The 60,948-nt window shown below is 46.2% G+C and overlaps 1 protein-coding gene across 12 annotated transcripts; it reads right to left on the minus strand.

Annotated features, from left to right (window-relative positions):
- Positions 1-7,719: 7,719 nt before the first annotated feature.
- lap (phosphatidylinositol-binding clathrin assembly protein lap) lies at positions 7,720-59,588 on the minus strand. 12 transcript variants are annotated; one of them, XM_077630829.1, is made up of 20 exons: positions 59,016-59,511; positions 56,913-57,055; positions 56,777-56,852; positions 55,316-55,330; positions 55,108-55,213; positions 53,747-53,786; positions 51,702-51,758; positions 51,521-51,632; positions 50,155-50,261; positions 50,040-50,081; positions 49,749-49,828; positions 46,724-46,886; positions 39,837-39,857; positions 39,503-39,755; positions 38,429-38,527; positions 33,080-33,901; positions 32,707-32,932; positions 21,450-21,579; positions 11,326-11,546; positions 7,720-8,047 (listed from the first exon to the last, which is right to left on the minus strand). In XM_077630829.1, the coding sequence occupies exons 1-19, from the start codon at positions 59,152-59,154 to the stop codon at positions 11,334-11,336; spliced, it is 2,844 nt and encodes a 947-aa protein (XP_077486955.1). In that variant the 5' UTR covers positions 59,155-59,511; the 3' UTR covers positions 7,720-8,047; positions 11,326-11,333. The 12 variants fall into 12 exon arrangements, with proteins under 12 accessions (XP_077486955.1, XP_077486956.1, XP_077486958.1 ...); XM_077630830.1 differs by having other exon boundaries at positions 7,720-8,712; positions 11,299-11,546; XM_077630832.1 differs by lacking the exon at positions 55,316-55,330 and having other exon boundaries at positions 59,016-59,588.
- Between the last annotated feature and the right edge of the window lie 1,360 nt (positions 59,589-60,948).

A 60,948-nucleotide genomic window follows, 5' to 3' on the forward strand; every position in this document is an offset into this window, starting at 1 on the left:
AGTCGTAACCGTTTTGCTAGTTTTTTTTAGTGCCGAACCTGTTTGAACTGGTTCAACTCGGTCCGAATCTGAACAGAACGTCGCTCTGGGGCCGAACCAGGAACTGAACCCAAAAGGCGTGAACCCGAATCCGTAACTGCACGCGAAAAATTCCGGTTTGGCACCCTGGTTCAAAGCACCTTCCCAGTGTTGCACTTAGAAGGCAGCCTCCTATACATCAGATTTGACTGAGCTAATAAAACCTTGACATTCTCTCTAAAATTGGCAACACCATCTCAGAACCGATAGAAGAAGCTGACATTGAAGTCTGCCATCGCGTGCCGACGCGAACTGCTGGGAAGTCGCACATCCTCGTCCAATTCAAATCCCGCAGGAAGCGAGACATTGCCCTGACGAAGGCGAAAAAAACACGGCTTACAAGCAAAGACATCGGCCTAGACAAATCAGATGCAATATATGTTAATGAGCACCTCTGTCCCGCATTGAAGAAACTACTTGCAATGGCTGTGAAAAAAAAAATATGAGTGTAACTGGAAATCGGTGTGGTCCTACAACGGGAAAATCTTTGCCAAGCAGGCAGATAACACGCCCACTGTGCATGTGACAGGTGAGGACGTTGTCGACAAGAAGGAGTGTACGATGGGGGGCTAGTTGGTAATCCATGAACTAAGAACGAAAACCACGCAAAGGACGATACACAGGGAAGAAGCGGATGTGAAGCCGACGAAGGCGAAGGCCAAAGCGGTTGCGCTTTTAGATGATTTGAAGCTTGAGCGGATGAAGAATGAAGTGATGAGTAACAAGGTACATGTGCTCACTGTGTTTTTTAGTGCAAAGAGTCATAAGTTAGAATGCCCCTTTAGAGCAATCGTAACGGAGAGAGGAACCTGGCAGGCAGTTGTTAGCCGATACCTTCAAAGACACCTGAAGAGTCTGTCGCCTGAAGACCCCTACAAGACCACCAGTTCGGACGGCATTGTGAAAATTTTCAAAGAGAGCATGCCAGGTGTTAATTATGGCTTCTCGGTTGACATTGAAGAGCTGTTTTATTCGGTTCCTCACAACGAACTGCTCATGGCGGTCAGCAACTGTATAGAGCGTTTGGGGGTTGTGGGGTTCCAAAATGCCTGCGGCATTTCGATAGAAGGTTTCATGGAACTGTTGAATGTGTACCTCTCCTCAACGCTAGTGAGTTTTCAGGATAAATTCTATGTGCAAAAACGAGGCATTTGTATAGGGTCGAGTGTTGCACCTGTTCTCACTGAAATATATTTAGCGGAAGTTGACTGTTCACTCTCACGGGCGCTAACTGACGACCGCATCGCGCGAGTTTTCCGATACGTAGACGACTTTTTAATACTCTTAAAAATGAATCCCAATGACAACCCACAAGAGGTCACTAATGAAGTTTTAACGTCTTTTAAATCTAAGGCTCCCAGTTTGAATTTTACCGTGGAATTGCCTGAGAATTCTTGCTTACAGTTCTTGGACTTGAGATTGTTTTTCAGTGAACCGGACCACTTGTGTTGGATGTACATGCCTAGAACAAAAAAGGCCCTTTTACCCTATGACTCCTGTCACTCTAAGCTTATTAAGAGAGGAATTGCTTCATCCTGCTTGAGGTCATCATTACTGAAGTCCTGTTTTCACAAGGTTTCACTCAGCTTTTCCGCTCAAGTCGCACGACTAAGTTGTGCTGGGTTTCCCTCGTCGCTTCTGCAGGCCGCTGCCGGGTCTCTGTTGAGAACCGTCATCCCAATTTCTAGTGCTCGAGAATCTGGCATTCGTGAGAGGCGGAAATTTGAAGTACTGCCCTATATACATAAGACCTCGCATGGCCTGAAGAGGGTAGCAGGAAAATTCGGTGTGGAAATCTTCTTTTCGGCGCCTTGTAAGCTGTCCCGTTTGTGCGCGCTAACTAACAATGAAACGAGAACAAAAGCAGGCTGTGGTGTAAACCACAAAATCAAGTTTGTGTCCTGTCGAATGGGAGTAGTGTATGAAATCCCGCTTCGTTGCGGCTCAGTTTACGTGGGACAAACGGGACGCTGCATTAATAAGCGCCTACAAGAACACAAAAATTCGTTGGGCTCTCACAGCGGCATGCATTTGCCCAAACACTGTCTTTCTTGTGACAATAAATGCACGCCACTCTTTGAGCGTACAAAGATAATCGGAAGGGCCAAAGACCAGAAAACGCGTGAGGTCATCGAAGCCTGGCAGATTGATAGATATGGGCCCGAGAAGTGTGTAAGCGAGGCTTCGGTCTATCCGTACAAGAAGGAGCTGAAGTTCTTGAACTCGATAAGATAGAGTTTGCTTGTTGCGCATGCGTAGGGTTGGTGATGGAAGGAAGATGTGTTTCAATAAACAGTTGCAAGTCCGCGCTCGTCCTGTCTACTTCTTCCCTGTGTATCGTCCTTTGCGTGGTTTTCGTTCTTAGTTCATGTCGACAAGATTTTTTCTACTCAAGCGGGCAACACAACGATAACGTGTGATAACGATAACGTGTGATTGCCGACATCGTGCTCATCTGGCTATCTGCTTCGTGTTTTCAAGCATTGAAAGATGGATTATCAGGAGCTTACTCTGCCATCTGATGTGAAGTTTGATTATTTATCATGCGAATCAGTTATGCATATCAATGCACGTTCAGTGAACCGTAAAGAAGATGACATTGTCCTTTTATTACAGCAATTTTGCTCTCAATTTTCTGTCCTAATGCTGTCGGAAACTTGGTATACAAACAGCAGCAAAATGTTGGAACTAGATGGTTACAATAACTTCTTTCTTAATCGTAAAAACAGCAGGGGTGGTGGCGTCGCAATTCTAGTTGCAAAGCACAAGAAGTGTGAAATTTTGCCGGAATTCAGTAAGACCACTGTGGATTATGAAATCTTAACGCTGAAAAATAAGCAAGAAATAATTTCTGTCTTGTATCGTCCACCAACTGGGAATGTTGCACGCTTCTTAGAATTTTATGAAGACTTCTTGGAATTTATTTGTAAAAACAACCTTAGGCTCATCAGTGGTGGTGATTTTAACATAAACATGTTAGAGGAAAATAACTGTGTTCGTGACTTTAGCACAAAACTGGTTTCATCTGGTTTCATAAATGTGATTAAAACACCAACTCGAATTACATGTTCTACATCATCCATGCTAGATCTCATTGTTACGAATCTTGACACTGAAATTTACAATGCAGGCACAGTTGCCTGCGACGTTAGTGATCACTGTCCTACTTTCTTAACATATCGCACTGATTCACTGGACAGGAATGTGAAAAGGGAAACATTTTTTGTTCAGCGCATTACCGAAGGAAAGCTAATCTCGTTCAAAAATGAAATCATGAACCAAGATTGGTCTGCCGTGCTAAAAAATGTGGATGCGAATGACGCTTATAACGAATTCATAAATCGTTTTGTGTGCATCTATGCTAAACATTTCCCTTTGCAAACTATCGTGCCAACAAAAAAGATTAAGAAACCATGGGTCACTCGAGAACACTTACAAATGATCAAAAATAAAAATCGTCACTTTCATTCTTTCTTGCGTTCACGTTCAAAAGAAACTCTAAAGGAGTTTAAAATATTGCGGAATAAGCTAAACGCTGAGCTTGGGGAGCCAAATCTTTATACTATGAGCAGTTATTTGCAGACTGCGCTCGACAACGCCCGGATGCTGCATGGAAAGCAATAAACACTGTTTTGGGTCGTAAAAGTAAAAGTTCCCTTCCGGATGTTTTAACACATGAAGGTTGTGAATTGAGCGGTAAAGCGCTTGCGGATTACCTTAACAATCATTTTGTGAGTATTGCAAATCCTTGTGACTATTCTCCAGATACAACTGGAATCTCCACTAGTACAATGAAAACAATATACCTTCAGCCTACTGATGAGCAGGAGATTTATAACACTTTCATGTTGCTCCGAAACAGTAAGGCGCTTGATATTGAAAACATTCAAATCATGCCGATAAAGTATGTATTGACCTTACTTACATCCGTACTTGCTTACATATTTAATTTAATACTGGATTCGGGCGTCTTTCCTGAAAAAATGAAATGTGCCAGGGTTTCTGTAATCTTCAAGGGTGGCGACCCAAACTTGGCAACAAACTATCGCCCAATTTCAGTCCTCCCTGTATTTTCTAAGGCACTAGAAAAAATCATTTTTGCTCGTATAACTAACTTCTTTAACAAAGAAAACATAATAACAAATGCACAGTTCGGTTTTAGGAAGGACAGATCGACGGAAACTGCTTTACTAACATTAAAAGAAAATATTTTACGAAACATAGAAAGTAATTTGTTCTCGTTGGCTGTTTTTATAGATTTCAGCAAGGCTTTTGACTGTCTGGACCATAACATTCTTCTATCCAAAATACAAGCTTACGGGATCCGCGGCACGTGTCTAGCTTTGCTGAAATGCTACCTCAGCAACAGGTTTCAGAGAGTGTTTGTCAAAAACTGCAGCTCATCCCTTTTTCCGATAAAGAGTGGCGTACCCCAGGGAAGTGTGTTAGGTCCGCTGTTGTTCAATACATACGTTAATGACTTGGTGAATATTGATAATACAGTAAAACTAGTGATATATGCTGATGATAGTACTATTCTTATTTCTGGCCCAAATGCTGATAGTTTAATCATGCAATGTAATGAATTTTTAGCTAAGTTATCCACATGGTCCAAGTTAAACAGACTTCAAATCAATTGCACTAAAACTAAAGCTATTATATTCCGCGCTAAAAACAAATTAGTTGAAATAAATCACACTATAACCTATGAGCACCAAGAAATTGAAATCGTTGACAACCATAAAATATTAGGTGTACATTTTTCCTCACATCTAACCTGGGATGCTCACATTGATCACCTTCGTAAAAAACTTTCCTCGATTACAGGAGTTATATCGCGCTGTCGTACTGTACTTCCACCCAAGATAAAACTTCAAGTATATCATGCTTTGTTTAACTCTCATTTAAGATACTGCAGTCTAGTTTGGTGCACAACCACAAAAACCAATTTAAATAAACTCCTGGTTTTACAGAAAAAAATCATCCGTTACATAGCAAATATTGAGCCCATGGAAACTACAAAGGGTGCATTTGAATCATTCAATATCATAGGTGTAGACAAGTTGTATGAATTTCGCCTATTACAGTCAATCTACTTTTCCTCCCCTGAAGTTACTAACCTTCTAAAGTCCTTGGCATCCTTAGAGCGACGAAATATTAGCGTGCAAACAAGAAATGTTGATGCGTGGGCAGTTCCTCATTTTCGTACATTTTATAAATATCAGTCACTTACCCATAACCTCCCTACAATACTAAACAAATATAGACACACAGTGTGCTTGAACAAAAAACAATTACATTCCTGTTTTGTGCAGTTGTGATTCATTAATTTTTGTTTGTTGTTTCCGCGTATGTGCTTTTCAGTTGTTTTATTTTGGTTTCAGTTCATTACTGGTAGCTTTACGTGATTGACATCATTATTACCTGTCACAGTAACTGTTTTATTATTTCCCTATTACTGTCTACCTATGTACTATTCATCTATTATGTTTCTATTCTTTACACTGCTGCCTTGTAATGGTCTCTTGGGCCTCGTCAAGCTTTTGTGTAGCTTTTAGCCCAAGAGACCATCCAGTTGTCTTCTGGAAATAAAGATGTATGTATGTTATGGAGCTGCAAATACTGCAGTGTTGTGTTCACAATTTTTTTTTTCAATTCGTGTCAAAGTTGCTACTGCTATGATAAGTGATATTCAGGATGGATTTTTGGCTTGATAAAAATTTGGAGGGGTTCCGATATGCAATGGGACAGCTTAATAGTACTTGTTTACTTTTGAGTGTTTCTCATACCAGAGCAGTAACACCAGTTATTATATAATGCATGCAATCAGGGCCTCAAGGTTACAGGGTAGGCCCCATGTTTCCCATACATTTTTAGTCATACTTAAAGATACTACACACAGCTTAAATTACTTTTTAACTGAACTAGATTTTAGTTTTGTAGGGTGTATTACAATTCTACACATTTTTTTTCCGAAACCTTTTTCTGTGCAAACAGAAGTGCTCTTCACAGCTCCCTTCGTAACAGCAAGAAAAAAATAGAGCCTTTTTCAGTAATGGGTCATGACTGAAGTATCTCCATGCTTTTTTTTGTGAAAAAAATTGTCATTTTGCTCCAGGCCTGGCTTTCCCAGTGGAGCACATGCAGCAACAGATCACCTCGCTCAGCCAGACAATGTATGCGCCCCAGCAATATCAGACATGCCTTCAGTGCGTTAACTAGTATAATGGTGCCTATATTGAATGAGACAGCTGCATTGGAGCTGGCAGTTTGGAAACGTGCATTCAGAGGCCATTCCTTAGAGCTCCCAGATCACACGATTAAAAGCAGCCTTTGGGTTTGACCATGGAGACATCTCGCAAAGTTTGACTGAGCTAGTTACTGAAAATCAACTTGATGACATGAACAGATTTGAGCTGGTATTGGTGCACGAAAAGGCTCATCAGTCATCTGGCTAGTTATACACATAGATAGTGCCCAGGGTCCTTTGGACAATGTCTACGACAGAGGTCGCTGCCAGTAGCCAACATGGAGAAATACAAGGACCAAACAGCGTTGCGCATGTTTTCCAAATCAACATGGAGAAAGCTCACAGCCATACAGAAGTGAAGATATTGCATGCGTTGCATCAAGCGAGAAGACCATAGACTAAAACATGCCACTGTTCAATAAAACTTGCCACGCACCTCCTTCGCTTTGCCTAACTGCAGTTGCAGAATCAGCTCAGCAGTAAAAAAAATTACGTTATGCTTGCAATACCTCGAATTGTGAATGACTGCAACAATAGAGAGTGTGCCTGTGGGCTACTTATGAAAACTGGACTGTTCTGGCTCTAGCAAAAGCTGGAGAAGCACGAGAATCTCTGAATAATGTTTAGGAGGGTTTCAACATTTGAGCCTGGGAGGAAACAAAACATTTTCTTCCATTCTAGCCAATTCTGTACCAAACTATCGCTTTCATATTTTTTTTCAATGGTGCGTTAGACATTAAAACACTAAATTGTGGGGTTTAATGTTCCTAAAATATGTAGTGAAAGACTCTGGATTAACTTAGACCACCTGGAGTTCTTTAATGTGCGCCGACATTGCACAGCACAGATGCCTTTTGCGTTTCGCGTTCACCGAAACATCCGCCGCGGTTGGGACTGAACTCTGGTCCTGGCTCAGTAGCTGGGTGTTCTAACCACAATATGATTGCAGATGTTTTATTGGACTACAACTACATACAATCGGAGATTATAATAGTTTAGAAGGGTGAGGGTTCGGGCTAGTGATCTTTATAAGGCTGTCAGTGCCAAATAAAATTCATCCAGTGGAAGTTTAGCGCTCGTGTTATGTCCCCTCAATTGTGTGCGCTATAGATCCTCATATAATAGTTTCTTCCATGCCTCGTGTGATCCCTTGTGTGTGTGCGATCGTGTGTGACAGCATGAGAAAATAAATTGTAAATTATTTAGCAGTCATAGGCAAATAATACGCGGTGATCGATGTACTCTAATGACTTCTGCATTATTAGACTAAAGAAAACATACAACTAAAATGAGGTGTCTATACTCCTTTAAAGTGATGCAATCCTCCACTAGCAGTTGTTGCATCCTGGCCGCTGTGGTCCCAATGCAGTGTAGGCAGTTCCACAATGGGCTGTAATAAGGCAACAAATTTATTTTGGCATGCTCCACAAAGTACATCACAGCAGGGTGTGGCCTAGCTTGCTAAACAGCTGGAGGGGGAGGATTCCTAAAGCTGGGCTGCTCCTCGGGTCCAGGGAGAGCAACACTTGTGGAATGTGTCATCTCTGGCCAGCACGGGGATGTGCGGAAAACAAAAAATGTACAGCATGCACAAACACTCCGCAGCCTCCTGCGCCCTCTCTCTCTCTCACACATAAATAACCTCTGGGGGAGGGAATACTGCGGGGACTAGCCGTCTGTCGCTCCTCTCGGGTCGGGGGTAGGGTGGGGGCTCCGCACCTGCACAACGACAGCGCCACCACCACAAGGTATCCATAAAAAAGGAGGCAGATGCATGTACTGCAAGCTTCCCAACAGGCTTCATTGTATGCTATTTCACCATGTGTCAACAGTAGGAAATCCGTGGCAACCTTTTACAAGCGTATTCATGCAAGTGGGCAAAAAAAGTTGTCTGAACCCCGAAAGCACAAAAAACCTAGAAGAGCGGCCTGGCATCAATGGGTGGTGCATTATTGTTCATGCCACAAAGGAAAGTCAAGTACAAAGCACACCCTTCAGTTTATGGCTGCATGCTAGACTGCCAAGTGTTTAAGCTTTTTTGCATTTTCTATGTTCCGAATAAGTACTTACATGGGCATCTATACAGGGAGGTTGGTTGTTCTATTGGTTTCCTACGGTTAGCACACAACCAAAACGATTGTCTTTGCAAGGGTGCAGACTTTCCTCTGCCCCACTGCCTTTATCTCTTGTTCAGATCTTCAGAGGCCCTCACCAGTCTGAAAGCAGCTGAATAGTCACCATAACAAGTTTTCACTTCGTAATTTGTGACGCTTTCTTCAGATCTATTAACACAAATTAAATTGCATTGAGCGGCACAAGATACCATGCAAAGTAGCCATTTCACACGCTGAAGCAATGCCCTGTTTCGGGCACATCACTGTGTACTATAAGGGCACAGGGTAAGCCCTATACTTCCCATGCATTTTAGGCCATGTTGAGGTACATGTTTCTCACTAACTAATAACAGTAGCCTAATAATACATATATCATTGTTTGCCAAATTTTGTGTTCTTTTTACTGAACTAGAATATTTGAAATGTGTTGAAAATTCGATTTTTAATAAAATTTTTTCCGGTAGTACACAAATCTGGCCTTTCTTTGCGCATTTCAAAATTCATAACAGAATAACTGCTCAGTGAAATTGCTTAATTCTAGTTCAGTAGTTGGCAACACTTATTTAGATGATTGCAAAAAAAAATCAGCCGTCTGTCTTGAAAGGCATTGGAAATAATGGTACCTTTGTAAGAAAAAACACTTTTGAGATAATAGAGCGTAAAGAGAAAAAAGATGTGAAAAACCAATTTTTATTTGCAGAAAAGCCTCCATAGTAATTGGTTTAATAGCCCCCTGCTTCGTAGTCACTGTCGCCGTCATTTTTTCGCTTTTGGTCTTGTCGTTTTGACTGTCGGGCCTCTTTTGTAAGCTGTCGTGTTGCTCGGTCCGCAAAGTACATGCGCTTATGGTCAGCTTCCCTCAGCCACTTGATGGTGTTGCTCCCTGGGTTCAATCCACACGCCTTCAAAACGTTGGCCCGTGCGATGCTACCATCATTAAATGAAAGAACAGCATCCAGTGTTGCCATCCGTAGGGTCCGAAGCCTAACAAACACATTCTTTGGCGCGCGTTCCCAAACAACATGGTTGAACGACTCATTTGCATTTTGAGTTCGCCCATGCAGGCACTTCTCTAGGAGCTCAGCCTTCGATAGCTCCCTATAAATGGGTTTGATAGCCTCCAAGACAGATGCAGGCAAACTCTCCTTGTGGAAAAATGGCTTGCCCTCTGACTGACTTCTGTTGAAGGCACACCACGTATCAGGTCCCTTTGGGCAAAGTCCATGGCATGGGTCATCGTCTGTGGCCGATAAGTGGAAGAAGGTTGCTCAAACGGCCTTTCGCATTTCATCCAGGTTTCCTACATTTCTTCTGATGGCCAAACCATAGTACGTCTGGAGCTTGTCTATTACTGCATCAGTCAGTCGGCCTCGGCCCGAGAGGCTCTTTCCATCAGAGAGTTTTCCTGCTTTGTTTCCTTTTTTTAGCCTTCGTAACCTTGTGCCCATCCTTTTTTGCACGTGCCCTATGCACTCAACCTTGGATATTTCAACGGAATCACCATATGGCATTTGTGCCTTCACAGCCATAAAAGCCTTGCTGTCACCATCCCCAAGATATTTGACGTATCGAACGCCGTGAAGCTCCTCACTCCTGCCGAAAATTTTCAGTGCTCCTGCGACTTCCATTCCACCGCTGGTGCCTTGGTAGTTGCTTTGGCACACCTCTCTATGAAGGGGGTCACTGTTTGTACCCTTGATGCTGCACTTTGGACAACGTTTAGACAAAACCTCCACATCCAGCACTTTCCCAAAGTCTACACTGGTCGCAGAGACTATGCCGTTATTGGAAGTATGGCCTCGCTTCTGCCAGCTTCCATCAAGAGCAACTGCGATGTCTTTATCCCCCTCATTCAGCTGCACAGCTTCGTCAGCTGCCCTTTTCATCGACTCCTGAGCAGCAGCTTCGATGTGACCTAGAAGCTCTTGATTGTATTTCGCAAACTTTGTCGGCAGCTTAGGAAGGTTTAGCATAGCACAGAGTATATTTCCTGCAGCCATTCCCTTACCAATGGACCTCAAGGCATACACTAACCTGAGGTTGGCTTCATAGAGGCCAGAAGTAGTTTTCTTCGACGTCTCAAATCGTTGTGCGGCACTACACACTTCACAGTTCAAACTGTAAACGCTTGCAACACCTACCCGTTTTGTCACAATTTCGATGAGCTCAACACTTCCACCGCACTCTCTGCACACACAAATCTGTGTAATTGCGGCACAAATGCCGTCCATGTCCATTAAGGCATATTGGCTGCTGCTCTGCAGCACATCCTCTTCCTGGAAGCACAGAGAAAATCTTGAAAGCTTCGATGTCGAGGAGCTGGCGCGTTCGGCGTTCGGGATCTCATTCGGTCGTGGACATCCTTTTGCTTTTTCACGATGAGCGTAGCGGTTGCCGAGAAATTCACGCCTGACGAAGGCCTTCTTTGCCCTGGGCATCTCAACTTATCAGCAGCAACCAACACCGGCACAATTTACAATACTGATCGAAAGGGATAGCACTCGGACGCAGCTGCATGAAGGTTGCAGAAACGTGGAAAAAACGTGCAAAGCGTCTCAGGATTGTCTTGGCTAAAAAAGAGGAGCTGTACAATAGTTGCCAGACAATTTTTTATATGTAGCTGATTTTAGACAAGTTTTGAAATCAGGTGGTGGACTTTTTGGTTGAAAAAATTGACGTTAATCCTGAAAGGGGGCGTGGCCGCTCACTACTTGGTTTCGGAAAAAGCGTTTTTCAGCCGTAAATATGGCTTTCTGAGGAAAGTGCAATCATGGAACATGTGTAGAAAGAATTGAACTTCTAAAATTCCAAAAGAAAAAAAAAACGATTTTTTTCTAATTTTACCTTACCCTGTGCCCTTAAAGCGTTTGCTGCCGTACACACCTGAAGCTTCAGAGGGCGCCGAAGGGGTCGTTGACGGCTGGCTGGCTGCTGGCTGCAGGTGCCGGGGCGCCAAACAGGTTGGGTGCTGCAGCCATGAGTGGTGGCTGCGCCCCCATCTGAGGTGGCCGGAAGGGCACCAGGGGCGTGGCCCCAAAGGCAGCCCCCATGGGTGCCCCCCACTGTGCTCCGGCCACGGGGGCTGCTGCTGTGGCAGCCATTGTCTGCACAGAAACAGCCACCACACACAGCTTGGTATGCCAGCCAAGGGCTTCCACAATCCAATCTGCCCTTACAATACAGTGAACAATTTTATTGTACTGCATTGGGTTTTATGGCGCATAAGCAATTTTATTCAACTCGGACCATCATGCGCCAAACACATGGTATAATTTCTTTCAAGAATTGGGTGTCCTATGTGACAGTCCTTGTCCAGACAAGGACTCCAAGGAGCCCAACAAATCAAAAGCAGCCTTCTTCTCAGGCCTGAGAAAATGGATGAGGTGCATCATGAAATGTGTCAAAGCACAGGGTAAGAATTTTTAGAATTTATAGTTTGTGATATTATAGTTTAAGATCGCCGTTTCTTTCAGGAAACTAAAAATAGATGAAATATCTACAAGTGGATTATCTCCCTAAAAGTAACTAGAGGTGGAAAGGAATGTACTTATTGTAAATACAGTTGAACCTCTATGTAACGAACCTCTATGTAACGAATTCCTGGATTTTACGAAATTTTTCAATTCCCCAGCACATCCCCCATTGAAGCCCATGTATAGGCGACCTCCATGTAACGAACTCGTTGCGGCAGTTGACCTTGATGTAACGAATCCGTGGCTCTGATCATCGAGCTGTATCTTGTAATGTTTTGCCCGAAATTTGACCGGGCAGTGCGCAACTTTAATGAATATTGTTTAAGTAAGTTTTTATATTAAAAGGTAAAGTAGACCGCGAGCAGAACGCTTGCAATCGCAGCAAACAAGCAGACCTCAGTGATGATGATGATGTTGAGCGCCGCTATCGCCGCTCCGTGGCAAGCGTAGCAACTTTTAAGCTTTCATTTTGTAGCTTGACACTAGGTGGCACTACTATGACAAATTTTTCGTGGTGTTGCGGCGCAGTTATGGTAAGCCTTCTTCGTCAGCGTGTTGACGTGTGTGTGTTGGTGTGTGTTTACGGTGTCGGTTCGTTACGATGAGTTCTGCTGTGAGGAAACGCAAAGTTTTGTTGCTTGAAGATAAGCTCTCGATTTTGAATGCGGTTACCGCCGGCGAAAAAAAGAAGGATGTCGCTGCCCGCTTCAATATACCAGCCAGCTCCCTGTCAACCATTCTTGCTGCAGAACAAAGCATCCGCAGTGCGATGGAGTCGGGCACAAGCGCCCAGAAGAAAAGACTGAAGACGTCGACGTATGCTGATGTGGACAACGCCGTGTTTGCATGGTTTTTGGACAGACGAGCACAAAACGTGCCCATAAGTGGCGCGATTTTGCAGCAGAAAGCCATAGATTTTGCTTGTATCCTGGGCCACGACGACTTCAAAGCGAGTAACAGCTGGCTACAAGGATTTAAAAGCCGGCACGGTGTCGTCGGAAAAGTGGTATCTGGCGAGTCTGCCTCCGCAGACAGCGATGCTGCTGCCTCGTGGGTGGCCAAGAAGCTTCCCGGCATTTTCAGCCACTATGAAGCTGCCGACATTTATAATGCTGATGAGACGGCCCTGTTTTTTTAAATGTTACCGAGCCGCACGTTCTCACTGAAAGGAGAAGACTGCCGCGGTGGAAAGCAAATTAAACTCAGCGTGACGGTTTTGCTTTGCGCCAACACTGATGCCAGCGACAAGCGAATCCTGTTTGTTATTTTCCGCAATGCCCGATCCGGATGTTTTAAAGGAACAGGGCGGATGCCAGTAAAATATGTGGCAAACTCCAAAGCTTGGATGTCGCGGGCAATTTTTTACGACTGGCTGAAGGAGCTCAACCAAGATGTCAAGCGACAAGTTCGCAGCATTTGTTTGCTGCTTGACAACTGCTTCGCGCACCATGTGGAAGGCCTACAGCTTTCTAAGGTCGAGCTGCAGCATTTGCCACCTAACTGCACTTCTCTGGTACAGCCCTTAGACAAATGGGTTATTAACAGCTTTAAATGCTGTTACCGGCGTCGATTGATACAGAAGATGCTCCTGGACATCCGCCTTGAATGGCCAACAAAAGTGGATATCTACCAAGCAATCGAAATGCTTGCTGCATCGTGGCAAGAGGTCGGATCACAAGTGATCACCAATTGCTTCGCCAAGGCTCAGGTAAATAAGGCCATTCAAGCTACAGTCACTGAAGACGAACCTTCAAGCCCACCCGAGGTCGCAGAAGCGTGGGATGAACTACGCATGAACGGTGGGGTGCCCGACGGTGTCGAGCTGTGCAACTTTTTGTTCGTGGACAACGGCGCCGTGGCTACGGAAGAGATGACTGATGCGGCACTTGTCGAAACCGTTAAAGATAGCCTTGAAGGTGACGGTTCGTCAGAGCCTGATACGTTTTGTGCTGTTCCCACCGCGAGGGAACTGATGGACGCGGTGGACGTTCTGCGCCATTTCGTCGGCTCGCAGGACGATGAAGCAGCCATGGATGCCTTAGTTTCCTTGGAGCGCCGAGTAGTGGCTTCGATCGGGCAAAAACAGCAAGCGAAAATTACGCAGTTTTTCTCTATTAAATAAATTCTTTGAATGGCGAGTTCACTTGAATTGATATCTGTCGAATTTTTATTTCGTTTTGGCATAATCCTTACCAGTCTTAACCCAAAACTGCATGTAACGAAAACCTGGATATAACGAAAAATTGCGAACTTTTTTCAATTTCGTTATATCCAGGTTTGACTGTACAGTAAAATATTTTTCCTTAGCCATTCAAGTTCGGTGCACGAAAATAAAATGATTTACTGTAAGCTCACCTCCACATTTCTCACATAGTCATTTGTCTTGTTTCATCAGTAGAAAGTTATGTGTTAGGCGCGTGTGTCCGATGCACATACGACATAAAATTACCTCTATAAAACTTTCCTGGTGCCTACATGACCTCAATCTCTCAGAATGGGTTTTACTAAATGTAGTTTATTTTCTTCGCTATATCATAGAGACTGCCATTTTTCTTATTTTATTTTTGACTTTATTTTTAACTAACAGGGTACATTTACAGTCCTGACTTCCTAATGGCAAGCTTGAGCAGTGCACGCATCAGCTCTCTCGTTGCCACCAATTCCAAGATGGCTTGGTACACAGCAGAACTTAATTTCATGTCCTTGTGTTTCAGCATTTATGTTATGTATTATAACTCCTATTAAAGGTTCTCAAATTTCTGGCATGCAGTGCTGTGATTACACTTAACAAGTCTATGTAGATGCATGTAGATGCTGTTTTGAATTTCTTTTATTATTTTTGCTACAGCTACAGAAATGGCACAACGTTCAGCTGAGAAAATTGACGCACACTGAGGCAACCTGACTACCTTTTCCCATTTATCTTGCACTTTGACGTAAAGTGCCATTTTGGAACCATCTGTACAAAATACTGTGTATTCTTTCTATTTCTAGTCTAGAGGCAAAAATTATTGTAATAGATGTGTTCACATGGAGTTTGCTTTTTGTGAAATTGTGTCAGTCGCCTACAGCGGGAAAGGTTTACCAAGGTGGCAGTGGTTTGGGTCTTTGGGCAATACATCAGGTTGTGTGTCCAGGATACGCAATTCCTGACAAATTTCTTCAAAACAGAGGATGAGAGGTCTAGTAGCATTGGGTTGGTTACTGAAAACCTGCTTAGACGGGCACTTCGTAACTACGGAGTAACAGATGTTTTGGTAGTGAATGGGTTTTTAGGACGTATGCACATGTAGCATGGCTCTTCCATATGCAAGGGGTGGTTCGTTGCATTCTACATACAGACTGTTTATGGGCGATGCACTGTATGCCCCAATTGCAAGACGCAGACCTGAGTTATGAACTGGATCTACCCACTTTTTTCCAGAAAAGTTGACATCAGTTTGGGGAGAGGGTTCATTACATAGGAAAAAAAAAGTTTCAATAGATATTTATGGAAGGACTGAGATTTCATATACCTCCGTACGTCCTCCTGTGAACAAACTTGGTGCCGCTGGTGTTTAGCATTGTTCACTTCGACATGATCCGGTAATTTCGGGGTAGCCAGCACGGCGCCGACCAATCGCGTCGAGATAACACAAACATGCTGAACACCAGCCTGAAGGTCAAGCGGGCATTTTTTACGCCAGGTTAAAAAAACAGAGGACGGTGACGGATGTGTAATGCGAACGACTATGCCTTAGCTCACAGCACACAACACCTTAGCGCTCTGCCAAGTTTGCCGAGTGCGCCGATACTACGAGCTGTTAGAAGGGAAGTGTGAACGGGGAGTATTTTCCCTTCAGCTTACGTACCTTCTCCCACATTTCTTTTGATGTGGTTGAGCTATTTATGAATGTCACTAACTTTGCCACGAAGTCTTTTCGGCACGGTAGCATTTCAAGCCTTCAGCCTGGCGGCACACCGCCACGCTGTCACGTGGTGCGGAGCAGCTGCCGGTGGCGCAGCGCCGTGGCTGATCACGTGGCTAGTCACATGACCAGCCACATGGTGCGGAGCAGCTGCTGCTGCCGGCGACACGGCGTACCGGCAAAACCAAGCTGCCAAAGCTGTGCGCATGCGCCGTGTCAAGTAGGACAAAGATGAAGAAGGAATGCCCAGCAAAACGGAGCGGCGGAAGACTGACTTTGCAATTCAACTGAGCAAGTTCCACTCGGACGGCTGCAGCTATCGCGTTACTCCAGGTTTAACCAGAGCTAAACCACCAACAATTTTTTTGCTACTCTACATTCTTTTGTGTACCAGGCTTGCTGCTTTGTTTCACCACTACAGAAGACTGAGGTAAGCCAGGCGTGCAGCGTAAATAATGCAGTTTGTGAAAATTTCATCTATACTTCCGTTACCTGGATCTATTTTTTCTAGGCTGGCATTTTCTTTGAACAGCGCCCAGTCGGCCAAATGCAGCTTCCAATGTCGTGGGTTTGTTGGAATGATTTCCAGAGAAGTTGCTGGTTGATAACAATGGGTAGGTGATCACTGCCATACGGGTTGTCCAAGACATCCCATTTAAAACCAGTAAAAACAGAAGGTGATTAAGAGGCAAATCTATGTAGCTTCATTTTCCTGAGCTTGGAGAGAAGTATGTGTGTTTGCCTGTGTTGAGCAGGCATATATTACTGCACAGAATAAAATCTAAAATACGGCCTCTAGAGTGCGTTTGTTCCCTTCCTCACAAATTGGAGTGAGCATTAAAATCCCCAACTAACAGATATGGCTCTGGTAATTGTTTTAAAAGTTCCAAGTCAGACTGTTACTGTCTGGTGTGGTTGGATATATATGGAACATATTGTAATTGTTTTAAAATGTACATCAGTGACTACAACAGCTTCAAATGTAGTCTGAAGCTTGACTTTGCAAGTGGCCACACTACTTTGGACGACTATGGCAGTACCTCCAGAGAGCCTATTTACTTGCTCTCGGTCGTGGCAAACGACTTTATATTTACTTAAAGTATTTTTATGTTGCGAACTTAACTTTGTCTCCTGAAGAAACAAAACAACCAGGGAATATGAAGCTAGAATCTTATGCCACCGTAGTTTTTTAACATGCCTTGACAGTTCCAGTGAGTTAGGAATATCTGATGCCTTTTGGGGATATATTTAAAAACTATGCTCCCGGTTTTGTGGGACCCGTTACTGGTATTTTCACTGGCTTTTTTTTTGTTTGTTTAAGAGAGTTGTGCTGCCGCTGCTGCGGAATTGGGCTACTACTTATGTTCATTGCCTCGCAGGAGGTGCTGGATTTCTACGGGAAACACGCGGGAGTATGAATTTGTGGCTTCTCCTGATGGGGGGGGAAGCCATGCGGCCTGCCGGCTCAGGGGCCAGTGAGCCTTTCTTTTGAGATGGCAGGGCAGACTTGACGGCACCTGTCAGATGTGGATGACCCTGCTTCGACAGTGGCCTGAAGTTGGAGTGGTGAATTGCCACTCCCTTTAGCTTTGGTTGTCCCAGAGGCCGTCGTCAGGAGCACCTCTAGGATGTCAATTGGGCCAGCACTGCAGTGCCGTTCGGGTGGGGGACAGGCAAGCACACATCAACAATGGTGTACTATGTGTGCCCACTGTCACCACAAGGCGGTAGGCTCCCCAGCGCACGGCGTCAACATATGACCTGGATGTCTCTTCATTGAACTTTTTTCGTGCCTCAGGGTAAGATATATTTTCTCGTACTTTCAGATTGATTACAGTTGAATCCGCTTATGACGAACATGAGCGTCACGCAGTGTCCGTTCGTTATATCCTGAAGTTCGTAGTGGACCACAGGTTTAAAGACAGTTGCTTGTCAAAATACAAAATTTTTCTTTGCGAAAAAGTCCGTGATGGACGTCTGTTTCTGCAGCGCAGATCCGATGAGGGAGGTTTCCATGTTTATTTAAAGCAGAAGCGTGCTATCGCCGAGGCCCTTGGCACAGACAAGTTGTCAGAGGCTCACTATGTAGCTCATTGCTACAGGCGCGCTTATGGGTGCTGGCTCTGAAACTTCATCCTCATCAGATTCCTCCGCATCACTCTCGTCCTGCACTTCAAAAACGATGCCCTCATCCGTGCACGGTTCCTCGGTGTCGGCGTCGTCATCGACAGAAATAAAGTGATTCCAACCAATGTCATGATCCCCCATGTCGGAGTCGACGACGCGCTGCCACAAATCTCCGCCGGGCTGGTCACCTTCCGGAGCATCAGGCTCGGCATCAGACACTGTGTCGACGAAGCCGGCCTTGCAGAAGCAGTTCCGCTCGCCAGTGGCCGTCACCTCCGCCCAGGCCGCTTTCATCATCTCTACCGCTGAATACAATGGAAATGGGCACGGTGTTCCCGTTCACCATCCCAAATTACAACCAGGGCCCCGAGATTTGAACGAAGCCATCGAAACGTCCGCACCGCAATAAGTGACAAAAGCGCGCGATAGGGTAGACGTGCAACATGCACAGGCGTTAATCGAGCCGATCAAGCTTAAGATACAGACGCACAGCGACAGTGGAGAGACCAATGAGGGGCGTCCGTGAGCGTCAGTGCAGCCACCTCTTGGCTCCCATGGCAGGCCTGCTTCACGGACCGTGGCCTTCGCGATCGGCACCGGCGGCAGCGCGGTTGATTGTGGAGGCCACGCGCGGATTTGCAAGAGTGTGAGGAGAGGGGAGGGGAGCGGAGTTGCGAGGAGGGCGATGCTGGAAGGCGCGTCAGCGGGGAAGGGTAGGGGTAGCTTGCTCAAGAGCGGCGCGAAACAGTGCGGGCAGTTGGCCTGCGATGAGTCTCGGTGCCGGGCTTACGCAGTCCGTTTGCTGTAACCGATCAGCAGGGCTTAATGACGTTTGTTATACGTGATTTTGTGCTGTTGAAACAATGTATATTTTGACAGCCGCACAGGTCTCATTTGTTATAAGCAAAAGTTCGTCTTAAAGGGGCTGTGAAGGGGGCTCTAAAAAAGTTGCGGCATGCCTGGGATATTAAAGCACGCCACTTTACGAATAGTGTCCATTAAGAATTTGTTAAATGCGCTTTGTAGGAGCTGAGTTATCTGTAGTTAAAATTTGAATTTCAGCGTCTTCGCGCCTTTCCCTCTCCTCTCGTCACTTTTTGCACGCTGGAAGGTAGGCGCTCCTTCACTGACCCCCCCCCCCCCCTGCGAACGGAGCTTCCCGACCCGCCGGAGCTAAGTGGCTTATTGGCCGCAGCCACGGTAGCTGCGTGACGTCTGAAAGAATCTAACCAATGGCCAATGGCCACCTCTCACCATGTCTACGCAGATGCGGGGGGACGGAGGAGGGTGCGAGCATGAAAAGCTCACCGGGAAGGGCTCGCTAACTGACGCGTGATTGTGGGTCGTCTGCTGCGTGTAGAGTATTATTTGGCTCTGGTTTTCATGCCAACACAGTGCAGTGATTAAGCGAGTTAATGTGCTCTCCTTGGAAGGCGTTTCAGAGCCCCTTTAAGTGGGGCCGTTATATGTGGGCTTGACTGTATTTGCTTTTCTTTTTTGAACACTTCACAGGTTCGAGAGTAGGCTGCATGTGGCATGTGGACCTTTGTAATTTGCACATTTCGTTTCAGTTGATTGGCAGTTGTCTCTATCATGTTCGTGTTCGGCACATTTGCCACATGTCTCGTTGCTTTTGCATGTCTTGGTGCCATGGCCAAACCTTTGGCATTTGAAACATCTCCTTAGGATTGGGGATGTATGGGTATGGGCGCGCTGGGCGCCTGATGAATGCAACCCGGACAGACTCGGGCAAGCGATGTGAGGTGTTATTTTTTCTTCTTTACGCCTTATAGTGACGCGGCGAAGGAACGTTACGCCTTGGTCTTGCAAATTCTCGAGGAGATCGTTTTCATCCTCTGACATTAGCAGCCGCTCAGAAATTACTCCCTGAACGCTGCTCAGGCTTCTGTGAGGTGCTACTGTAATGTCAAAGTCGGCAAGTTTCTGTTGTGTGAGTAATACATCACTCTGCTTCTTGGACTTCACCTGTACAAGCAGATCTCCGGAGGAGAGTTTTTTTGCTTCATATTCCTAGCCTATGTTGGTCTCTAGCCACTTTTGTATCACGAACCCTGATTGTGTGGCCACTGGAGCATTTTGCTGAATAGCGTGCACTATCAAGACCTGAGGAAATTTTCAGGAGATTTTGGAGTTGAAGCTGTTTCCTTCGGTGCGGTACCGTTTCTGGTTCCAATCGCTTTTTTTTTTTTTTAGGGAGGAAAATTTAGAATCTATGCAGCACGTATGGATTAAGGGTTCCTATTCTGTTACTTGTGCTTTACCCATACAGACACAAGAAGGACCTGGAGCCCCCCACCTGGTATACTACAGATGGTGAGTCCGTCGGCCGTGGCTTGACCATGTCCCCGACCGCCACCATTCATGGTTTCTACCGTTCACCGTACACCCTATCGCCACGGTGCAGATTATAGCTTCGGTATGGGGGCTAAGGGTCCGTGGTGGCACCAAGCACCATCACCTTGTGTCTTAAGGTGCCCTTGCAGGGCTGAGCAATTGAACACTCTGAAGTCCTGCATAGGCGTCCTGCCGAGACTGACTACATGCTCAGTGATAATAATAATCTCTGCTATTTGCAGAAAATGGTACATCTTTAAACAAGTGTGAAAAATGAGAAAAAAACTGTGCTCCTCAATGGGAGATTGCTCAGCATGTGAACCAGCTTTGTGAATAAGGTCTGCCTAAACTGGCCTCAGTGATGCTCAAAGATATGTAATCATCCTACTGACTGTTGCATTGCTAAATGCACATCGTAAAATGCCTCTGCTGGCTAGACCACTGGCTTGTTCCCACTCCGATTTCGCACAACGGCAGCACTTGGTAATAAGCTAAGTAGTTTGTTTAATACCACATTTTGGGTGGATACCTGCTTGATTTGGTCTAATTGGAAATCCACATTGTTTGCAGCAACATCAAACCAAAACAAGCTTTTGCAAAGATGGTACTAGTAATGCCATCTCACTGCCACCACAGAAACTAGCACAGTACCATGTAAGTTGTGGTGAATGTGGAAGGGAGAAGGGGGAAGTTTTGAATCTAGCTTGAACATGCTTCCACAGCTATTTTGTCAATGTTAAGCATAGAAAACATCTGAAGACGTGCGATACTCTCTGACAAGTCCTTTCCGCGTTTACTGCAACTTGCATGGTAGAGTGCTTGGTCCTCTGGCGGGCACGAATGGTGTTACCGGTACCACCTTTTCGACAGCTGTTTTGGTTCAATGTCGCTGCAAACAATGTATTTTCAATTAATTCAGACAAAATCAAGCAAGTACCCACCCAGGCATAGTATAAAACAAAAATGAACATTAACTGCCACCTATGTGCGAAATTTGAGAGTGAATGAGCCCGCAAGTTTAGCCAACGGAAGCATTTAAGAGGTGCATTTAGCGATGCAGCAGTCAGTACACAGTTACACAACTTCTCCGATCCCCGTCCAACAAAACGAGACAGTTCCTGTGACTCTTGGCCAGGGGTCTCACCGGCTGTGGCTGGAAGAGGTGCTGTGGGGAGCCACCGCCGGCCCATGCCCCTCCTGCTGGAGTCCAGTTAGTGCCGCCAGTCTTCCCGGCTGGTTTGGGCGACCCCCACTGGTGGCCTCCACCTGAAGTCCTGCAAGAATACACACCAGAGCCACCGCACTGTCACCGCAATGACACTTGGTCTTTGAATTTGCTTCCTGAGATACAAGCTATTGGCCATGCGAGTCTATGGCATCAAACGCTTGCCAATTCGGATGCTATGGGCCTCGTACCAGTTAATTTGAACAGGCTCTCGAAGAAAGACTGCTTCTAGGAATGAAGAGTGCAGCAAGCAGACAAAATTAGCCATACTCTAACCAGAACTGCACGCTGCACAGTCGCCCACGCACCTCTGACATATGCGCCATGGCAGGAGCAACAGAAAACTTGGCAGACACTTAAGCTGCATCGTAGAGGTACAGACACCCAATTCTATTGCGTTGTATTCTTTGAAATAATTGATTAGAAATTAGAATACAGTTAAACCCGGTAAACAGCCGCCACGGTGGCTTAGTGGGAAATGCTAAAGGCCCGTGTAGTGTGCAATGTCGGTGCATGTTAAAGAACCTCAGGTCGTCTAAAGTTCCAGAGCCCTTCATTACGGTGTCCCTCATAGTTAGCTTAAGTTGCTTTGGGATGTTAAACCCACATAAACCATTAACCAAACCAGCAGAGCGAAAATGCGCTGACGGAATAAAAACCATGCTACTCACCATGAATTCTACTCCAAAAGCAATTTATTGGCAAGAAATGTACACCTACTTGCAGAAGGCCGCGATTTTTTTTTCAACACTGCGTTCAGCTCCATCAATGAGAGTTGCATTTTCGACACGCAATATCATTTTAATGAACTCCTGTCTGCTGCCCTGCATTCCCGAACAGCAAACGCACAGCACATCGGTAGCAGAAACAGCATCGCAATGTGTCTGGTGAGGGCGATCATCTTCCGAAGCGCCCCGGAGGCGGCTCCTCAGGGGTGGCGCCAGTGCACCAGAAACAATTTCCAAACCCAACAGGTTCACTATCACAGCTATGTGATTGTCAACCGTCAAAAAATTCACAAAGGCAACTTCTGTTGGCACAGCAATGCCACTGTCATCTCTCACTGTGCGCACTGCACTCACAGCTTGCGCGGCCTCATGACAGTCCAGCATGATAGAAGAAGCCCTCTCGGGCCGGTGGCCTCGAGAGTCTCGAGTCAAGTCTTGCCCAATACAATTTATTATTTCGATCGTGGCCAGCAAATTAATCTTCAGCTCATGAACACCGGAGTTTCGCTAAAAGCCACTCAACACGTGCTTCCGGTAGCCTAAGTTTAACGTATGGATGATGCCTTGATCAAGTCTCATAAAACCGCTGTTGCGTACAGTGGCAGGAAGCAAACCTCAATGTTTTTGAGTGAGACACCACAGCAGTGTGCTGGACAGTTATCCAGGAGGAGGCGAACCTTGCGCCTGCTCATTGCAAGCTCGTCAGGAGGGCTTGCCACTCTTTCGTTGTCAACTTGCAGGATTTAGTGCGCAACAACGCAGCCCAGCAGAATGGCAGCACGACTCGTGAATGCAAACAAAGAAAGCATGGAGGTTGGAGGACGACGATGTACCGCAGAGGTGGCAAAGGCCTCTCCCGAAGCCAGCGCGATAGGTCCGGAGCACGGTGCACGATTATATATAGACCATTTACAAAGAGCAGCTCGCTCTGTCCACAACAGGTGGCGCCACTAAGACTGCTACAATTATTACCCTTCAGAGCTGTCATTAACAGCAACTGTGCGCAGTGCGAACCGATGCTGCGCAACTGGTGCATGAACATCGGGCGGCTCTTAAACCTGGCTCTGGTACGGATGTCATGTGTATTGCTGAAATAATATGCAGAGCTGTCCCGTGAGTTCATGCTGCTTTCTGGGAAAAAAGAACTTAATGTGTTGTTCTGCAAAACAAGCATACCACAAACCCCACGCGCCAGTTTATTTCAGTGCCGGCAGCAGCTGTGAGAATGCCAGAACGAGCTGATGATATGCTCAGCATTAATATGTTGCACCGTTGTCATGTCACGGTGCTATTTTCGCAGTGTATTAAAGAGCATCTTGTGGCTATTAAAGTGACCACATTCATAATTTGTGCGAAGGAAGAAAGTCACTGTGTGCATGCCTGTAACCTTTCTTACTTTCCACAAACACTGATCCAATACATCGAATAATCGATGCTTTTTTGGGCCTTTGCAACAAGTACAGTCGAACCCACTTATAACGATACCGGTTTTAACAATATATCGGTTAAAACAATGAAAAGCTGCTGCACCGTCCACTTTTGTATGTTTTCAATGGTAAAGTAGCCCGCTTACTACAATGCCCGCATGCCGCATTATCAGTTACAAAAATGGAGTCTGGCTCCTGAGTGCTCGTGCCAAAAGGTAGTGGAATGCAAAATCCTTGAAAAGAAAAAAAAAAGAAGTGACATTCTAGCCGCTGCACCCTCCCCGCTGCGCGCTCATACAATAGAACCTGTTTTCTGGCCTTCTCCGCATCGCCAGCCTCGCGCGCCTCACACCCGCTGCCCTTGCACTCCTCCGAACACAAATGTGCTGCACCCATACCTCTACGCTGCGCCACCCTCTGAAACACGAATGGGCCTCGCCAACACGCCGACAGCGCTGATCTGGTCGCTCGCCCCTCATTATGCGCAGTTCTGCCAACGGATTTGGTTGTTTGTGTTAATTGATTGTGTCGAAGTCGTTCCTGGCCACGTGGCTTCTCCATCTCGCTTGAATTGCCGCCGAAACGGAAGTTGGCTGATCCGCCCGCTGATTATCGGACAACATTGCCGGTGAAGAGAAAGCGCATGGCTATCGATTTGGAGACTAAGTGCAGTATCATGAAGGACCATAAAGACAGTAAGAAAGTGTGTGACTTGGTTAAGAAGTACGCACTATTGCAACCAACGGTGTCGACGATTATCCACTTCGCTGAGAAGTTCGACAAAGAAAAGTGCTCGCCTGACAGTGGGCGCAAACGCATTTGACAAGGTGCCTATAAGGAGGTGGAGGAAGCCCTCTACGAGCGAATGATTTCTTGTTGCCCATGCCCAGAACTTGCCTGCCACTGGGCCGATTCTGGCCACAAAGGCGAAGCAGTTTGCCCTGCTGATTAACAGTGTGGACTTCCAGCCAAGTGGCGGCTGGATACAGCGCTTCAAAGAGGTCATGGAGAAGGATGTCAGCATGCTTCGCGTGAGGCAAGCAAGGCTGACAGAGATGGGGTTTTCTTGTGCAAGCCAGTGAGAAGTACATTGCGAGATGCTTGTGGCGATTTCACCCCAGCATTTCTTCACGATTTATCAAGCTGAGAGGCAGCCGCGGCAACCTTCTCGTATTTTTTACAAGGCCCCTTTCGGGGCCACCAAAATGATGCCTCGGCGGAGCTCGCATGTCACTTGCCGTCCATGACCCCTCTTTGCAGTTGTTATGCTTTTTTTCATGCAACCTGTTTATAACAATTATCGGTTATAACAATGGAATTTTCGTGGCACTTGAGTATTGTTATAAGTGGACTCGACTGTACTTTCTGGGCGTCTGCACAGTGCTGGCACTGTCGTGCGCACTTAACGCTAGCACGAGGGATGCAGCAGCGGAACTGGTTTGCGACAATCCTCAGCGGAGGCCTTTCTGCAATTCCCTTGCCCCTATGCAAAGATCGACAGAAGTACCGTATTTACTCGCGTATAACCTGCACCAAAATTTTTAAAAAAGTTTAAAAAGTCGGGGTGCGGGTTATCTGCGAATTTTTTCTTTGGGGGGGGGGGTGTTGGCTTCACGGTAATGCGCGGGTGGCCTCCCCATGTAGTCCGCCATCTCCATCATTGACACTTTTCAAGCCAATGAGGAGCCAACGAAAGGCATAGCCAAATCCACATTCATAATCTGTTTACTCTTCCCCACTCCAATGGCCACGTTTTCTTCAGCCAGTATCAGCCGCTGTTTCGTGTACTACACCCCAGTTTGCACTGTCTGCCTCGTTTGTTTTGGTGTCATGAGTACAACTTGGTGGCAGTGTTTCACAGCGAAAGAGAAGCTGAAGATTATAGCAACTGCAGAAGAAATCAGCAACAGAGCTGCTGCTCGTACTGGATTCCTTCCAAAGCCACTGCACTAATGCGGTGAAGGCTCTCGCCTTGCCGAGACCGGCACCAACCTCGTTATAATACCTGGAGGCATGACGTCCATGCCTCCATGAGGTGTGCCTGAACATCCATGACGTGTGCCTGAACAAGCCGTTCAAGACACGTGAAGCGCCTGTATGCCCAGTGGATGGCCTACAGCCTTTATGCCTTCACACTGACAGGATGTGTGCGAAGGTCTGATATTCCATTGCTGTGCCAGTGGATTGTGGATGCGTGGAAAGCAATAATGGCTGACTTGCTGCGTAAAAGCTTTAAAAAATGTGCCATAAGTAACAGCTTGGATGGTTCAGAGGACAACTAAGAGGCTATGAAACCCTGGATGGCAGCAGTGAGAGAGGCGACGATTGAGAATCTGATAACCAGTGACGTGGTGGTAGTCATTTTATGTTCTGAACACAAAATGATCACAAGTGCAGTTGTATCTTTTTAGAGCATATTTTTTTCAGGCAAACGTGCGGGTTATATGAGAGGTTTCTTTTTTTCTTTTCCATGGAGTTCTAGTTAGGGGTGCGGGTTATACGCAAGTAAATACGGTATGCTAATGCACTGACAGTGGTGAAATTTATGATGACAGGACTTTGTATATTTCAGCCATTCCGGCTAGCTACATCTGTGTGTGCTGAACTCGGGAGCAGTTTTCAGTTTTACTTAGCAAGAGAGCACAGTCGAATGTTGCTGAGCTCCTGAAGCGGCACTTGAACGAAGTCAATACTTTGGGAGCCGGAACATTAACGGGGGACAAATTAATATCTGGGAAATCAACGGGCGATCAGATGTGCACGGTTGGTTGTGAATCTTGTGCACAGTTCTGAGCAGTGGGCATTCTTAATAGCTATGAACACACATTCCTCCGCTCGGCAAAGGTATCAGGCCCTGGAGAACAAACTTTAAGGTAACGCTCTGCTTTTAATCTATGCAGTGTGACAATGAATTATGCAGCCATAATGAGCGTTAGGCGATGAATTGATTTAACAAATAAGAACGTGCAGACGGCTCACCACGGTTTGTTGACACATTCAAACTAATGTTGGAAGAGATGAGTAATAAGTGAGGCGGTAGAACCAACACATACTATACTACTATACATCTATACATCTACTATACATACTACTATACAGCTGGAAAAGCGTCTTGCAGCCGGGCACCAGCGCACCGGCAGCCATCAAAACAAGAAGGCCCGAAGGCCAGCAGTGCCGGATTGGTCATGTGACCAAATATGGCAGCCCCCATGCTTCAGTGCTGTAAAGGGTATATTTAGGTGCTGGCACTGGGCCCAGAAAGCGCAACCAGATCTTGTTTGCTGCTCCTTATGCTTCTCTTGAATGTGGACAGATGGCGCCACACAACGGAGGCTTGTCTAGTCGCCGAGTTGCGGTGGCTGTAGTGCAGGTATTGAGGGACCGTTCGGTGCCACTGCGTGTACATTTCCTTGTTTAAGTGCAATCGGTTTTTGATGTGTACAGAAATCTCAAGGGTATTTGCACATTTTGCCTACATCACACATGCTGTTTCTGCAGCCAGGAATCGGCCCTGCACTGCGGTAGCAGATATCTGACACTACACGCACTACACAATACCGTATTTGCTCTGGGGATTGACCTGCGCCACAGGTCAAGGCAAAGCCACCGCGGTGGCTCAGTGGTTATGGTGTTCGGCTGCTGACCAGAGAGATGCAGGTTGAATCCCGGCTGTGGCAGTCACATTGGGATGGAGGCAAAATGCTAGAAGCCCGTGTACCGTGCAATATCAGTGCATGTTAAAGAACCCCAGGCGGTCTAAATTATCCTCAACCATTCCATTATGGTCTCCTCATAGCCCGAGTCCCTCCGTGATGTTAAACACCTTGAAGCCATACTAAAAAGCTACAGGTGGGCATGCACCAGAGTTTTAAAAGTGGTATTCGATCACCGCAAGTCCGCTAGCCTTAACTGAAGTTGGGTACAAAGTACGCACTGCCCATAATCGCGGCAAGCCTGCTTTTGGACCAGGCTGGGCTTCAAAGGTATGCCGCAACAACCAACACATCACAGTCACCAGGCGCATAGCCTGCAACAACTGCCCATGGGCTCGGAACGCACCACCATGGTACCTTACTCAACGATCACCGGGGGAAGTACCAAACTGCAACATAAAAGCCTAGTGCATGGTGCCCACCACAAAGTAAAACTAGAGAACCTAACGTTCTCGCATTGAGATCCTCTCTGGCATCACAAGACAAGTACAGCCTAAAATGGCACCGAATGCCGGGCACGCCGCTTAGACATGCTACTGCATTCTGCGCATGTACTACAGCGTGAAAATAATCTGTGCCAGTTCACCGCGGTGGGCGGTCAGTGTCAACACTTCAATATATATTCTTACACAGTGGTCCGGAGCTGCCCACACATGCTTGATCGCATGGTAGGTAGCTGCCGAATAGGAGCGCTGCAAAGCAAGGCTGGCCGACGGCGTGGATTTTGAAGGGCTGCTCCCGCTCCTGCATCTCAGTGGATTCGCTGAAGCGCTGCCGGGCGGCCGGGTAGCATGGTTGCCCTGAGAGTACCCGGAGCCAGCGCAGCAGCGCATTGGCGGGCTTTTGGTGACTAATCACAGGCGCTTGGAGTTCAATATATCCAATGTGTAGTTCGTTATAAAGATAATTTCATATGCATAATGCTAGCACTTCCGAGTGTTCAATACAAAGCATATTTTGCCATAACAGTTTGTTACATTCGGGTTTGACTGCACATTGAACACCGCATGGTATTCGACCAATTTATAGTAATTTATAATAAATAATTTATAACTGCATTTCTTCTCTCATGCGGTTGCATCAACCGAACAATGGTTGTGATGTGTAGTTGAACTTAGGTCATGTGCAGCATGGAAAAACTGCAATATAAACGCTGATACGTAGCTTCAACTCCCTACAGCACTTAAACCAGCCTGCTTCAAAAGCTAGAATTACAACAGTTATGTTCCAATCTTGAAATGTTATGGTTCCACTGCCACGCTGCACCACACACGATTTTACTCGTTGTCTGTTATACGGCTCCCGCAACTGTTAGGTTCTATAACTGAAGACTCATCCGATCTTGAAATGTTATGGCTCCACTGCCACGCTGTACCACACAGGATTTTATTTGGTGTCTGTTATACGGCTCTACATAACTGTCGTGATTATTCCTGTCAGCTTAATAATTCCGTAAATAAACTTATCATGAAGCACCGTAATGCACACCATCTTGCTGTTTGGCGACTCCTTTTCCTAATATTGATTGGCCAAACCAGCCCGCACCAACAACTAACAATGGCGAAGCAAGAGGATTTCTAGATTTTCTGCTACAATTTTAACCTCACTCAAGTAATATCGAAAACCACATGCGTAATGCAAAACTGTGCAAACATTTTAGATCTATTACGGACTAATGGCCCAGATAGCGTTCAGCCCATTACGTACCTACCTGAGCTTAGTGACCATCAAACTATTCATGTTAACATTGACCTTAAAGAAATGAGCCCAAAATACAATAAAACCATCAGTCTCCACAACAAAGGTAATTATGATATCCTGAATGCCGAACTAACAACGTTTTTAGTCACGAAGTATTCATGAGAACTGGCTAGTATTTAAGAATAAACTAAATGCCCTAGTCAATGCATTCATTCCCCAAATAACTTTTCGCGCTAAATCCACACAAACCATGGTTTACTAAAAATTAAAAGGTTGGAAAATAAAAAGTGTCTGTTCCACTCAGCAAGATGTCATGGAATGCATAGCACATGAATGAACTACCGCGCTGCAGAAAAATCATTATCAAACTGCTATTCATGACGCCAAGCAGAACATTTTTCATCAAGACCTTCCCAATACGCTCATCGACAACCCCAGGAAGTTCTGGCAAGCCGTCAACCCTCATGAGCACACGATTGCGCTCAAAGATGAACCGGGCGCAGCTATTACTGACTGAGTGCCACTTTAATATTCAACGCAGCGTTCTCATCAGTCTTTACTCAAGAAACCAAAACACAACTTCCTGCACCCAATTTACTCTTAGAGCATCCTATGCCAGCAGTCACACTTTCCTCACCGGGTATTGTGTCCCTAATTCAAAATATGAAAATTTTACCTTCACCTGGTGTAGACAATATTAACTCGAAACTTCTAAACAACACTAGTGGTATTTGTGCCAAGTTCTTATGCTTACTTCTTACACAGTCACTCTCATCAGGACAACTACCGGACAATTGGAAAACTGGAAAGGTCGTTACAGTCTACAAATTAGGTAACAAAGATTCATCGCTAAAATACCGTCCCATTTCCCTTACTAGCGTACCCTGCAAAATCATGGAACCCGTCATCGATACGCATATCAAACTTTCTCGACTCGACCTAATTTTTTCATTCGTCACAGCATGGTTTTCAAAGGGCCTTTCTTGTGAAATGCAGCTAGCCCTATTTATTCATGATTTACATGCTATATCTCGATTCTAATCTACAGATCGACGCCATTTTCCTGGATTTTGCAAAAGCATTTGACAAGGTACGTCATAAACACTTAATCCTAAAACTTCCCCATTTGAACTTGCCCTCCCCGACATACTAAAAAGGATAGAAGAATTTCCGACTAATCGCTCACAGTTAACAATCAAAATTCCAATATGCTACCAGTAACATCAGGCACCCCTCAAGGTTCTGTACTAGGCCTGCTTGTATTCCTAATTTATATTAATGACTTACCGACCAATGTGCGTTCGCATGTTCACTGACGACTGCATTGTTTATTGTACAGTTACTATTGCCTCCGACCAAACATACGTTCAAGATGACTTAAACCACACAGGAATGGTGCAACCGCTGGCTAATAAAACTTAACCCTCATAAATGTAAACGTTTGTCCTTCCACCAGTCAGTTTCATCATACAAATACTTAAGCGCCGCGCTGTTTAACAACTTATCATGGGCTACGCACGTTACTAACATTTCCTCTGCTAGTAAAACATTCTGGTATTTAGGACGTCATCTTCGCCACGACCCACAAAAGGTAAAATTACTAACGTATAAATCTCTTGTCAGGTCAAAGTTATAATATGCATCGCCAATTTGGAACCCTCATCAAGTTTACCTTATCAATGCGCTCGAGTCACTTCAAAACAGAGCGGCCAGATTCATTCCTTCCTCCTATTCATACGACACCAGTGTGACATCTTTAAAAGCGGAATCCAGCTTAGCGCCCGTTTCACTTCGCTCTCATATTTCTAGCCTCTGCCTATTCCATAAATTTTTCCATAGTTCGCTGCGCTGCGCTCCCTACATTGTCCCGCCAGCCGTCATATCTCACCTCATTCGTCATCCTTTCCAAGTGTTTCGCCCACGTGCCCGTACTGTTACCCGTGCTGCTTTATTTTTACCATGTTTTTGTAGACTGGAACGACCTCTCGAGCGACATTGCTACCATCACGTGACCATTGACATTCGCTGAAGCTGTTACCAACCGCTTTTTAACACCCGCCCCCTTATGTAATACCCTCAATGGATCATTAACATATTAAAATGAAATAAAATGAAATGAAATGACGTATGAACAGTTACATTTGGGGTTTCGTGAATAGTACTTTTTCCAAACCAAATCAAATACAGTATAATCTCGTTGAAAAGTTATTTTTAATCGTGAGAAAAACATCCGGGAAAACATATGATCCAAGCTGCATGATTTTGAAAAATGTAACTGTTGAATGAGGTAAAAAAGACATTGACAATTTCACTTTATAAAAACGTTGATTGGCATTTCTTGGCGCGAGAGCTGAACAGATCCTATTCCAGAGCTCGCTGAATTCAGCCCGCATTCGTGCATTCTTTAACGCGGAAGGAAATTCATAACGCATCCACTCCGTCATTGACGTCAGTAACGGAAGTAACCAAAATCTCTTCCTTGTCATTTTCGAATGCTTCGCCCCTTTGCGCCCAAGTACCGTGGGAAAGAAAGCCTCCGCGGCGGCTGATTGTCGCAGTGTTCCTGCTTTTTATGCTGCATTTCCCAGACCGAGCCCGTTCTATATAGTAAACGCATCACTGTAGTTCGTAGAAGCTTCGCCTCCTTTCCCTTAAGCACGCGAAAAAACCTCAGCGTTTCTCATCTTCATACTGCATCCCCACAGAAGCAGCCATTGCGAATGCTAGCAAGAAGTTTTTATTTTTTTTGTTTTTGGTGGTGATGGTGGTGCTTCGCCTCGTTGCATCATAGCAATGCAGAGGAGCCACCACGACGGATGACTGCCGCAAAAAAAAAATGACGCCTTCCTTCTCGTTCGGTCCACTTGTATGTTTGCACATGTGCGGCTTGTCAATAAACATATTATATGACAATTTGTCTAAATTTTAGACGTAATAGCTGAGAAATAGTGTTTCCTGGGAACATATTAACCAGGAAAAATATAGTGTAACTCTTTAGGACATTTTTAATATCTGTGGTTTTGAGCATACGAACCGGGAAATCGGTATGAACCAGGAACGTATCAACAAGGTTTTACTGTATATGCAACGGCTTCGTTCGAAAAAACCAAAATTTCCTACGGCTAGTTGAAAGCAACACTTTCACGGTTTGCTGTGAAATTTTTTCGTGTGGCCCAAGCTGTTGGCGGCTAGCAATGTAGGTGCTACATGCAGCTGGCTCCAATTTGGCAGTGGCACTGTGGTGGACAGACAACCAGGTCTGCACTCTTTCATTTCGAAAGCAGCTATAGAGCACTACTGCCAAGCTGCAGTTGACCTGTTTGACTGGTGCAGCAAGTGCAAACAAACTGAAGGGACATTTACTACAAGCTGCTATAAAGACAAGCAATATCAGAAAGAAAAGAATATTAGCACTTTTTCCCACTACAAAGGAAGAGTTAACGAGCAAACTTGCCACTGTAATGTGATGGTCGAGAAGTAACTACGAGACCTGGGCTTTTTTGCTTGATACCCAGTGTAAAGAAGAACTGAAACCTCCAGAACTACAATGCAGGCACAGGTGAAGAGAGCAGCATTTGTGCCAGACCAAGAAAGACATAAGACCTACTTGCGTGCCGCAGCTTGCTTGGGGCCATTGATGTCAAGGTTCTGTGCAAGACTAGCCAGCGTGGCATCCAAGTCGCCCTTCAGCAGGCCTCCCCCTGTGGAAGCGGGTGCCTTTGAGGCAGCAGCAGCCAAGGGGCTCTCGGCTGCGGAGGGCACAGGGGCTGCCGGGCTGGGTAGCCCACCCATTAGTGGCCGAGGCTGCAGAACATCTCCAAACGAATCCATGCCTGTAAAGAGAAGCACAGACTGTTGCCCTCAAGCTGCACACTCGCCACCACCGATAACCGGGTGCAAACTCAACAAACTGCAACCAAATGTAATGGAACCAAGGCTTCCATGCCAACCAAGGTGAACAAAGCGCAACATTGCGCCACCTGACAGGACTGCACTGTGAGCAGGCGATGAGGCACCGCCCATGGCTTGCTGGATGGCAAAGTTGAGGTCATCCAGGGCCGACGCAGGCCTGGCTGGTGGCTTGGACATAGCTGGAACCGGCATAGCTGTGCCACCCACTGTTGCTGCGCCGGCCATTGGAGCGGCAGGCATTGCAGAACCGGCCATCATTCCACCAGGCATCGCAGAACCGGCCATCACTGCGCCAGGCATCGCAGAACCGGCCATCACTGCGCCAGGCATCGCAGAACCGGCCATCGCTGCGCCAGGCATCGCGGAACCGGCCATTGCTGCACCGGGCATTGCTGGACTGGCCATCACTGTACCAGGCATCGCCACACTGGGTATCGTTGCGCTAGGCATCGCTGCACCAGGCAAGGCTGCACCAGTCGTTGCTGCTCCAGGCATTCCTGAACTGGCTGTTGCCACGCCGGGCATCACTGCGCCAGGCATCGCTCCGCCAGGCATTGCTGGTCCAGGTGCCACTGGCTTTGCCATCGCTGGCCTGGGCATGGCACTGGAGGAGACCTCCTGTGGCTGGCCCTGGTCAAAGCCCAGCCAGCCGGCCGGGGCGGCACCACTGGTGGCCGTGTTGGCTGGCTCGAAAGGCTCATTATGCCAGGGCTCCTCTGAGGTGTCCAGATCGCCAAAGCCAGGCTCCGGCATATGTGCCAGGATAGGAGTGGTGCCGGCGCCCCGCATCAACTCGGCCGTGGGTGACGGTGACGAAGAACGGGGGGGCGGGGGCTCAAGGGTGGGCAGTGTCAGCCCACCCACCGTCGGTCGCACCTCCTCTTCCTCATCTGGGGATGGTGTATGATCTAGCAAGGTTCCCTGCCAGCACCCCCGCCCCTCCTCTGTCGCATGCTCCCTAGCACTGCAGCTCCCAGCTTACTCTGGCCAACGCTCACAGTGTGGCCTAACAAAGCAGCACACCACAGCTGTCGTAACAGCACTTCTGAGGCCCCCTCAAGAGACTGGTCACTGAATGCTGCCAACCGAGTGCTCACACACGGGCAAAAAAAAAAATGGAGGGGGGCTCAACAAATGGCCATCCTGACAGCAGGTCAATGAAGCAGCAGCAAGCAAAGGAGTCCAAATGACAGGAGTGCATGTGCTCAAGCAGGGTGCGCTCATGCACCACAAACACAAAGCCACATAACTGAAATAACCAAATTGCAAACGTAAACTATTTAACTCTTTCGTTACCATGCCAGTAGGCTTCGATCACAGATGATCAAAAAATTCAAATTGCTAATACAGCACGACCACGGCAGTTACAGACTTGCTGAGTCATCTGGTTTGTTGTTCACACATTGAACTTTCATTTCCTGCGTAAGTTGTATTTTTGCCGCAAGGTAGCAACTTTTTAAATGTGCTTGAAGTTGAGGGTGCGGCGTCGAACGCTCTGAACAAGGCGTCAAAGTCTGGAACAGCAAGCGCTGGAAACAACCCTGTTGCACGCAATTCTGCTGAGTCTACAGCATTTATTTTTTATTCGAGCAGCAGGGACTCCGACGACGATGTTACATTGCCAGATTCCGTTTCCGAAGCTGAAACTATGCAACTAGAGCCCAGAACGTTGGCCTGTTTATTTTCTTGTTCCCGGTTCGTTTGAGCAAAGTGGAGCACTCCTATGGCGCCGCTACGGTGATGCTGTGCCATCTAGTTTGTTGTTCATTTCGTTTTATGTGTAGACTGCAATTTTCTCATGAAGTGCGAATTTTTGAAATGCCCTTGAACCGGAGGCCACGGCATAGGGCGCTCCCAGCGTGACGACGGTGCGCACTTGCAAAAACCCCGCTACACGCGATTCTACTGCATCCACAGCACATATTTTCAAAGCATCGAGTAGCAGGGTCTCTCAGATGACATCGCATTGTTGGATTTTGGTTCATATGCTCAAAGCTGCGGAAACAGAGCTCGGAAGATTAGCCTGCTAGTTTTGCTTTCGGTTTCCGGCACGCTTATGCGAGCAGAGAGCTGCTATGAAGCATAGGAAGTCTCTTGTCTCTACAATGATGCGGTGCCATCTGGTTTGTTGTTCAGAAATAGTTTCATTTTTCTAAGTAGACTGCAATTTCCTCATGAGGCGGGAATTTTTGCAATGCCCTTGAAGCGGAGCTTACAGTGTAGGCCGCTCCAAGCATGGCATCAAGTGCAAGGACTGTGCGCGCTCGAAAAAATCCCACTGCATCTAATTCTACTGCATCGGCAGCAAATATTTTCGATGCATCGAGTATCAGGGCCTCTGACGAGATTTTGGTTCAGACGCTGAAAAGGCGCAAACAGAGCATGGAACGTTGGCCTGTTAGTTGCATTTGTATAATTTTTCTCAGTTTTTCCTGAAATGATATTAGTTACAATTGTATTTAATAATACTTCCATTTTTTGTCGGACTGTACAAATCATATCAAGGAAAACACTGAAATCAGCCTTTTCGAAGAGCGTAAGGAAAAAATTTCTAGCTCAAAAAAGTATTTGAGTTAAAACTTTTACATTTTAGTGCCAAGTTATAAAAAGAACTTGAATTTTGTAATTTCTAGAATTTTTTAATAAATTACCTTGGAGAGTTATTGTCATGTGAATACGAATTTTTTGTTCCTTTTTAATTTTTGTTATTTTTCTAATTTTTTTGCAATATTTAAAACACTATTACTGTTGAAATAAATTTGATTAGGAAGTGCATTCATTTCAATCATTGTTATATATTTTGTACACTTTTACTTATCATACTGTTTCAAGAAAAAATGTGACTGAGACCTATGAAAAACAGTGCTTTTTCCCATGGTAATGAAAGAGTTAAGCATGACAGAATGCAGCATAAAAGACTTCACCATAAGCCGCTTAAGTTATCAGTTTCTAAAAACAAGGAATCCAACTACAGTGCAATTAAAGTATGCTTAAACAGTACCATTGGTTTTACAAGCAATAAGTAGTCTTACATTATTTAGGAATGTTTTTCTCTTTCTGAACCCAGATCCAGCATCCAATTCTTTTTATATACACTGCCAAATACTGGCATTAATTACCTGATGCAAGTGATGCACTGATTCTTTTGAAACACTTATGTGAAACACCCACTGAAACTTTCCACATTCTCACATCCATACAAATTGCCAAGGCACTGCATTCATTAGTGAACCTCCATAATAATTACCTCGAACTCTCACCTACAATACAGTTCGCAATCCACTACGCTCCACAGAAGCAGTGGCAATGAGCAACAGATATCAATTTGCGTGCTACATAAAGATGTGAAATAATCCGCATCATTTGTGCAAAAAATTGCGGATGTTTTATGTCCTGAAATGCACGTTCATTCCGGCAAAGAATACAGTTATCAAGAGCTGTAACTTTTTGCAGGGGCAATGAAGGAGGCCTAGTTTTAAGGCAGCAAGGTCAATGCACACGTTTTAATAGCAACAGCAGTTTGAGTCAAAGCAGACTTCACCAGTTTGTGACTCCCCACTATTCCACGGTCCATTTAGTAGCATAGTGAAATTAAAGGGACTCTGAAGACAAATACCTAGACAGCTAAACTGAAATACTATTAGTGTTCCAAGGTTGCAAATAAGCCAGTTTTATTGGCAACAGTGCATACATAGGAGAGAAAATTAAATAAAAGCAAAATATGTGCAGCAGGGCCCCTTGAGTATTGCAGTAACCTCAGCCAGTAAAGCAAATTATTTGCAGGCCACGAATGGCTCATCTCTTTCACGCGCAACGCTAATTTATATAGGCAAGTACTGTAAAAACCTGAGGAAAGCAGTGCAGTGGGTGTGCAGCCAAAGAGTGGGAAGCATCACTTGCTTCCCATGCCGCTCAGTAGGTTCGTGTGGCACTGCTATGCAGCAACTTCAGAAGCGCAAACCAAATACAGGCTTTCAGGGCCACCTGGACTTGGCCCAACAAAGTGCGCTAGGCTGTGACAAGTCAACGACCATGCTGCGGGCACTAACTACACAAAGAAGTTTCCACGCTGTCATCTGTGCAGACTGATGCTCTGACACTCGTCACCGTGATGTGTGATCACAAATAAGAGTGACATGCACAAAAAATTCACTGTTTTTACATCCACAAACACTGTATATGCCATATTTACTGGCGTAATGAACCCACTTTTTTTCCAGAAAAGTTGACATCAGTTTGGGGATTTCAGGCCCTCCTTCTATCATCAACAAACCACGCCGTCAGGTGCATTTGTGCCCCTAGTGTTTAGCATCGTTCACTTTGACAAGATCCAGCAATTTTGTGCTAGCCGGGGGGCGCCGGCCAATAGCGGCGAGATAACGCGAACATGCTGAACACCGGCCCTTAAGGTCTGGGGTGTGTTTTTTACTGGGAGGTTAAAAACAGGACAGTGACGAGTGTCTAATGCGAGCATTTAAGCTTTAGCTTAGAGCGCACAGTGTCTTGGCACTCTGCCAAGTTCGTGGTCCGTTGACGTCAGTAACAAAAGTAACCAAAATCTCTTCCTTGTCATTTTCGAATGCTTCGCCCCCTTTGCTCCCAAGCACCGTGAGAAAGCCTCCGCGGCGTCTGATTGTCACAGCGTTTCTGCTTTTTAAGCTGCGCATCCCAGACCTGGCCGTTCGTATATAAACGCATCGTGGTAGTTCGTAGAAGCTCTGCCTCCTTCCCCTTATGCACCGCTAAGAAACCTCAGCATTTGTCCTCTTCATGTCACGCCCCTGCAGAGACGGCCGTCGCGAATGCTAGCGCGCTGTTTTTATTTTTTGTTCTTGGTGATGGTGGTGCTTCTCCTCGTTGCATTGAGGCACCGCAGAGACGCCACCATGGCGAATGACTGCCGCAAACAACATGTCGCGGGCCCTCTTGTTCGGTGCACTTATGTGTTTGCGCATGTGTGGTTTGTCAATAAACGTATTATATGACCACAATTTGTCAAAATTTTAAACGTAGTACCAAGAGATTGTGTTTTCTGGGAATGTATTAACCGGGAAAAATATAGTCTAACTCTATGGAACATGTTTAATGTCCGCAATTTTGAGCGTATGAACTGGGAACGTATCAACGATGTTTTGCTGTACTGCATTTACGTAGCATAGCAATTGTTTGCGAATGTGCAATTAAGAAGAAAAAAGATATTAAACTCCTCAATGCGCAGTTGCCAGCACAGATAATTCTTCCTGATGCCGTATTTGTTTCCTTATGCCACAACCAGATACCTAGCAAGCATACTAGCTTGAGACAGGAAGGGACCACGCTGAGACAGACAAGAGTTTGCGAAGAGCCCTGTCAAAGAGGAGTCCATACTCCCATGCTCCAGCCCATGTGGATATATGGCAAGCACTGAGAAGGCCTACCTGAGGCAGCTGCGGGGGGCACCGATCCAAAAGCAGCGGCAAATGAGGCGTCTGACGCAAAGGTGCCCGAGGGCGTAGACACTGGTTGGGACATGAATCCTGCACACATTGGTAGAGCCACACTTGAGGGCAGCCCAAACCAGACAAGCACCATCGATGCTGGGCTTGTCCCATTGGAGGAGGAGGAAGGGAAGGGATGAAAGGAAGTGGCCTCGAGTATCTGGTTGCACAAAATCAATACCCATAATTTCGTGCCTATCTGATTTTTTGCAGAATGAGCGCAATGATTAGCTCTGTGCCATTTGGCGTCGTGCAAACAATCTGCAGCGGACAGCCTAGCACTGTCCACAGTTACATCGTTTTGCTAGGTCGCTCGGATGCCTTTCTTCGTGGTTGAGAAGCATTAGCTAGAATTTTCACGGAGAGAAAAGAGCGCTGCACTCATAGCACAGAGCAAGAATACAAGATGAGGAAAAACTGGTCTCTAGTTGCAAAATATGGTGGCAAATGCTCTGAGCAACTTCAAGCCACTCGCACTCCGATAGCGTCTGGTCGCAGTCAGTGTGACCCCCATTCCTTCCTAAAAGGGCCAGTATATCATTTTAAATAAGATGTGCGCACATCCCGTTGCCGTGTCCAGTGCACTCGTCAAAGGAAAAACTGGTGCACAAATAACCAAATATCACATAATTCATCAAACAATTCACTATAGGGAAGTTTGTGGACTGCGTCAATGAATTATCTGTTCTGCAAACGCTGAGATGCATTGAAGAGTAATCAAACCTGCAGCAAGATGGATAGAAGATGGCAGAAAAAAGTGCTGCTAAATGCTCCTCATCCACAAAATAACCGCTTGTTGATTCGAATTCGGACTTCATGGGACCGGAAAGTTTTTAATTATGAGTGCAAGTTCATCAGAGAACACAGCTTATCAGCGTGCCTTTGTTGCAATATACGCAGTCTCATCTTACAAGTGTCTCGTGAGCATTCTTACTCGTCAGCCCACCAAAACTAAGAAAGCGCACTTAGAGCTGCCCTCCAGTTGACAGTGTGAAGCAGGGTTAGTAGGCTGACCATTGGTGGTGAACTGTGCAAAGGCTAGCTGCTGCTGCTGCTGCTGCGTCTGCTGCGGGCTCTGCACCGTGGGTGGTGGTGGCGCTGGGCTGGGCTCGGCAAACGGGTTCCCCAGGCAGAGCAGGTCATCACTGGCAGCAGAAGGGACGGCAGAGAACAGGTCCAGCACAGGCTCACTGCTGCTGGCCAGAGGCTCTGGCGACGCCGACAGGAAGGGATTGGTGCTGGCCTCAGCCTCCTTCAGATGCCGCTCCTGCAGCCAGGCACACACACCAGCTGCAGACCCGCACAGAGACCCCGCCCCATGGCATGCACTCGACAGCCATGCTCTCACCTCGGCACTGCCCACGGCTGGCTGGAATGAAACGTGCACGTGTCAGACACACTTTTGCAGACTGGTTAGTGTTTGCTCCCACAAAGGCATCAGTGTTTAAGAGAGGACCCTGATCTTTAAAAAATTTTTGTATTACTAAAGCTGCAACTATGAGATCTTCAGGGAACATGTACTTTTGTGTGCCAATTCTAAACATGTCATTTAATTTAATGTAAAACAAGTCCTTGAGCACTTACAGAATATGTTCTACAGCTCTTTGGAGAAACCTTTTAATAGTGTCCACTGCATGCAACTTGATGAAATGCATGCCATTAGTTTTTCTTCACATCAAGAAATGCGATACTGATGAAATTATCTTACCTACCACAGAACTTGAGTCATGGAATATTGAAGCTGCAACTTCAGAAACTGGAATAATAGGTTGCATTCCCGTTTCTAGAGTGGCAACTTCAATACCCTATAACAATAGTTCTAAAATAGGCAGGATGATCATTTTAGCCTCAATGTGCTACTTGACGTCAAGACAAGCCAATGGTATACATTTCAATAAGTTCCCTGCAGCGAAATTTCTTATGTGCTCTCTCCAAAAGACTTGCATTAACGTAGTGCATAAATCTGGTTTATGGGGTTTAATGTCTCATAGAGACTGGCTACGAGAGATGACGTAGTGGAGAACTTCGGAAAATTTAGACCACCTGAGGTTCTTTAGCATGCACTGACGTTGCATAGTACATGGAGTCTAGCATTTTGCCTCCATAGAAATGCGACCACCATGGCCGGGATTGAACCTGCGTCTTTCAGGTCAGCAGTCGAGCACCATAACCACCGCAGCGGCGGCGTATTGCACAAGTGCACAGGGACTTGCTTTACATGAAATTAAATGAAATTTAGAATCAACACACAAAAATACGTGTTCCCTCAAGATTGCATAATTGTGACTTCATTAATGAAAAATTTTTTCAAAGAGCAAGGTCCCCACTTAAAAGTTAAGCCAGCAGTATACTGCAATGCTGACACAGACCTGAACAATGCAACAAGCTACACCACTGAAATTCAAGAGCAATGGTCATCATGCTGAAAACCACTGCAAGGAGGCAGAAAAGGAATCAACAGGGGGCACCTGCATAGCAGCTTACAAAAATTCCCTGGTTGTTTATCCCTTAGGTAATGCAATTCAGAGCACAGCGCTTCTCGCTACGCATTCAGCAGCTGTGTGTTTCACTGTGATAGAACTGGTTGGATGTACTGCGCCGTGCTTTTGCATCGCGCTTATATAGCCATGTGTATTTCATAGTAGGCTGTTCACTCTGCATGCATAATGAAGCATGACTTTAGTTCTGCCACTGCATGCGTCAGTAACGGCACATGCATGACCACCACGGCCACCTTTTGCCCATGCTTACATAGCTGGTTCTGCTTCGACTGCGCATACAGCTGAATCCCTACATCGGCATCATTTACCCTCTGCTCCGGCAGTGCACTTAACACCTGTGTCTGCCTCACTCATGGTAGAATAACAGGCTGGATATACTGTGCTGCACTTTTGCGTCGCACTCGTATAGATGCCACCCTGTGGACACCCTCCACCAGGGGAACCATCATCCAGTTGCATCACTCCAACAACGCCATGAAAGACTGTGGTGATCTCTGAAGAGCTATGCTCTAGAACAAAATTAAAAGTAGCATAATTATGTACGTAAATATTCACAAGAGCTTTAAATGGGCAGAAGTATACAGACAGCATTTAATGCTGGCTGCGATAGTCATAATGCACTGGCAAATCAGCAGTCCATTTAGAGAGCTTCCTTTTAAAGGCTTGCCAATGTGCCGCAGCCCAGTAATTAGCGCAACTCATTTTTTATGGAATGTATGTGCACGGTGCAAGGTGCCAGTCATGAACCCCCAGGCACCGAAAATAGAAGGGGCTTGAGGCAACATATGCATGTCAGCTGGTCTGTGGAAACAGCAAGCATGAGCAAAGATGAATTCCTCACCCCCCCCCCCAATGCAACATTTTGTCCTCATACTCTAGCGGTGGCAGAGACCTCCCTATAGTACTACTCTCTTCATGCCCTGGCACCATCATCAGAAGCACACTTATGTCAAGCTGTATTTTGCACGCAGCTATGAAGGCTACCATACGTTTACACTTGAAAATATTTTAATGACCGGAGACTACTTTAACCCCTACACTAGTGCAGTTCCACTGTTATACAGTTCCTCTCGACACATGACTGAGGTAATAACATCCAACTTGTCACAGACTAGCACCCATGGCTGGCATGATTTGCCGAATCATTTAAACAAGGCAAAGACAAAAAACCTCCACGTTAATAAACCGCTAGAGGTCGGTGCCAAGCAGATGCACATGGATACTGCCACCATTTCACAGCATTTTCAACACAAGAATTAAAGTATGCAGCACAACAGTGCAACCAGTCATAATGAAAAGAACTCTAACAAACTGTGCGAGATTACGCACGCTTTTCCTAGCTGCCCTAGTTACACCCGTCGTTCAGAATCAATAAAAGGCACTTCCTAGGCTTTGTACACAAGTTCAACCATGATCTGTGCCGCAAGCTGGCGTGACATCATTACCCAAAATGCAGTGCAACATGATGGTGACCAGAAAGACATACCACGCAAACAGACACCAACTATCAATCACTTTGAGTTGATAGCTGGCAGTCTGCCCCTGTGAGTCCTACATGTGTCCTCCCAGCATGCGCTACAAATACCGTAAAAACCCTCGCTTAACACGAGGTTTTTTCCAGATTTTAGCATGTCAAATTTCCACCTCGCATTATATGCAGATCCAAACAATTTTCAGCCGCAATTTGCAGTTCCGGTTTCGTTATTGCAGAGCGCCGTTACCATCACACTTCAAGCGAATGGAGACGCTATCTAGCGGTGGCGTACGTCGGTAGTTTCGATTTCGACACGTGGTCACTACGCTGACCTGACCTCATGACGACCAGGACAACCACGCCTCCCATGGTATGGGGACCGCGAAAGCAGTCCTTAGCTGCTTTTAAAACGAAAGTAATCGTAGCTGCAGAAAGCATCGGTACCACTTCCAACACTCCTACGTGGTCTGGATGAGGTTGGAAGAGCCTGCAGTTACTGCCGCCGGACACTGGCCTCTCTAGCCACGCTGTGCAGTTGGATGGCAGACGCTTGGGCTAGTGTTCCCGAGGAGCTCACCAGTTGTAATTTTATGAAACGCACACGCGCTTGACGGTACCGAACAAGTGTTTTTGTACAAATATATCTCTTACAAGGGCTTTTCATAAGACGATACACTCGCCAATGATGTCACTAAAGCAATGACTATGCATTTCCGAAGCATGCTGGACTGCGTGCCCGCGTGTACGCCAAAACCGGTCTGTGCACGCTCGCGGCACAGGACACGAGTAGGCGCGAGCCCAGTGCCCGATGTCTACCTTCCAGTTACCTGGCACCCTCATTACAAATGTCTCATCTGGCGCGCCGGCGTACACAAATAATCTGAGTACATTTGGCTTTCACGACTTCTGGAACGTTTTCGAGCTGTCTGACTTACTCACATATACAGTGATGAACTTTTTTCCATTTTTGCTATCCCCAAATTACACCTCGTATTATGTATGTGGGTTTTTGCAGTAGCTCCTTTCCAGCTACCTAAGCACTCAATAATTGCAACTGAAAACAAAGCACAATTTACTCATTTTAATGTTCCACTGTCACTTAATGATAGCAGACTGCCAGTGCTCTGCAACACAATAGCCACAATGCATTTAGTGGCCAACAGGAATAACATGATATCTTGTCTAATATCCTGCTCTGATAAGACATAAGACAATCAGAAAAATGAATGAAGTGCAGGAATGGCCATGCATTTGGTTTGAACAGACATTTTTCCACAATGTAGTTGGTTGCTTATTAAAAGCTCACTCATTGCTGTGTTATCACAACTGTACCAATGTTTTTTTTTTTGTTTTTTTTTTTTACAGGGGTTTAACATCCCAAAGTGACTAAGGCTATGAGGGGCGCCTTCGTGAACGGCTCCGGAAATTTTTATCACCTGGGTTTCTTTAACGTGCACTGACATCGCACAGTACACGGGCCTCTAGAATTTTGCCTCCATTGAAATACAACAGCCTGGCCGGGGCCGAACCCACGTCTTTCGGGTCAGCAGTCAGTGTTGCCGAATCGTGGGAAAATTCCCATCTCGTGGGAAAATAAATCCACTGAGGGAAAAAGGAAATTTTGTTTAATAACCCATTGAAAACGTGGGAAATGTCCTAACAGCTTTGGTACCGCATTTACACGACTGTAAGTCGACATATTTTTCAAAATTTGAAGATCCGAAGAGGGGAGGAGGGGGGGGGGGGGGGGGGGGGGTTCGACTTAAAAACCAAAGCATCACACCGTAAATAAAGGCGAGACAAATGAGGTATCAGGCATGCTACAGCGTGGTTGCATTTTTGCTGTGCTGCTTCGTCGCATCGCTCTTGGTGCTGGCCTTGAGCAGCTGCTAAGTCAACGCGCAGAACCGGCATCCCCATCCCGCGCGGCGCGGCCGATGGTGGCTGCCGATAAGCAGCAAACCGCACCGGTGCACTCCCCAAACGTGGCCGCAGATTGCGTCCGCTGATAAGTGGCGGCGGTCTGGTAACTCATTTGCGTTCTACTCTTAATAGGCCTAGTCCAAGCTTTTTTTTTTACTTCCAACCGCGCACTCGGCCCTTGAGCGCCGATAGTTGAAGGGCCGCTGTTGCAATCGTGACGGCAACCCACTCGGAACCGCAGCGGCGCCGGGGAGTGTCGGTAGCCAACGGAAGAGCCAACGCCGCTCACGCGTAGTTTCTCCTTGGCCGACACATTTGACTACTGCCGGCCGCGTTTCACAAATTTTTAATGTAGTGCTTCGTCATTTGTGCTCCGGGTCCTGTAAGCGACTGGCGCTCATTCATGGCTACATTCAAGATGGCCGTCATTCTTTGTGCCGAAAAAACGAACAACTGCGTGCCAGGCTGCAAGTTCGACGTTCATAACAGGTGATCAGGTGTGGCAGCTGCAGAGAGGCAAAATTTTCAGCTGTTCTACGCGACGTCGTGATGTGGCTGTTTGCAATGTGCGGGATTTCGCTGCATGACGATGTTGGAACGATGAGCTGTGGGACCGCAGCAATCACGACGGCAGCGCTAGTGAGGATGATGGCGCAAGTGTGGACGAGTAGTCCAGTGACTAATACATTTTCGTTTTGTAATGTGTCCACAGGCGCTGCCCCACGGCAGCTGATAGCGGCTGGCGATAACTGGAGGCCGCAGGATAGTGCTATCGCGTTTTATTATTAAAGGCCAAGCGTAAACGACCTCAAAGTTTTTTCTTTTGTTCAGAAATGTGATGTGGGGGGGTCGACTAACAATCATGTAAATACGCTATTATAAGCAGTTCTAGAACTGGCACATCAGAGGTGAGAATCAATTACTGTGGCCCGATCTAGTGTTGGTGGTCCCACACCAAGTAGAACTGTCAATTTGAGCATGATTAAAGAGCAATGCACATGTGAATGCAACACATTGCAGTGCAAATGAGCATCACAACCACTTCCACTACTTTGGCTAATCGGTAATTGCCTCCAAGGACCAACTCCTTGAGGGAATACAATTAGAATACGAGATTAAAATATTTGACTAACAAGCTATTACAGTAAAAGCTCAATAATTCAACCCACATTAATTCATAAATCTGGATAATTCAAACTGCTGGCTTGGTCCCGGCCAATGAAAATGTAAGTTGGCTGGGTTCCAGCCAACGCCCATTTATGTCTATGGCAATGTACGCTCGCTAATTGGGACACTACAGGTTTTGCATTGATTAATCTGAACAGGCTCCTGAAGAGAAGACACGTCCAGGTATGACCGGCGCGGCAAGAGATTGTTGAAATAGCCCTACTCGGAACCTAATTCCATGCTACAGAGTCGCTCGCGCACCTCTGACAATGAAGTGATGATGAATGGACGGCCCAATCTCTGAGAACAGTCCGACCGCTTAGTTACAGCTTCGCTTTCTGAGCTTTGTGCCAGCTCGCACAGACTGCTGCTCAATCAGCTACCATCACCCAGCCAACCGACGTTTTGGATGCTGATTGGCTCGTTGCTGGTGCCCCCCTTATTTTTTCTCCTCGCTTCGGCGCCACTGAGTTTCTTTCGCTTCCATCCACATGGTCCTGTTCTTACGGTTTGTGGAAACTGCGTGCTTGTCAAGTGCAGTTCACTGTTCGTGCAGTGAAGCCTTCTCACATGCGACATTGCCGCTAATGATGGATGTGCCACTGTAGCGAAGGGGCCCCACTGCATTGTACTGTGAAGGATGCTGGGGAGGGCCCTTAGGATTTTGTAGCAGTTGTTTCAACGCTGCTGACAGTATGCACGCAATAAAGCATCGACGGAAACATGAAAAATAGTTGCTGTCACACTGTTACCTCAAATGCTAGCACCCATTTCCCAGTCTTTAACTAAATAAATTTACTAAATGCAAGCAGTTCTTGACAGTTTTTTTCGGGGTTTTCCAATAATTTGAACATTTTTTCGAGTCTCTTGATGTTTGAATCAACGAGCTTTTACTGCACTTGTGGATTTCTCGAACCAGAACAAATCACTCCACCATGGAGCATTACCAACACTGGGCTACAACAGATAGCAGACCACTCTTTTGCAGTCAAACCAAGCCTTGTGAATGCTCACAAGACTTGCGAGGCAACTTGACAAATATCTCTGGATGGCCTCACTTAACATCATGAGAGACCTGCACTTTCTACATGCTCTCACTTTGGATGATGCTTGTGTGGTGTATGCAGCATTCTAGCCAGACAGTGAGAATGCTCTCGCAACACCACTTACCTTGAGCTGATTCATGGCAGCTGCTTCTTCCTCGAGGGCCCTGCGTACGCTGGCCTCGTCCACACGCACACCATTGAGCTCGGCGCCCGTGCCACCGGCCGAGCCGAAGGCACTGCTCGTGCAAGAGAGCGCCGACACCGCGCTCTGCACGTTGCTGCTCACCCTGCTCGTGCCGCAAGGGGGGAGAAAAGGCATGCATGCAGCCACACAGCCATGCAACCAAGATGCAGACACTACAACATAAGACACTAGAATGAGCCAAAGGGGCCAACAGTCGAGTGGACTTAGATACAGTGGATGAGAGCCCACCAATGGCATGATGCCGTTTCATCTGGCTTCTTGCACAGCCTACCACTGAAACCCTACTACAGCTGAGTCTGAACACAACCAATTTTTTTTTTTCGTAGAACCCAATCTTAGTTCCACTCGAAACGATGTACCTGTAATGCAATTAAGTGAGAGTTTTCTGCCACAGTTACAAGTATGCTACTGGACACTTCATAACAAGCCGAATAGGAGTGGCGAAGACTGACTCACTGACTGGAATGGCTCAAAAGACTTGCGAGGCAACTTGACCAATATCTCTGGAGAGCATCACTGAGCATCATGAGAGACCTGCACTTTCTACATACTCTCACTTTGGATGATGCTTGTGTGGTGATTGGTTTAAGGTTTAAGGGGGTTTAACGTCCCAAAGCGACTATGGCTACGAGGGGCGCCGTAGTGAAGGGCTCCAAAAATTTCGACCACCTGGGGTTCTTTTACGTGCACCGACATCGCACCGCACACGGGCCTCTAAAATTACGCCTCCATCGAAATTCGACCGCCGCGGCCGGGATCGTACCCGCGTCTTTCGGGCCAGCAGCCAAGCACCATAACCGCTCAGCCACAGCGGCGGCCAAACCTTTGTGGTGACTGACTTCAATTACAGGTATCACTTCTCATGCAAATGATGACAATGAGCTAATAAACAATGCCTACCAAGCACAGCACTACATGCTACCCTATCATTTTGCTGCAGGAAGCTTGCTAGAACACATGCCATCGGCTTTTGACATCAAGTTACGCAATAAGGGCAAAATCATCATCCTGCCTGTCATAGGAGTTGAGTTATAGGGTTTTGAATTTGCCACTTAACAAACGGGAAGAAAAGATTGTATTCGTAATGATTTCAAAATCCTATAACACCCTCTACAACAGGCAGGATGATAATTTCGCCCTTACTGCATAGCTTGATGTCAAAAGAAACCAATGCCATGCAATCTAACAAGTTCCCTGCAGCAGAATTTCTTTCAAACTCTCGGCAAAAAGTTACATAACATACTGCATAAGTGCACAAGGGCTAGTTGGACATAAAATTAAATTACATATTTGGAATCAGCATGCAAAAATACATGTTCCCTTAAAATTTCAAACTATGCCTTAATTAATAAAAATTTATTTCTAAGACCCTCTCCCCCCTTAAACGGAATTGGTGGGCGGTGGGTGCTGACAGTGAATCGGATGGACTGGCTTGGATAGGCTTAGCTATTTCTTCTCTATGCTCGATAACAGAACGCTTTCCGTTGCCATCGGGATAGCCAATAAAGAGCACGCAGTCACATTGAAAATAGTGCAACGGGGCAGCAGGACCGCTGCAGCGTCCGCCATGGCTTGGACGATGTCATCGCGGTGCGGGGCAGCAAACGCGCTATTGGACGGGAGGAGTGCATTCGGAGGCGCTGGCTTCTGCTTGCATCTTTCCGCGGGATGCCTCTGTCTTTGCAAGCGTCGTTGCCCCGTGCAAACTAACTGCTTCGCGCAGCGGGTGCATCCGTTTGCGACATGACTTGTTTGCAGCACTGTCTGGTATCGTGACATGAGAAGGCAAGCATGACTACAGCTCTAATATCGCTTGCAGGCGGAACATGGGGAGCGGCGATTTTCGAGAGTTTGAAATTCAAGCCTGGTTTTTTGCACAAAAGTTTTATTTTTTTTAACTTCACGGATTTTTGGACTGTTCGATTATTCGGATGATTTTCAGAGGTCCCGTCGAGTCCGGAAAATCAGTCTGCGACTGTAGCACAGTTAGCTGGCAGGTGTGAGCACTATAAGCAACCCAAGTGACTGCAACTGCATAATCCTTATAGAGAAAATGAATACCAATATTTACAACTTCTAGGCTTCTATCCTAAAATTCATAACATGCTATCTACCAGATGGGCTGCAAGAACCTGTAAAATCATTTCATTGCTAAAACACCAAAACAGCGACTAAATAAAATTAACAAGTGAAGAAGCTTTCAGGTGCAGGTCGAAATTCATACCGTGGTTCGACAGTGTTTTGCTACTTTTCCTAGCTCCAATTCCTGTTGGTCCCATTGGTTTAGGCACTCAACAAAAATGGCAACTAAGGGTTTCTTATAAGCACTGGTTCACTTGGAACAGTAAACAAATAAAAAACAGCACACAGAATGGCAACAGTGAGTGCGAAACACTCACACTGCTCTATGAAGCAAGGTAAACAAAATGGTAAAATTGCACCAGGCAAAGGCTACTGCAAAAAGTGACTGCAAAAACCAACCGTAATTCACAAGTGCTGCTGCGAGAACAGAAATGAGCATTCATGAGAAATTAAAAGCAGTTGACTCATGTAAAAAACTGAAGATGAGACGAAGCCCAACTGCTGCTGTGCACTGCCAGTGAGTGCGGGGGGGATCGAATGGCCTCCATGCAATCCGGCAAGGCCTGCTTGCAAATGAAAACCAAATGACAAGCTCACAGTGCTGGAAATGTGATTAGCATTTGCAGGGATCATTTGTACGAAATTTAACAAATTTGACAGGTGTACCCACACACTGGCCATATATCAAGAAGTTAGATGAAGGACGGAAAGATGAAACACAAGTGCTTCATCTGTACACAGTTTTTTATGCTGTTTAGCCAAGACATGTTGCATCAACAAGCCCAATTCACTACAGACAAGATGCTGATGGAGCCCTACAAATGCTTATCACCATCGACAGGTAGGCCGGACACCAACTGACCTCGTTGCAGAGGCTCCTCCCTTGCGGCCTTCCAGCGCAGCCAGGTGCTGCTCCAGGGCATCCAGCAAGCTGCTGGGGGCCTGCACAGCGCAGCATGCAGTCACAATCCATCCCAGTGGGGCAGCAGGAAAACCAGCGGCACACTGAGCGGCTCCTTACTTTTGCCCCTTACCTCTGATGTCCTATGGGCAAAGCTTATTAGGAACACTTCAAAGTACTGAAAAAAGAGCAGAGAGGGGCGCACACCCCATGATCTGACCCCTGAACAAAGCTGCCACCAGGAACACCTACCTTGGTCAGGTCGGGGATGTCACCTTTGTCGATGCCCACATTCTATACAGCAGGAAAAAGACGAAAAGAGTCACCCTCATTGCACCACAACAAAGGGCGCTGGTGTACGGCTCACCTCTGCCACCTTGAGGAACTCTGCCACCCGGTCCATGCGGATAAGGAACTTTTTGTAGATATCCAGGGCCTCACGGCAGTGTTTCTTGTTCATGTCGAAGTACTTCTCTGCACAGATTAAAGCGGCACACATCACGCATGCACACCTTACTGCCAGTTCAGGCACGCAAGAACAAGCAGCAGATAACCAGGTACCACGATACGGCTGCACCTGGTTGCATAGAGGAGAACCAAATGCGCATGTGCAAAATACTCTGCACTGAATATATATAAACACCATAAAAGAATACGGCATGGAGAGTTATCTTCCTAGCCTCTAGGTGCCAGTTCAACTGCTCAACCGTTTCGGCAGAAGGAGGAATGAAGAGAAAAGTGCAGAGGCCTGTTGACGGGCTCCGGTTGAGTCGCTATCACTGCCATGTGCGGACAGAGGAGAGTTGAGAGAAAAGGTGCTTAGCAGCGACTGCACCACCTGGAACAACAGCTACTTCAACAAGCAACAGATACTTGCGATCATGCCATTGCAGACAGTTCCTCTTCCGAGTAGCAGCACAGTGTGACAAAGAAGGTGGTTGCTTGCAGAATCACTACACGGCAGCAGTACAACCGACAATCCTAACCAGTGAACAAACATAATGCACACAGTGTATTCACTGTCTAGCGTACTGGTTCCACTTCAAGTATTCACATGTTCTTCACTGCATTAGACCTGCTTCTCATACATACCAAACAAGCAGACTTTGAAATTAAGACAAGCACAGTGGAGATTGACAGCAGCAATATGTGGGTACCTTGGCAGTTCTTTACAGTAATTAGTATAAACTGGAAGAGAACATGTGGACTGATGAACCACCGTATGTCACACAAGCCGTTCAACCAAGTCAGCAGCCATGATGGTCATCTCCTTGACACTCAATGTGAATTAACCTCTTCTGTGCCACAGGCAAACTGGGTTTATTAGCTAGTCTTTAGTGAAAGCAAGCTCAGCTGGAAGATTATTTTCTTGCAATGCCATGGACTAGCCGATTTCACCAGGGTGTGCTTTGCCATGCTTCTGCTAGATGTCGGCACACATTCCTTAAAGCAACGCAGCCAGGAGTTTATACCGGTGAAGAAAGTATTTTTGAGTTTCTTTTGGGCCATAGGGGAAAAAAATTGACTTGTTCAGAATTCAGGACAACAGCACGGAAGGGATTCAAACTGCACCCAGCCTAGACAGTTCACCAGCCCTGCTGCTAACTCCGATTGTGATCACTACTGGAATGTAGAAATCCTCAAAGTGGTTAAAATCATCAGGAGTCAACCAACGTCCCTTAACAGCTGCTGCTGCGCTCAAATCTACAAATAGAACTGAGGAGTGGACGCACCAAGCAGGTTGATGATACCATCGTTGTAGCAGGCGAAGAGTCTGATCAGGTCTCGGAAGAGCAGCATGAAACATGAACTGATGACCCCATTGGTCAGATCGTTTGCTGTGCACTGCAAAGAAACATCCATTCAGCTCCCAACCAGCCATAGCAGCCAAGCTGCCACCAGGTTGCCACTCACATCGAACTCGAGCAGGGCATCCAGCTGGCTCTGGAGGGCAGGCACTGTCTTCAGCAGCTGCGTGCACCAAAGGACAGGAGCGAATAGTCACAATTACTGCACCATGACTCTTTCCCAGAAGAATTCTTGCTCTCTTTGGGCCGTCCTACATATTGTGACTGCACCTAAAAACCACTAGTAGCAAGGAAATTATTGTTAAATGCTTTCCCATGCCTCAGCCACCGTGCAAGCACTGTCTGCGCAATAGCCACGGTTGTTTGTAGCATTTGCATTCAGTTCAAAGTACTATTTGCAGCACGCTGGGAAAGGCAATAAAGCAAATTAAGGGGTACGCTGGTCTCAGGAAAAAAAGTTCATTAATGAAGTCGCAACAATAAAATTTTCAGGAAATGTGTGTGGCAATGCCAGATCTGCCATTTAATTGCATGGAGAACTGGTGCTTGTACATTTATGTAATATGTTATGCAAGGATTTGAACAGAAATTGTTGGAAGCTTTGCTGCAAGGAACTCGCTGAAATGCATGCCATTAGTTTGTCTTCACATCAAGAAATGCAATATTGATGAAATTATCTTACCTATCATAGAACTTGAGCTATGGAGTATTGAAGCTGCCAGTTCAGAAACTGGAATAGAAGTGTATTCCTGTTTCTGGAGTGCCAAGTTCAAAACCCTATAAAGCAAGTTCTGAGATAGGCAGGATGATAATTTGTCCTTATTGCATCGTTTGATGTCAAGACAATCTAATGGAATGCATTTCAGCAAGTTCTCTACAGTTCTCAAAAATCTTGCATAAAATATTACATAAGTGAACAAGCATTAGCTCTACATGAAATTAAATGGCATATTTGGATTCGGCACACAAAAACATGTTCCCTGCAAATTTCACAATTGAGACTATCGATAAACTTTTTCTAAGACCAGCTTTTCCCCTTAAAGAAGTTAAAAAAAACTGAGCATGCCAATGAAAGCAGAACTCTTCACGCAAGCAAGCAAGAGAACACTGCAGCCATGGACCAAAAAATAAAGAGTGCTAGGAAAGCACTACATTTCAAAAGCTATTGCTCCACCTTCTATGTAACATGCCTTATGTAATGTACCAATACCAACTTCCAATTGCTTCACAAGAAAGCAACTGCACCAATCAGAATGATTAACTGCTTGTGCAACAAACTGAATGGGATTCCGTCACGGTGGCTGCAACAGGAGCCCATGGTTGCAGTGACAAAACTTTCTCCACTTGATAAATAATGCAGAATGTAAAGCAGCCTTTCAAGTGCACAATGCACAATTTGAGAAGCATGACGGTGGGCACAGTTTAACAAAACTCCTTCCCCCAAGTGCCTGTTTCTGGGAATAATAACACTCACTGAAGGTTACACAAAAAGCCATGAAGTTGCACGGACCAACCAGGTCTACAAAGACCGCACTCTGCTTCACTGCATGCTTAATTTCACACAGTCGCATGCAAGCACACTACACCATACTATTCTGAATAATTTCAACAGCTCCTGCAGTGTGATCCAGCTCGGTTCTACACGCTTCACACAACCAGCCATTTACAGTTACTTCTGCTCAGGTGCAGCGGATCCAGTCAGCAAAGCGATTTGGCCATGCAGCACATGCAGCCACAAAAGTTCATCTGCCCCAATCCTTGGAAGCCTGCCTAGGACTGCACTTCTAAGTGAGTCAAAAAATTGTCACAACCTGCTGTACAACTCCTAACTAAGCCCCAAGTGCCCTTTTCTTGCACAATTCCAAAAATCACACCTGACATTAAGATTAGCACAAAACACAGATATACTATTCCAATTTGTGTAAAAAAGGGAATACCGCCAAATACACCTGTAAGTGAATGCTTTTCAACTACACAGAAAATGCTAAGTGGATCGCCGTAGCAAGTGTGCACAGATTTTTTTTAGGGCACTACAACCTACTTCATTTACAGCAGAACGCAAGGAAAAAAAAACAGCTTTGATGTTAAAAACAACATCCACAGTGATAGAGCAATTGGCACTACATGGCGTAACACGCAACCTGTACCCACCTTGTCAGTCGGCATGGTGCGCAGGGTGCCATCTTCTTTCCTGCAATGCACAGCCCACAGGATTTCACACTAACTGGTGCACAACAGCCCAGTTTGTTTTTTTCCATTTGTCATCTGCAAACTTGCAAAGCCAGAAGGACAGCTTTGCTACTTGAGTACAGACACTGAATATTTAGCTGAGAGCGCCGAATTCACCTAAACCCAGTAACGAATATATAATTGATTTTTCCTCTCATGCTACGCCAAAGTGGACTTTAGATGTGTTCAGTAAACAGCAGCTGAAGCCTCGACACACAAACTGCACAACAGGAACACAGTCCACAGCTTCTCAATATATAGTGAAGTGCACTGCATGCGCTCTTCTTCAACGCAATGTCGAATGCCACTCCAAATAAATCAGTCGTCTAGTACAAGGACATTATTTAAAGAAGTAAATAGTATCACTTTGTGCATCAATAAGGAGTTACTTAGAAAAATTTGGGGGACACTTAATTACAGTATGTGTTAAGAATACGAGAGCATTAAAGTCTGAAGTACGCCTGGCCTGCTTCTTTGTCATTGCTGCTCGCCACATGCGCTATGTCTGAGTAGCCGCCAATATTCCATCTTCAGCGACATAAAAGCATGGTCGCCCTCTCCGCTTGCATAAATTTTCCACTATGGTAGATGCACACTGCGTTTATTACCGCTCCACTCCAACTAGATACGCGAAGCTGTATAGACATGTCTGTGCACAAACCAGCACAGCTTCCAACTGCTGCAGAGCCCGCCACGGCAATCTGCCATTTTAAATGGTCTCATAATGTCATACACTCCGGAGACCAATCAGTGCTCGGCCAACTACCACGCACCTGCCAACTCAGCCCTGCCAAGTAGTCTCGATGTCGCACACCTTACCAACCAATGAGCGCTCAGCCATGTCACGCTACCCAACGACATCACTGTTTTGACCAACCAAAGAATTATGACTAACCTGCGCTGCGATATCTTAAGACTCACCACACCGTTTTTTATGGTTAAGCACCTGCCAATTTCGACAAGATGTCACGTGACACGACGTCGCACTCCATCAACTAATCAGCATGTCGCGCGATCAATCAGCGAATTTTGTTGCTAACCACAGTGTTTTTATAATAATGAGACTTCCATTGCTATCGCATTAATATAGTATTCAGGGTGCAAGACTAATGTTTCTTCCCACAAGAAACATGCAGCAGAATGAGTTCACTGCAAAAGGAAGCCTACAGACTGAGCTTATAAGAACTGCTAAAAACTGGCCCAAACAGATACATTTCCATTTTTCAGTCTTCAAAAACAAACTCAACTAAAACTGATTCAGGCAGTAAATATTTGGCACTCACCCCCTTTTCACCTTGCAGAAGTCAAATGCCACAGTGCGGTAGGACACAGCCTTTTCTGTGAGGTACTTGGCATAGCGTCGAATGAATGTCGACATGTCAAATCCAGCTGAGCAGACACATGCATGCACACAGTTAAGCACAATGAAAGGCTAAGCACTTTATTCAAGAAGAATTTTTTACAAATGTAAAGAAAACTTTTCCAACAAACCTGTGTCACCAATTGCTGAGGGGAGAAAAAGAAGAGCACATTATGAAATCAAAACTCTCATCCCTTTTCTGTTCATGAGGAAGAACTCCCACCTGCTTTTCCTTTTTATTAACTGTGTTCATGTGAACAGCCACCCGATTCTTGGCCGATCCCCCAGTATGGGTATGTGCCATCTTTTGATAGGCTAACAACAACAACATCAAGCAGATATGTTCACAGACCCATGTTTCTGATCAAAGCAAGTCCACACACTGGTCAGCATACCAACGTTTGCATTGCAAATATCGCACAGCTTGAAATTAAAAACTTCACTAAAGTTCAAGGACCTAACAGGGCAAGGAGATGGGTGGACTGCAAATAGGGAAGTCAAAGGTGATGAAGAAAAATGTCATTTCGCTTGCCATTAATATGTACATTGCACGTGGCATGTGAAGTACTGGCAAAGGGTCAGCCCAGTCTGAGGCTTGTATATACTAAAGGAAAAGTCAGAAGCCAGCTTTGAATGAGGATGGAGCCAAGGGCAATATACAGTAAAACCTCGATAATTCGAACTCTCGGATAATTCAAATTTCTGATGCAGTGTTCCCTCCTCCTCTGCTTCAGGCTCTTTGCTACCACAGTCTTTCCTTCTAAGCTGCGCTCTGCACTCGGTACCACCGACAAGGCACACCACTCAACCCGGGAACGGGTGCCCAAGAGCAGCGCTCTAAGAGGTCAATTTTAAGCAAATAAATTCTGCTAAAGAAAATTCGATTTGCGCATTGCTCACCTGGCTCGCTCACGCTGGCAGTCACTTCCTTAAACGAGCCGTAGGTAGGCCGTTAATCTCCAGTGCGTGCAGTGGGCTGGAATTCAAAACTACAGGCCTACAGAACCGTTTGCAGTTCAGTTTTCCGCAATGGGCCGTATGCAACTGTGGAAGGCAAGGTTGGAGCGCAGTTTTTCACTTTTGAACTACACTAGCTTCAGGCTGCTGTCTTTGTGGTCGCATCGTTATGCGCAATTGCTTCAAGTTGCGCGTGCCATGATGCCATTCCGTGGGAAACTACAAAACAAAGTTCGGTGGTGGGACGAAGCGGGGAAGGACAGGGGCGATGGGGCGTTAACTTGTATTAAGGGCTACGAGTTGGGGGGGGGGGGGTCAACGGTAAATACAGTTCGTCCAATAAAGGTAGTGCGTTCTGGAAACAATTTTTGGTCTGGATCCCATTTTTTGCAGTTTCCGGTTAACTGAAATATTTTTCGCAGCCCCAGTGACTAAAGGTTTTACTGTATAATCATTCACAACCTGATAGGTAGTAAAGTATGAAGTTATCTTCACTGTAAGGTAACTTCACTGGCAAAACAAAGAAAACATACATCCCTAAAAGGAATCCAGTGGAACTAGAGGTTTAGGGTGCTCCTAAACTAAACCACACAAGTTGAGAACTGGTAATTCACCTATCCATGCTTGCCACTCACCCTGGACTCCCGTTTTGTCCACGAAGGTGCCCAGCTGGAACGTGCAGTTGCTGGATGCCAAGTACTGGGTGAACCTCTGCAAGGACAAGAGCCATCAGGACATGCCACCTCCAAGACAGACCATAGCTTAGCACACCTCATTGCCATAGCACATTAGGTGGTGTATGGTGACCAGGGACTTGAAGACAACCACCCAGTTGCTGTTCTGGGTGCGTTCAATCAGCAGGTTGGCCAGTTGTGGGATGGAGACATTGGGCTCGTTTGTACAGTGCAGCAGGTCTGCAAACCAAGAAGGCAGGCACACCTATCACAGCTACAGATTGAATTGGTGGCACTGATGTGGAGTCACCTGTTTTTCAAGCTCGCGAGCCAGTACAAGCCAGAAAAACTGCACGAAGCACAGCATTCACCAATAAGAAGTTCTCTGTTACAAAGTGAGCATGTGTGTTCTGTTTGTTGATTGCATAAAGTGGGATATGGTCAAGTGACTGGTGATGGACCTAGCACAAATTTTGAAGTATTTCACATTTCGATTAGCCTGGGAAGTAGATCTTGGCACAGACAGTGTAGCCACTCGGCAGCAGTTCTTGGCAGCAGATATGACACAACTAATATCTCTGTGCATGGCCAGGCACCTGTATGTCCAATACAGTACTGCCTATCTCCTTAAACGAGGCGCCAATCATGCTGCACAGTGGCAAATGCACACCCTTGCATGCCCCTACGGGGCAGCAGTTAGCAACAGTCAACACCTCGGTGCACTGGCAGCATAGGTATCAGGCAATGTAAAGACTGTACAATGTGAGAACACCGAGTGCTTGGGTATGCTTGGGACACCAAGCATGTTATTAATTTTCTCAGTTAATCTTTTACTGAGTCATCAGATAGCACACACAAGCCACACAAAAAAAAAGTGAAACAAAAATGCCAGTTGCACTGGTAGAGGTGTTGCAGGATGCCTGTACTAAAAGGCTTTACAGAGTTTATTTAGCCCCTTTAGTCACAGATTACTCTCCAGTGAAAGGAAAGTTCAAAATGCAGATGGGGCGAGCTTGAAGGCTGGCTTTTCTATCTACTGATGCTGTTGGGGTAGGGGACACGTGGTGAGGTGTGTTGCCCTAATCAGTTGCGAGCTACTGCAAGCAGCGTTTTTTTTAAATTAATTCTAAACAATAGGGTCCATGCAGAACTTTCAAATTTGGCTCAAATACCCACAAAGCCCACCTCTACAGATTTGTTGCACCAGAATATGCCCATCAAAATCATTCCAGGGTCCCTTTAATGTGAGCTGTGGCTATCACCACACTGCTTCAGGCAAGAGAGCAAAGCAGCAAGCTAAATTATGCATGGCAAGAGAAGTTACTCAATGACACCGATCTACCCTGCCTGTAGCAAACGCAGCAGAGCAGCAAGCCAAGCAAAAAAGTAGATGACACCATCACTTAAAGCTGATTCGCCCCGAGCGAGTTTCGACAAAGTAAAAACGCTCAACAGCTCCTGCACTTTCACTTACAGCTGCGCTAAGCACTGTTCAAGCAAACCCAAAAATTCTCAAAACAGAAAATGTACCCAATGACCATAAAAAGCTACGCTCGCTATCCCCAACTCTTCGTCAGAAGAATCTAGCTTTCGAATGGACCATTGGCCACGCTCACTCAAAAGGAAGCTGATACCCTCAAGCAATGTAGTGGTAGATTCGCAACTCAAAATGAAAGGAGAGACTCGGTGCACCGGTGTTTACACAGGGTCGCACGCAAGCATGCATGCCTGCCCCAAACGGGAAAGCACAGATCTGCACCGTGCCGACGGGCAACACGGGCTCTACAGCTGTCACTGCTTGGTCCTGGCGGTGGTGCACTTGAGCCGGACAGCAGCAGGGCTAAAACTGCGTGCAGCGCGCATTGAGAAATACCCTCAGCCTGTGGATAGTGGGCACAAACAGGCGGTGACCATCGGCAAGTTTCCAGGGGTGGTTGCGGGAGGGGGGGTCAGCACTCTCCCTTGCTGCTGTCGCGACGGGGGAGGCGGTGGCGAGACCGCGACATTTGAGACTGCAGCACAGGAGGGTGTCATGCAGCAGTGCGCAGCTGGGGCCGGGAGCCTAGGGCCGGGGGCGGTGACAGCGCGGCGGCCCCTCGGCGGTGCGCACTGTTAGGCTTACAACGCAGGGCCCACCTTTAGGCAGCCGGCTAGCAGCCACAAGCGTGAGCGCCAGGGGCAGAACGAGCGGCCCACTTACAGTCGAGGTGTTTCTTCTTGGGGCCGATCACTTCCTCGGTGGTCGCTTTGCAGACCACCCTGGCGAGGCCTTGACCCGCTATGGTGTGCCGGGCTGCCATCAGCCGATCGTTGAGGCTTTGGCCGGACATCTTCGACATAGGCGCTCGCGAACCGGGCTACGAAGACTGACCCGCAAGACAGCCCTGCGACACAAGAGTGTTGCCCCTGCTGGCACAGCTCTCCGCCGAGGCCCCAAACACACACACCAAGCGGTGGGCAACGAGAGAAAAACCGTTCACGTCACCGCATGACGTCACGCCGGCCCCGTGGCCTGCTTTGACCAATGGTGACGCTCACCAACACCCTCCCTTTCACCGCCCCCTTCTGCAACGTTTTGCCAGCATAGACCACCAGTCGCGAACATCGCAAAAATACCCAAAAACTAATAAAAAAGTGTATAACAACCGTATACCACGGCCACTTGGCGACAACGTGTGCAGTGCACACGCGTCAAGAGGTGCTCAGGGTGACCGTAAAATGTACTTCAATACCGCGACGGTATGACAGAAAAGGGCGCCAGCATTTGAAAACCAAAACAAGGCTGCGCAGCACGGTAGCTTCGCGGATACCGGCCTCAAGGACGTGCGGTGAAGTCGAATTCAACTATAATTTTGTCTCCCAGCCACGTGATGAATGTTACACGTGATGTGAGCAAGCCTGGTCATGGGAAATGCTTACTGTTCCGGTAGTGTCCGCCAACAGCGCATGATGTCTGTTCGAAATTTTTGGCTTCGATCAATACCTTTGGAAAGCATCCGCAGGGCGGCACAAGTGCTACGAGTTTCTGGCCTATTTTTGCTTTTGGTGCTGCTAGCCTGACGGAAGTGGCATTTTAGCTGACGCTAAAAACACCCGTGAAATATGAAATGTACGCATGTACTAATAGGTGCTGGTCTGCGCAACTCCCTTGTGCAATGAGTGCTAATTAAGCACTGCACTCGATTTAACGAGTGGCAGCGGTTTCAGATTTCATCTACAATAGCTATAAATAAACGAGCTTTAATGGCGACTTATTATGCCAGTCTGCACCATCAAGATTAATTGCTGTTTGTGCACGCTGAGCAGCGGTGCTCAACGAAAACATTTTCATAACATAAGGCTCTACCTCCTGTCACCTTGACTAATAATCCCTGCAAACGTGCTGTTCAACCAATTTCCTCAAATCATTATGCATACTGCCGCAGCACGAAAAAACGCTGAAATGATCAAGCTAGAAAATTTTAGAAGTAATTTAATTTGTACTGCTGCAACAAAACAATTGCACGATTATCATGAATGGCAAAGTGGTATTTACTGGTGACAATTATCTACATGCATTTTGCATGGCAATTCAGACACTTCACTCGGCATTCACTTGCAATTTCCATTCACAATTAATTGAGCTGGCATACATGCTTGATACTACTTTTCTGATTCAGAACTATTAAACTTACTCAACTTCATATTACACTTACATTAAGCAGATGTCTGGCTGGCTTGAAGCCATGTCTTCAATGAAGCAGTGCCAGACAAATGACTTTGTGGGCTGGAGACAAAAACTGGCACAGATATACCTGAGTGCATAATTATAAAAATGCTACCAATTGACAGTATGAAATAAGTAAACATGCACAGGAATTTAAACTATTCACCTGGTATAAATTTAGAGCCGAAGTACTTCCCAACACAACAGGCTCTTTATTTTAGCACGCTGGTGAGGGCACCTAGCAACAACAGTAGCGTTCACTAAAGTTTAGAAACAAGTCAGTCCAATACAGCTTAGTAACACAAGAAAAATATATTTGAGCTTCTTCAATGTAGCTGGATTTCACTACAACACGAAGAAAGCTCACACTTCTTCAGCGCTGCAGCACAAACACTAGCTGCGATTTTGTGACTAAGGAGCAACAAAA

This window comes from Amblyomma americanum, chromosome 7, assembly GCF_052857255.1.
Source record: "Amblyomma americanum isolate KBUSLIRL-KWMA chromosome 7, ASM5285725v1, whole genome shotgun sequence".
Taxonomy (NCBI): domain Eukaryota; kingdom Metazoa; phylum Arthropoda; class Arachnida; order Ixodida; family Ixodidae; genus Amblyomma; species Amblyomma americanum.

What these genes read in the sequence shown, in the direction of transcription:
- lap (XM_077630829.1), bottom strand. Translation starts at nt 59,154, where the DNA reads ATGTCGAAGATGTCCGGCCAAAGCCTCAACGATCGGCTGATGGCAGCC. An exon ending in TTCTGCAAGGTGAAAAGGGG is followed by an intron (nt 53,787 to 55,107) that starts GTGAGTGCCAAA and finishes TGTGCATTGCAG; the next exon opens with GAAAGAAGATGGCACCCTGC. An exon ending in GGAGGAGCCTCTGCAACGAG is followed by an intron (nt 46,887 to 49,748) that starts GTCAGTTGGTGT and finishes CGGCACGAGCAG; the next exon opens with GGTGAGCAGCAACGTGCAGA.